General features: G+C 37.9%; 3 protein-coding genes across 3 annotated transcripts; 1 reads left to right on the forward strand and 2 right to left on the reverse strand.

Annotated features, from left to right (window-relative positions):
* Positions 1-5,214: 5,214 nt before the first annotated feature.
* LOC134790510 (RNA exonuclease 1 homolog) lies at positions 5,215-8,607 on the reverse strand. Its single transcript, XM_063761335.1, has one exon. The coding sequence runs from the start codon at positions 8,536-8,538 to the stop codon at positions 5,290-5,292; it is 3,249 nt and encodes a 1,082-aa protein (XP_063617405.1). The 5' UTR covers positions 8,539-8,607; the 3' UTR covers positions 5,215-5,289.
* A 1,308-nt stretch (positions 8,608-9,915) lies between these two features.
* On the reverse strand, positions 9,916-11,991 carry LOC134790521 (deoxyuridine 5'-triphosphate nucleotidohydrolase). The gene is made up of 3 exons (XM_063761346.1): positions 11,749-11,991; positions 11,505-11,641; positions 9,916-10,201 (listed from the first exon to the last, which is right to left on the reverse strand). Exons 1-3 carry the CDS (start codon positions 11,850-11,852, stop codon positions 9,999-10,001), a joined length of 444 nt encoding a protein of 147 aa, XP_063617416.1. The 5' UTR covers positions 11,853-11,991; the 3' UTR covers positions 9,916-9,998.
* Positions 11,992-17,817: 5,826 nt separating this feature from the next.
* LOC134794678 (histone-lysine N-methyltransferase trithorax) lies at positions 17,818-55,403 on the forward strand. The gene is made up of 13 exons (XM_063766451.1): positions 17,818-18,587; positions 21,691-22,936; positions 23,095-23,286; positions 23,389-23,762; positions 23,918-24,481; positions 24,734-24,907; positions 25,956-26,162; positions 26,555-26,716; positions 39,505-49,131; positions 49,221-49,444; positions 50,940-51,067; positions 51,338-51,528; positions 51,615-55,403. Exons 1-13 carry the CDS (start codon positions 18,435-18,437, stop codon positions 51,786-51,788), a joined length of 13,416 nt encoding a protein of 4,471 aa, XP_063622521.1. The 5' UTR covers positions 17,818-18,434; the 3' UTR covers positions 51,789-55,403.
* Positions 55,404-60,948: the final 5,545 nt, after the last annotated feature.

Raw genomic sequence — 60,948 nt, forward strand, 5'->3', positions numbered from 1 at the left:
AGGTTATAGGGGGCGCAGATTTCGAAAATGATGACTATTTTGGAATCCAAGATGGCGGCCATGTACTATGTCATAAAAGTCGTCATGAATGTCGTTTTATAGGGTTTAGGGGGCGCAGATTTCGAAAATGATGACCATTTTGGATTCTAAAATGTCGGCCATGCACTATGTCACAAAAGTCGTCATGGATGTCGTTTTATAGGTTTTAGGACTTTTAGGGGGCGCAGATTTCGAAAATGATGACCATCTTGGATTCCAAAATGGCGGCCATGCACTATGACATAAAAGTCGTCATGGATGTCGTTTTATAGGTTTTAGGGGGCGCAGATTTCGAAAATGATGACCCTCTTGGATTCCAAAATGGCGGCCATGCACTATGACATAAAAGTCGTCATGGATGTCGTTTTATAGGTTTTAGGGGCCCCGATTTCAAAAATGATGACCATTTTGGAATCCAAAATGGCTGCCATGCAGTATGTCATAAAAGTCGTCATGCGGGCTCAGCACGGTTCCATTTTTATCGACTATCACTATGCGCATCCCTTTCGCACTTACATACTTGTTAGAACGTGACAGGCATGGTGACAAGGGATAAAAACGCGACCGTGCTAAGCCGGCTGGATGTCGTTTTATAGGTTATAGGGGGCGCAGATTTCGAAAATGATGACTATTTTGGAATCCAAGATGACGGCCATGTACTATGTCATAAAAAAGTCATGAATGTCGTTTTATAGGTTTTAGGGGGCGCAGATTTCGAAAATGATGGCCATTTTGGATTCCAAAATGTCAGCCATGCACTATGTCACAAAAGTCGTCAGGGATGTCGTTTTATAGGTTTTAGGACTTTTAGGGGGCGCAGATTTCGAAAATGATGACCATCTTGGATTCCAAAATGGCGGCCATGCACTATGACATAAAAGTCGTCATGGATGTCGTTTTATAGGTTTTAGAGGGCGCAGATTTCGAAAATGATGACCCTCTTGGATTCCAAAATGGCGGCCATGCACTATGACATAAAAGTCGTCATGGATGTCGTTTTATAGGTTTTAGGGGCCCCGATTTCAAAAATGATGACCATTTTGGAATCCAAAATGGCTGCCATGCAGTATGTCATAAAAGTCGTCATGCGGGCTCAGCACGGTTCCATTTTTATCGACTATCACTATGCGCGTCCCTTTCGCACTTACATACTTGTTAGAACGTGACAGGCATGGTGACAAGGGATAAAAACGCGACCGTGCTAAGCCGGCTGGATGTCGTTTTATAGGTTATAGGGGGCGCAGATTTCGAAAATGATGACTATTTTGGAATCCAAGATGGCGGCCATGTACTATGTCATAAAAAAGTCATGAATGTCGTTTTATAGGTTTTAGGGGGCGCAGATTTCGAAAATGATGACCATTTTGGATTCCAAAATGTCGGCCATGCACTATGTCACAAAAGTCGTCATGGATGTCGTTTTATAGGTTTTAGGGGGCGCAGATTTCGAAAATTAGCATTTTGGATTCCAAGATGGCGACCATGCAGTATGTCATAAAAGTCGTCATGGATGTCGTTTTATAGGTTATAGGGGGCGCAGATTTCGAAAACGATGACTATTTTGAAATCTAAGATGGCGGCCATGCACTATATCATAAAAGTCGTCATGGATGTCGTTTTATAGGTTTCAAGGGGCGCAGATTTCGAAAATGATGAGCATTTTGAATCCCAAGATGGCGGCCATGCAGTATGTCATAAAAGTCGTCATGGATGTCGTTTTATAGGTTATAGGGGGCGCAGATTTCGAAAATGATGACTATTTTGAAATCCAAGATGGCGGCCATGCACTATGTCATAAAAGTCGTCATGGATGTCGTTTTATAGGTCATGGTGATCATTTTCGAAATCTGCGCACCTGTTTCAAATAAGTTATAGATGCATCCTAGTAAGTCAACAACATCTATATCTACTATCGAAATGTACTTTTGATAGTAGTAGTACGAAATGTAATCTGAAAGGAATCAAGTAATGCATTCCTGTAATGAGGAATCGACATTGATTCCAATTACTAGTAATTGTAATATTCGAGAAATTGATTCCCGATTCCTGAAATGGAATTATACTTAGTAATTCGGTATTGTTAGATTACAAAGTAATCTGTAATCAGATTAAAAAGTAATTTCAAGTAATCGTGGAATCGGGAATCAATTACGAAATGCCCATCTCGGACTAAGTAGCACTGCATTTAATTGATCTTTTTGGCGAACCGCGAGTTCTCGGTTCGGTCGGCGAATTTACAAAAGCTATACTATTTCAGTCACGACTCCGATTCTAATAGGTGAGCTTTTGTTTATGCATATTACTTGACAATATCTATACCGTTTCGGTAAAAAGTAGTCACTGAAATGGATTAGCTTTTTGCGTACATATTTTCAAATATTATTCACGCCAAAACCTAGTCGAGTTTAGTAAGTTCAGTCACATTTGAATGTGATATCTAAATTTTAATAATACACATTTACTGAAATGGTTTAGATTTTGTCGCGATATATTTAAACATTAATGCTCTCACAATACCTAGTCGAGCGGAGTCTCGCCGTCATTATTCAATATTATTCATCGAGTATTATTTGTACGACACTAAAGTTCACTGAATATTGATTACAACAATTATTTTTTTACTAAATTACCTTTCACCTAGTATTCATGTAAATTGCCAAAAAAGTAGTTTAGGTTAGTTTGATCTGCAACCTCCAAGAAAACGAAATGTTGCTGGAAAAGTGGGTTAGGTTAGGTTAGAACTGCGACCCCAAGAAAACGAACTGTTACCAAAAATTTGGGTTAGGTTAAGTTAGAACTGCGACCCTCGAGAAAATGAACTGTTGCCAGAAAAGTGGCTTAGGTTAGGTTAGAACTGCAACCCCCAGGAAAATGAATTGTTGCCAGAAAAGTCGTTCTATGTAAAAAAAAGTCGGTTCGCTGTTTGGTCGCAGTTCAGGTGAAGGCGTGTTAGGTAACACGCTCCTCCTCGCTTCGCTCGTCGTCGCGCCTATCTTGACTCAGTGAACTCTGTCAAATGACTAGACGATATCGTATTAATAAATATCTAGAGCTATTGAATGATTTGACCGAATAAATGTACTCCAAACGTTGTACACCTAATAATAATCTACTATAAAGTCAAACGTCGTCATGATGAAAATTTGGCGAATGTTGGTTGCCAAAGTAAATCATTTGCGAAAAGTTGTCTGGCAAGTGAAATTCGGACAATAAAACTTCGGAGAAAAGGCAGAACACCGTAGTAAATCTTGGTCCTTAAATAAATCATCTACTTCGTTATGTACCAATGTATTATAAAATACAGTCGACTTATAATTGTATTACGATTTCACACTAAACATCTCCTAATAAGGAATCTCAACTGATATAGTTCTTAAATGAATAAAAAAAATTTAGACATTTTTAAGTAATTAGCACGAACGGTAATTAATACAATACAATCGGAGTCATTACTAAAATTTTATTCAAGTTTTAGATCGCAACAAACTAGCATTTGTAGCAACAATATCCATATTAATTTAGCCAATAAAGTCTATACGATTTCAGTAAATTTCTGCACTGTAATGGATTAGGGTTTGGTCAAGTTTTGTCCAAACAAAAGCTAATCCAGTTCAGTTCGCATCTGGACCTTATCAGTATAGGCTTTGTAAATTCGCGTTCGGTCGGGGCGAACTACTAGTACTTTATACTCTTTATAGTCATGTCTGACACTAAAAGCAGACACTTACATGACTGTCATGTAAGTATCTGCTTTTAGTGTCACCATAACACGGCAAATCTCATGACATGAAGTAATAATACCCGTACATGTTTTATTGCTCTGGATAGTCTGGATACGAATACCTAAGTAAACGTACACAGCAAACCCCCATAAGTTAAAGTAGTAAATTATGTTAAGGCGGGGACGCAAGTACAATAAAGGCTCCGTCACACAGGCGCATTTTGCGGGCACCGCGTGAGTGGGGCGCGCCGCTTTTAAATATAAAACTCTTACGCCACGCTCAGGCCCCGCCCGGGAAACGTGCCTGTGTGACGGAACCTTTAACCCTGTACCAAACGAAGGATTCTTAGCGTAGTGACGGTTTCATATCAAGTGTTAAGCGTCTTGTGGTTCCACACAGTATTATAACATAGTGTGACAAGGACAACATTATAGTATTGATAGTGTTTTATTTATTACTGAATTCAGGAGGAGTATAAACGTCTTCAGTCCTTGAAATAAACGGAAGAAAAAACAGTCATGTGACACAGTAACTACTGCTTTTCACGTCACCTAAAAGGTAAGAAAAGTAAAAGAGTACTATGATATCCGATGTTTGCCTCTCTACTCTAGTCCAGGGGTCTCCAAACTTTTTTACCTGAGGGCCATATTGCGCCTCAGAATTTTCGCGCGGGCCACCGTCGGCGCCGAGGGGAGGTGGGTGTATCTGGGGTTGCTGCTGTTAGGGCTGAACACCTGGAGCATGGCTCCCGCGGGCCGGATTGAACCGCTGTCGGCGGGCCGGATTGGAACGCTTCGCGGGCCGGGGTTTGGAGAGCCCTGCTCTAGTCTATCAAATCAAATATGCACGAGTGATAGAAAGGCTGATAACAAACAGCCATATTTGTTAATTAAATATAAAATAAAATAACGTGGTGTATTCATAAATATGTTATTATAAAAAGACCATTAAATTACAAAATCAATAGTAGGTATAATTATTGCATTAATTACTATCTAGTCTAGATAAATACCTATAGATAATTCTATCTTTAAACTAAAAAAAGTACATTTTTGGGGAAAATATTGATACTTAGTAAGGTAGGTAGTTTACAATTTACACTTTTGTAATAAATGAATCAACATTTTATTAAAAATGTTCACCAATGCCACTAAACACCTATTTATTATAATATAACACTGTTCCTACTACTTAAGTCCCACATTTTATCACATACCTACATATATGTGTTTATAAATACATATTTTGAAAGTATAGGGTCATTGCGGTAGTTTTCGTCCGGCTCTAGTTTTCGTCCACTTGACGAAATTTGAATCCAATGCTCCATCCTTCATTGCTGCTGCACAAATTTGGTCTTATTACAATCCTTAATATCTAAACAATTTATCTACCTATCTACTTAAATACATAAAAAATATATTTCGCAAGTAGCAAATTAAAAATGAAATGAATATTTGCTAATCCGTAAAGTGGACGGAAACTGACACTGGACGGTAAACTGACGCAATTACCCTTCAAGGTATTGACATCATCTTGTTTTTAAGTCCTCTTTTAATTTATAATGTATTAACTCCATACACACCATGGCATCTTCGGCACTGTCGTGTCCATCTACAGAATTCTGAATAATTTTTTTCAAATATTCAGAGGACAAGTTCCTTAGCGCTCTTTTATATGGTGGGCCCATTTTATGAGGAAACAAAACACTTGTATCAATGACAGTGTCATGGATAAGCTTTAAAGCTTTAAAATCTGATTCTAAACTATGACCTATAAGTATAGTTTTACTATTAAACATAGTAAGCAATGTCGCCTGGACTTCCAGTAGAGTAGTTTTCACTTCAGCCATATGTTCTTCAGTTATTCCAGAATATCTTGTATTATAATCTATTATTGGATGAAGCGGCTTCACAAGTGTTTCATATACAACTTTGCAAACTGAGTTAATAACTGTAACCCTTGTTAAATCTAAGCCGTGTGTAGTGTAACACATTTCACAATCTAATGAATAAACACCATAATCATCTGATGTCATTTCAGGTGGTAGTGTTCTTACATAGCCCTTAAGATTGTCGTAATCAAGGTACTCATAGACATGGCTGGGTGCAACGCAGCAACCATCAGCCATTCCATCTTGGCTGCAGCACTGATAACGAGCCTCACCACGGACTCTATATTTATTATTAGGATGGTAAATGCATTCCTCTTTAACAACTGCAAAACCTTTTTTATCTATCATGAATTCTTTCTTACATCTACAGCACATTCTTATATTTCCCACAGGTGGTTTTTGTTTGTTTTGTGCGTAAATTATAGCTGCACCTTTCTTTCCATTTGGATGAAGCCTAGGAAAACCATTACTTTGTAATTGTTCTTCAGATAGCACCCATTTTTTTACATTGTTATATAGTTTTGCACCATTAAATTCCTTTGAATCTATAATTTTTTTATTCTTATTTTCTATACTCCATGACCCAGCATTACCAGATTGCCCTGATATGCCCTGTGGTAACTTCTGCAATGTATCACAGTCTGTCCCTGATTTTTTTACTCCTTTGCATTCTTGCAATTCTTTTTTGAGCCTACTAATTGTTAGCACAGCAGAGTTTTTGTATATTTGCACAGTAGAACATTTTTTACTGGTGGCTAACTCTTCATGCTGAGCTCGAGCATAAGCATCTACTGCAGAGAGATATATATTTAAACACTGATCAATCATCATATTTAAAAATGTAGATCTTATATTAGCTGGTATCTTTGAGGCAAGTGGTTCAAGAACTCCAGGTCTATCGATAAATTTTTCATTAGGCATATGGGCAACTCTTTGCACACCTTTTTTGACAGTTTGAACTATAGTGGAGCTGGTTGAGGGCTGTTGTTTAGCTACAGTTTGACTGGGTGGTAAAACTTTTTTTGCATTCATCATTGTTGATGCATAAGGTACATGCGCAATGCGTATCTTGGTGCTTGTGTTTGAACTATTCCGTGCAAAATCTATTTTCGGGATGTTTTGTTCATTACTAGATGGCTGTAAATTATTTTTAGCAGCATGATATTCTTTAATTTTGGCCAACCTCTCTGCCATAGCTTGAGCTGCGTTTAATTTAAAATCAGGTTTTGCAGGAAGCTTAGGTATTATTTTAACATTTTTATCCAGTGTCCGAGATATTCTTTTTTTAGTAGGCACATATTCCTCCTCACAATCATTTTGCACTTTATTTTCTATGTCTTCATAAATCGTTTTTTTGGTAGGTTCATACTCTTCAAATATTTTTCTACACTCTAATGCTATTGCTTCTTCATCTGACTCTGTAAGATACGTCTCCTCCTCATTTTGATCAAAATCAATGTTATCATTTGAAATGTCATTGTTATCATTATCTGAAAACCCATTGATAGAATTGTCCTGTGCAGATTTTTCTCGTTTCTCTTTTGACATCTTAGAACTATTATTAGATTTATGTTCTTTACTTTTTCTTACAGAAGTACTGCTTTTATGCTGCGTAGAGTTCTTGGATTTTCTTGATTCTTTATCAGAACTTTTAGAAAGTTTTTCTGAATGTCTTGAACTTCTATCACTGCTTCTGGAACTAGAGTGTTTCTTATCTTTTTGTTTATCTTTTTTATCTTCTTTGTATTTTTCTTTGTCTTTATCTTTGCTAGAACTTTTGTGACTTGATTTTCTACTAGAACTACTTGACTTACTGTCATGTTTATGTTTCTCATGAGAAGCTGACTTATCCTTTTCATTCTTGCCTTTTTCCCGTGATGACTTTTTTGAATCAAATTTATTTAGTGATTTATTGTTTTTTCTGCAAGCATCATCATTGTTATTTTCTTTATGTTCCTTTGAAGATTTTTTCTTACTTGTATCATTCAATAGTGATTTCTTTTTAACATCATCTGTCAGTTTTTCTTCATTTAATATTTGATCCAATATATCAAACTCTGGTTCTAAATCATCAAAACCCTTTAAGTCATTAACTAATTTAGGTTTCTTAGTTTCTGGCTCATCTTCATCACTGGAGAAACAAGGAGCCAGTGAGCGAGGTGTAGGCTGGTAGGTAACTGATGGAACATCTGGTTTGGGAGCTACTTTGGCAGGTTTATATTCCAGTATATTTTTCTTCTTGGTAACATTTTTATCTGATGGAATGTAGTTTAATTTACTTGAATTCTGATTTTCCACAGGAGAATACTCAGGTAGTTCAGGTTCTACACCAGGTGTATACTTCTCTGTTGACTCTACAGTGCCCTTAGGCGTATATTGATCTAATTGTATACTTTCAGTAGAACCTGGCGTGTATTTAAGAGGAGGTGGTATGAATACAAATGGCTTTGATGTATTGTCACTATCGAAAGATCTTTTAATGGGTAAACTAGCAGGTTTTCTTGGTGTGTAGGGGACTGGGATATGCCTTTTCTTCTGGTCATTGCCATCATCAATAGTTTCTAGGTCTACATTAATTTTGTTCAGTTCTGCGATAGGGGTTGGATTATATGTCGCCTTAGGTACTGATGCTGCTTTGCTTTGCTCTGTTATACTCTCCACAACACCTGTCTGTGGCAACGAAGGCGAGGTATCAGTCTGCTGAAGAACCTTTTGTACCGCCGCCGACACAAGTTTCTGTAGAATCGCTCCACTTTCGATCCCGTCATTCGACGTGCCTTGCAATTCTTTTTTAACATGACGAAAATGACAATAAGGTCGCTCGCATAAACCACTATCATAAAATGGACAATTAATTCCCTTAAAGTAGCCTGTAGACGGTAGCATTATTTGATAAATTCTCAATTATTAAGAATAAAACACAAAATCAAAACCACCAAAAATTAAAGCCCCTGCGATCTGATTTGACACTTGTTGTTTGACCACAGATAATAATTTTAAAACAAAAATACCATAGATGGTAGGATTCTATAGAAGTGCTATACGCATGCGTCCGTGAGGGACAGAATAAACGCAAAAGACATTACAGACGGCCGCACTCGACCGCGATCTTGGTGCGGTCAAAATATCTCTTTCTCGCTTTCACATATAGCTACGTCCTTAACGAACGTACGACGGACAAGCTTACACACGAGATTGAACGTGCGCTCGACCGCACAGACGGCAGCGGTCCGGTGCGGTCGTCTGTTGACAATACAAGGTGTGTAAATATGAAGCACTTTTCTTTTTCATGGTTTTGAATTGGATTGGTGTTGATGCGCCTTTTCATACAGCGCGCCGTAGGTCTAGTTTTTCCTTTCCTAGCAACGAATAATTATTATAACAATCGTTAATCTTTATATGATATGCCATTTTATTGATATTGATACCATCACATTGAGGCAAATTACTTATCTAAGCTATGTATTCAGGCACCAAAACAATCAAGAAGTTCACAAAATAATGTCATGGTCAGCCCCTCTCATATTTCAAAATACGTTGTTTCACAAGAACTTTAATGTGATGAAGGTAGCAGTCGTGTATATTTCGCAGCAAGAAGTCTCACTTTTGCCATGGTTTTATAGAAAAAAATGGAGTTGTTCAACAAAGTTTTACACCTAATTCCGCTTTCTTTTAGGGAACTGTCAAAACTTTTGACAGATGTGTTAGATAAAATTGTTAGCTTTTTCGAGTACGGTTATCCTGACTTCGGAGTGTAAATATTATTGCAAAATGGTCGAAGAAGTTGTGCAAGATTATGCAGCTTACTTTAAGTTGGATCTTTCAAGTGGATTCCAGACAGTTCAGGATGTGATTGACAATATGTTGACACGCCTTGAAGAATTAACCAGTGTCTTACACATGATCAAGATGAAGAACAGCGAGTGTGGATCTGCTCTTTCGGAGGATATTAGTAAATACCGCAGCGATATAACTATACTCTCTAAGAAAATTAACACAGTTGGTGACATTATTATTCAACTAACCAGCAATGTTGACCTAATAGAAAAAGTAGTGCAAAAAGCAGAGTCAGATTTTAATGTTCAGAGTGACAATAAAATTAAAAGTTTTCTGAAGCCTTTCTTGATGAGAAGCAAGGAACCTGTTTCAGCATTACCACCAGTTATAATGCCTCCACAGAAACTTGAACTTGCAAGTGTACTACATAATTTTGAAGAAATTAAAATGTGATATTGTTCCAGGATAATTAAATAAAACATAATATGAATTAAATGTAATGTAATGCCTTACATACTATATTAAACATTAAAAAGAAGTATCACACGAAGATCAGTTTGTTTATTATTTTATTGAGTTCCTGTAGACCCAAACCCTCCATCAGCTCTCTTTGTTTCTGACAGACTCCCAACTTCAACAAGATCTGGATAGTAAATCCTTTCACAAATCAGCTGTGCAATTCGATCACCTTTAGCCACCTTAAAATCTTGGTCGGAATGATTGAAGAGCACTACTCCAACATTTCCTCTATAGTCTTCATCGATCACACCAGCTACAACAAGACAAAAAGCAACAGTGAAATTTCACTTGTGTTATTGGATTTGAAGACCATAATAGATCCTTAAAATTTATTGCACTAATTTAGTAATCATTCCATTTTTATATTAGATGCTATTAGTGTGGATTTGACCTGAAGCACGGCACTTCACTTTTGGTAATCTGACAGTCATTGACTATCATCGGGTGTTTTATGATTTCGTTCCCAGGGCGGAACACCCGATAGTCAGGATCATGGTACTACTGCTTTATATGACGAAATTGTTGTGGCCTGGCGTGGATGTCGTGTTTGGCAATTAGTGTGTTAACCAGAAGTTGATATACATTATACCGGTCATGTTTAGGTAAATGAAAACATTGTGAGGAACAGACACCGGAATTATTGTGGCAGTTTTGAACTGTCATAGGGAATTCTCATTTATTGACTTCCGATACACATATATCTATACAATGTAGAACACAAAATATTAAAAAGTTATAATAGTAAGCGGATATTTGACTTTAAAAGAAGTAATTTAAGCAGATAATATGGAAAAATTATGACTATTTATTTATTTTATAAAGCAACTAATGGAATATTGTTATACACACTTTGAACGTGAAATTGAAGGAAAACTAAGGGTTCCTTTTGTACCTTTTTGGTACAGGACCCTAAAAACATGGAAGTGAAATAATGAAATATAAAACTATTACGTCTCTATTTCACATTTTCAACTACATACTCTGATTTGTCAAAATACACATACGGCAGCTTTGGATTTTTAGTGGAAGCATCTCAATACATATAGTTTGTAATTACCACAAACCACAGGTTAATTATCAGTTTAATCTTAAGCATGCATTTTTTGGGAAAGAACAGTGTTAATCATATTAATAACTCTAATTTTAAAAAAGGTTTTTGTTGAATTTGGTGATGAAAAAGGACTCTTGTTTGGAAAATTTTTGGAAAATCCTGAATACATCTTATATAGTTATTAGTCCTTGTGTATTCTCATATAGTAACTTAGATCAGTAAAAGGTGAATCACTTTATTGTGGACCCTTTGAGCATCATTACAATAAATAAATATGACTGTTATCATGGAAAAAATTGTTTGAAAAAGGAGTTCATAGGAGTTCTAGATTATGGGGGTATGTGAAATGTAATGTTTGAGCACAGACCAAACCACAGGCGGTTTCCTGTGAGTTTGAGACACTGCCTAGCTTGGTTTAGAATTATGTGACTGTTTTATTAACATTATATTATTAAGTCAGCTAGGAATTCCAAATAAAAAAACAAGCTATCGGACTATAACATACCTCCAACATCAATGAAGTTTTTTACCGCCAGGCCAGAGCGAGGGGCCACTCTGCCATAACACCCTGAGGGCAGTTCAATCTGCAAATCGGTCTTCACTACTTCTTTGCCGCGAGCAGGAACTATGTATTCATAAGCACTGTAACAGAGAATTTTAAGAATAATAAAATCTGGTCGTTAGTCACCTGCGTAAAAATGATATCGTAAAACAATGTATAAGACCAATTAACGGTAAAACAAGTGTACCTCTTCAGATCGAAACCAGCAGCCTTCTCGGAACCACGTAAAGGAGCGAAAGCATGTTCACTTAGGCGTGTGAATTTTAGGATAGGCTGTGTTTCAGCGGGCATTTTTAGTAATCCTATAAATCTCAAAAGGCTCGACAGGTTTACTTGCAACGCTTAAAGATATTAACTTGAGAGAATCCTACGAACTCGCTTTTTGGAAACGGTGTAATAAATTCTAGTAATTCAACATATAACGAAAACTCGAAAAACAAGCCAGTAACCACTAGGTTGAGTAGGTGAACTGAACAAAGAAAGATGGAAATGGAAAGATGATTGATAATTTGGCGGCAAAGCCTACGGCCCGGCATATATGCAATGACACATGTCAAAACTCACAAAACTATTTGAGACACAAATAAAAACACTCTTTGCAAACTGATTCCTGGCGCAGACGCACGGAATTTTCCGAACGGAATGAAATGTGCAAACGAGACAACGCTAGGCATTTGTAGAGCGATTTCCCGTTCCCACCTGTCATTCCGTCCGGAAACCGAATGAAAATTCCTTGCGTGTGTGGCCAGGGTTAAAGCCGTAACACACTACTGCATCGCACCAAGGTGCGCCGCACCCATAAGTAAGAGCGAAGAGATATATCTTTCTCGCTCTTACTTATGGGTAATGCACACCAAGGTCGCGGTGCGGTGCGGTAGTGTGTTACGACTATTACCCTGGGCGCAATGCCTGGCCGCAGACGTTCGGAATTTTTATTCGGTTTTCGTACGGAATGACAGATGGGAACGGGACGTCGCTCTACAAATGCATAGCGCTGTCTCGCTTACACATGTCATTCAGTACGGAAAATGACTATGCAAGCGAGACAGCACTATTAATGTGTCATAGACATGTAGTATTATATAAAAGTGCCATAAGCGTGCGCCCATGCGCGACAGGACATATGCAATGCGACAAAATTAAAAATAATTTTGAACATTCCTAACAACATACCAAAAACAACCTACGTAATTTGGTAGGGTTATTTGTTACCCACCATAAACCGTACTAAATTTACGGTGGGGAATTAAAAAAATGTGAGACTGTGACAAGGACAAACATCAATGACGCATTCTCTGCTACTCGTACTGAAAGTTCCATAAGACCATCTCGTTCGGCCATCTCCCGACTCTACCATTTCATCTCTATACTATTGTACAGAGGACTGTAGGTATCTTGTCAGTAAAAAAAGGCGCGAAATTCAAATTTTCTATGGGACGATATCCCTTCGCACCTACATTTTCCGCCTTTTTCTACTGACAAGATCTGCTTGACCAGCATATAATCACTAGAATTACTTTTTGAAAATGCAATAATATTTTCCTTGAAACAGTAATTGTTATTTTATGATTATAATTGTAATAATTTTAGTACTTTTTGCCTAACACTAGTGTATCAGTACAAATTATTATAATTATGCATTCCTAAGTAAAGCGATTATTAGTATTTATTAGATCCACACGACACGGTCGCCTGGCACTTATGAACGGGAACCGGGAGCGCGCGAGCGGGTGATTCGGGTGAGAGTAATTGTTCAGGCCAATATTCGTTAATCATTAACGAAGGAAAACAAAACTTTTATTGTTCGCATGATCTCAACACTTCGAATCCTCGCATGTCCAAAGGGACAGGGAAAGGGTCTTTTTAATCTTTTAAACAAATATCTGTTAGAGCGACATAATGGGCGCTTTTATATTTTCTCGCCTACGACCTATATACACTATTTACGCTTTTATATATAGGTACCTACTATAGTCGACAATATCGTCTACTATTTACTGTTAGCTAGGTAGCTACGCACACAATTTGGTCCCCTGCTTTTCCGTGGCCCGTGACGTGACGTGACCTTAATAAATAGTGTCGTGTCGTTACCGCGGACGACCACGGGCCACCATAAAGTAGCGCCCATTCCTATTCTTTCTCAAACTTATTAAGTTAAAAGCACACGACTGATAGCTAGTCAGACTAATCCTAATTGTTACCTAGACAGGTAACAGGTATATAGTTATACATATATTTATATTTCATCAGAATTCATAAACAGGATGTGCATACGAAGCATATACCGAAGTAAATACTAGGTAAGTATCTATAACTCGACTACCTGCTATACCTACGCAACATTTTTTCCTGAAGAATCGGGCAATTTACAGTAGTGTGTAATGAAATATAATAGCACTTTATAAATACTAGAGTAACTTGAGTAAATCTTATACCTTTAAACGAGCAATTCTTGTATATATCTCTCGGATCTCGGAAACCGCTCTAACGATTTCGATGAAATTTGCTAGGTACCTATTAATATGGGAGTTTTCGGGGGAGAAAAGATGGCGAAATGTCGATCTAGGCCTTATCTCTGGGAAAAAGCGCATGTTTGAGTTTTTGTATGTTTTCCGAGCAAAGCTCGGTATCCCAGATATTAATGAATCAACAACAAAGTCCGAATCGTAATTATGGATAATTAGTAAAAGTACACTAAGCTGTAAGGAAGACCGTCTTATAGAAAAGTTCCATATTTTCTGGTCGAAGTCTAGTCGCAGAAGAATAATGTTAATAAAAAAGGTTTCAATATGATTGATCTAAAGTTCCTTATTAGAGTTCCCTTTTAATGGCACACATTTGTATATAATTTTATTTTACCCACTACCATTTAATAAACCTAGCAATGACTCAATGACGCAAATCCTAATAGTAATGTATTTACCTATTCTAATCGATTCTTCTTAGCCTAGTCGGAAAGTCGGAATCGGAAGCGACCGTGCCTACAAAAGCCTATAATTTAAATTTTAAACCATTGATTCAAACGTTATTCTGTTAGATTTTTCTTGAATTTCAGTTTCAGACTCATTTTAAAGTTTTCTTATGGTTAATATTTTCTAAACAATGAAAATAATGAATTTCGTCACATTCTCTGTATCCCGGTGCTGTGCGAGTTTTGGCCGCCAAATTTACATGAAATGTAATATATATTACGGCGCGCTCATTCTTTCTTCTGTGAATATACCTAATGTTATCTACTGACTTGTATGTATGTGCGACAAGCAATGATTAATTATACCTACACATATATATACATATATATATATATATATATATATATAGATATTTCACTGCAAACAATTTAAATAAAAACCGTCGATGACGCGGATCTAATAAAAGTTATAGGTACTTATAGGTAGTCACGGTCCTTTTTAGAGTTCCGTACGTCAATAGGAAAAAACCGGGCAAGTGCGAGTCGGACTCGCGCACGAAGGGTTCCGTACCATAATGCAAAAAAAAAAACGAAAAAAAAGCAAAAAAAAAACGGTCACCCATCCAAGTACTGACCACTCCCGACGTTGCTTAACTTTGGTCAAAAATCACGTTTGTTGTATGGGAGCCCCATTTAAATCTTTATTTTATTCTGTTTTTAGTATTTGTTGTTATAGCGGCAACAGAAATACATCATCTGTGAAAATTTCAACTGTCTAGCTATCACGGTTCGTGAGATACAGCCTGGTGACAGACGGACGGACGGACGGACGGACGGACGGACGGACGGACGGACGGACGGACAGCGAAGTCTTAGTAATAGGGTCCCGTTTTACCCTTTGGGTACGGAACCCTAAAAAGCGGAACCCTTATAAGATCACTTTGTTGTCTGTCCGTCTATCTGTCAAGACCCTTTATCTCGGGAACGCGTGGAGGTATCGAGTTGAAATTATAACCATATATATACTCAGGTCTACTCTACAGTCCATTAAAGCTGTAAAAATCCAACTTTTAAGTTAGTAACGTAAAAAAAAGATAATCGGCCGTTATTATCGCAAAAAAACGTATATTTCGACACTCTCAAGGAAATCAAAATTTATAGGATACCTAATAGGTAGGTACCCTATAAATTTTGATTTCCTCCTCAACGGGGAGTCCCGTTGCCGTTGCCCTAGAACTATGTATTACACTATTTACACTACAAGTACAGGGAAAATCTAAAAACTATATAGGTACCTATAGGTAGTATGTATTTGAAAAAATCAATAAAAAATAAGTTAAATTTGTACGGAACTCTCGGTGGGCGAGTCCGACTCGCACGTCCGGGTTTTTTTTACTTATAATCCACATCCATCGACCCAAACAGTACAAAAAACATCTACCTGCTACATTGAGGGTCTCAGATTTGTGCATTAAAAGGATAGTGAACGATCGATATACGGAGATTATCCTCGTTCTTAGTTAGTCACTTCAAGAAAAATGTCCACAGACGACGGGGACCGCGTCGATCAATATTTCGTTAAGAGGTACACGGAAGTTTGCATCATAATTCGATACCGCTCAAATTTGAATCATAAGGGTGACCGACGCCACGATTCGTGCACGATACGAACGCGGGCTCGCTCCAACTTCAAACAAAAAGCTCTGACGAACACAGGAGAGTTTGGTGGATTACAGTGATTCATTCGGGTGAGCCCCCAGAAGGGGAGATTTTTATATTTACATCGTGTCCCTCGCGGCATGCGCGCCGCCACTCCGCCAGTCGCGCTACTACAGTTTCACACACGAACACCAGTGCAATAAAACTCATGTAAATATTACTCCTACTACAAGATTCTACATAGAGTGTTACTTTTAAAATGTTATTGTGTCAACAGTAGTGATGTGAGTGTAATCTGTTATAAAAAGTTGTGGTTTACAAGTGAAACTCTTCAAAACAGTGATTGTAAGCTTCTTTCGCTTCGATCCAAGGAAATGCCGCCCGTTCCCTCTCAATGTATTTCAGGAAGCGTTTCAGCAAGGAACTTTTCGTTCCCATAACTCACGCTAGAGGTCAGTAAAGAATAAATAAACTATCTAAACTATAAAAAGTACCTAATATTATAGAGGTTTCTTGATTAGATACATATGTGTATCTAGTTTGCTAGGAGTGAATAGGGTTCAAGCACCGACGACGAACATTATTACCATCCCTTCTCCGCCCTTTACGCATGATCGACCGGCAGAGTTTTGGGGTTCACTGTGCGAGCCGTATATATACCTATGGGCAACTATAATAGCTACGCACCCTACCGCGGGTACCTACCTATATATTATTATATATACGTAACTATACTAAAAAAGGGTGCCGTGAGTGCGTATGGGTACTGTCTACCACATGGAGTACCTAGTCCATAAAAATGTAGGTAACTTAGTAACTTGTTAATAGTTAATACACTCTGTTTTTCACTTTGAATGCGAGAAAAATAAATATATTCAAAAATTTTATTATGTAGGTACATTTGGATATACCTTACATAAATATTTAAATTCGAAACTGTACTAGAAAAAAATAGACTGTGCAAGCGAAAGATTCTAAAAATTGAACCACGAGTGTAGCGAGTGGTTCGAAAAATGGAATCTTGAGCGTTGCGAGGGTTTCAAGGCACGAGAGTGAAACGAATTTTGCCACCGAGTGAAACAAAATGTTTCACCACGCCAGGCGTGGCTCACTCCGCTATTTCGTCGCTTTACTACAGTTAGCTACAAGTACATCCGTTCCACACCAATTTTGGTGGCTAGCCATTAGCTGCGCGTGGCGCTGTCGCCACCTAGCGGCCATATCTGTCCTCATCGTAACAGACGCGTTTTGTTAGAGAGTGAGTCTTCTATACCTAGTACTATTATTTATTCTGTGACCACAAAGAAAATACTAACTGTAAATTATCAAAATATCAAACAAAATCATAGCAAATCGTTTCAAAATGAATGTTATTAAGTATTTATCATTCGAAATCATGATTTAAAAGTCAATTAAGTATACCAGCAAACATAAGAAAACAATTCAAAATTTGCATTTGATTACTTGGCCTCACATGTGGACAAAATGCAAGTTTTATTACACGACAAATCATACTATTAAAGTTTCTAAATGTATATCACAACTTTGTACATGTCTTTAACCGACTGCCTCATATCGTAATTCAATCGAGCGAATCAAAATCGTGAATGCCTGCTCCGTCGCGCAGATTATAATTATATAGATCATAACGTTTTTATTGATACAGAAATGAGTGAGGCGTCTATACAGCAGTGAATAGCGAGCGACATGTTTGTTTTCATACCGGTCCGAATTAACGTCGCGATTGGTTCAAAATCCATAACTGGCCTCCGTGAGCCAGGTGTCGTTCACACCGCGGCCTCGCGGGCGCCTCGTCTCGTTAATCACTCGTGCTTGCTATTGTTAACGCACGGTGTACAGCCATCTTTGTCAAATTATGGACGATTTCGATTGATTTCAATAACTAATAGTGTTTGTGCTATCTAAATGAAAGAAAACACGGATTTAGTGATATTGACGCTTTGTGTTAGAACACGAAGAGACATTCTCTTTTGTTTTACTACTAACATCACTGCGTTGAATGGAAGCGTTACGACTTACGGCGTTAACGACCATTAAAATGATGGATGATGTCGTCTTTTGCAAAAAGAGTGTAAAGTGATCGTTATAGTAAATAATGTGAAGGGTGCATTTAGTGTTTATGTTTGGGCGGGCATGTGATGAGAACTGCGTCGTAATTTGTTGTACACATTGCATAAATGAGTGGAATGGCGTTGCGGAGCGCGCGGACCGGAGCATGCGCGCCAGTTGCCTCGCAATCTCTGGGAGCGCATTGAGTGTCCTTCGTTTACGTGTTAAGCAAAATGGGAAGGTCGAGATTCCCTGGCAAACCGCTCAAATTCCAGAACAGAAAACGTGTTAGTGTATTATCGGGTGCTGTATACCATGAAAATGCTCCGGAGAGCCAACCGCTCGCTCGCGGCGGGACCGCTAATGTTTTCGCTGGGGATAAAGAGGTAAAAGCTACTTTAGTCTGATTGACATTGTTTTTTTGACGGATGCGTTATATAAATTTAAGTGTAGTATATGCGGAAATGATTAGTGTTTACGTAATAACTACTAGCATAAACGATGGGGCGATGGTAATAAGCGTCAAATACGACAACGTACTTTGACATTTCAATAGGTACCTATTCCATTACATGTCAACAAAATTTTTATACTCTTAATTATTGTGCAGGCCTTAAGAACAAACAAGGTATCTTTAATTATTTAGATAACAAGTCTTAGATTAGAAACTGAATCAGAGATCATATCTATTGTAGCAATTATGAGTAAATTAAGTATTTTTGTTATTGGTTTAAATAATTATTTAACACAACAAAAACTTATCAATTATTGATGTGGAAAATATTAAGTACTTAAACCTAGAAATTGATAGACAGATTTTAAGAGTGAGATAAAATATACATCAGTTAGGTTAGAAAATAATATAGTCTAATCAATCAATAATAATAAATAACAGTTTAATAAAACCTTGCAACCATAAGACATCCGTTACACGCTAATTCTGGCGTCAGTTCAGTCCATCAGTCTGGTCAGAATGACGGGAGAATTATCGTGTAACACGCGGACTGATGGACTGATGGTCTGGACTGATGAAAATTTAAATTTTTTGATAATATTCGTCAGTCCGTTTTGAATGACAGAAAACTGATCGTGTAACCTCTTTGTGTCATTCTCGCGTCAGTCACCGTCTATGCAACATTTTAATAATTGTTAATGGGATAGAGTTTCTTTTGTTTTGTTCAATTTTAAATCAAACCAAAATTAATTCTATTTCAAATTTGATTGCCAATTTTTCTTGTATGATTGGCTGCTAGAAGTTAAACCTTCAGCTGGCATTCGTCATTGTGAGTAGGTAGTTGACATTTTAATATTTTTTCCTTTGTACTGTTTGTTTTGTATGATTAGGATGATTTTACTTCATCAGAAGTAAAGGGAAATATATCTTTTTCTGTCCTCTAAAGGGTTGCCATACATCCCCATTCCCCATCATCATCATCATCATCATAACTTAAGAGCTTTGCTCTTGTCGGTGGAGTAATCCCCATCTGATCCCCATTTTGAATATTATAAATTTCTAACCAGGATCATTAGCACTATTGAGTGAAATTAAAGGTGAAAGAAAATTAATTTACCTTTAATTTCATTCAACAGTGCTAATAGATATTTATAACTAGGTGTATCGCAAATTTATTTTGTTACCTTTATTTCTGATGTTTCGATGCAGGTTTCACTGACCAGTGCTCGCGGATAACTGATGTCCCAACAAAATGTCAAAACAGGAATTTGTGTCTATACAAGTGTTCAATACACAAAAGTTTTAAATGTTATTGTGCTAATACATGAAGTAAAATTATACATTGATTGATCTAGCAGGCTAGCTTTAAATAAAATGATAACAAATTTAAGAGGTGTCATTATAAACATCATATTTTCATAGAAATTTAACCTTAATGATGACATTGTCACACTTTGTCATTACAAATGCCATACAGAGTTAGCTTGGTCCAACTTAAGATATACTTATTAGACTAGTGGCTGACTTATTGAATTCAAGTGTTAATACAGACAGTAAAAAAGCTGTTATTTCTTAAAAGTTAGTATAGATACTTTTTATTTATTTATTTATATGAGCCTAGAGTGAGTAGAGTGTCCCACTGCTGGGCAAAGGCCTTCCTATAGTATAGCTACTTAAGACTAATGAATGGTTGCAAATTATATTGGTAAGTATGAACCACTGCAGATGTGGTTTTGCCCTGTACCAAAACTGCAGACATTTAATTGTTTGTAAAATATTTGCACTACCGATTCCTTGTTGTAATTTCTTAGTTTATTGCTTATTAGGCTAATTTCAAAGGTAGTCAGGAAGAGATCTAGACTGTCAGTAGGACACTGTGTTTTATTTTGGGTTTTTTTCTTTTTCATTATGTTTTTCTGATTTTCCCATTAACCATCTTGAAAGTTAAATAGCAAATTACCACCTATATAACCTATATTAGGCTGACATCAACCTACTTGGATGCATTCCTTCGATGATAAAACAATGCAAGAGTTGATTTGTCACAAATCAATCCTGTTAACTGTGGGTCGCACAAATGGTTTCCGATATACAGGGTGTCCCTAGCCATTGGACAAAGCAGAATTGTACATATGCATTAGGGTATTTAGAACCAGTATACAAAGTATCATAACAATCGGTGTAGCGGTTACGAAGAAATTAACAAATTACTTTTTTTTTACTTTGGAGCAACCTGTATGTGTTAGTAGCTCCTGAGGTAATAAATAGTATGAAACCTTCTTGGACCGTTTTGATTATCTTTTTTATTTATGACATTACTAAGATTCTGACTTGAGACAAATGTCATCATTGCGCACATTTTCAAACAAATTGTCAAAAGCACTGCCAATGATTAATACAGTATGTTTCTTTTTGTTGTCGATTATTGGAAATTACTTTTGTTTGATAATTTATTTTTTTATCTTTTGTTCTAATTAAAAAAATATTACCGTTAGAGCATTTCTGAGAAGTAACCCTACGTGGGATTTCAGGGTTTGTCCAATGGCTAAGGTCACGTTGTATAAAGCTTTTAAGACTTCTAAATTTCTAACTTACAGCTAAAAAAGTGAACTTTACTTACAAACCATGCATGTTTTAGAAAATGTATATAACTCAAATAAATTTGTTTGTATAAAATGCTTTTCTATAACCTTACCAGACCTTACCCAATATATGATATTATTCTGCATAGGTAAGAACCTTGGCCAGACTTTAAAAACTTAAATTGTTACAAAAATTTTATGAAACATTACTACATCTAAGCTCAATATCTTGTATAGGGACAATCATAGAACTTTATATTTGTTGCAAAATAAATTTAGTAGTAGCCTTGAAACAATGCATCCAGTAAGTTATCAGTTGTATACACAATGAGTATGACCCTTAGAAGGAAATGCACTTTCTGATTTTGATACATCATGTGTAATATTAAAATGGCATACTGTACGCATACAGAAATTGATTTCTTAACAATAAATTTTTCTTATCATTTTTAGGAAGAAGAAAAGAAAGAAAATAGCAAAGAAAATGAAAGAAATGAGTCTAATGAAAATTCTGTGAACATCTCTGCAGTGAACAACATTAATAACCCAGATCTTACATCTAGTGATTCAAAATCTCCTGTTCGCACTCGCTCACAAAACAAAATGGAGCCAGTTAAAGGGGAAAAACCAAAACCAGTGAAGAAAACTGTGACATTTGGTACAGTTGAGAGCTGTGAAGATATTTTCTTGCCTTTAAAAAAGATTCCTCTGAAACATCATGCACCTCTAGTGCCTATTATCAAAAAGAAATCATCATTGAAACAAACAGAATACTCTACTTTTAACAGCATACTTAAGCCAGCAAAATTGACAGATTTGAGTTCAAAGTCATCTGATAATCACGAAGGGTACTTAAGGAAAAACCTGAATCCTTTGTCAAAGCCCATGAACAAGTTCTCGCAGTTCAGTGACAGCCGATGTATTTCTCCACCACCTCGTAACCTATCTCCAGTTGATAAAGAGAGTGGAAGCTCATCAAAATTTGTTCTGCCTGTCAGAAGTGCTCATTCATCTCGAGTTATCAAACCAAATAAGAGATTTATAGATGGTGAAGAACCAACCACTGCAACTGGTACTGTGGGCTCGGCAAAGGTGCTTAAGAAGCCTAAGCTCAAGAGGCTTCTATTTAACAACTTACACAGAGATGATGATACATTAGAAGATGAGGCTTCAGATATTACAAAGGACACTGAAAAATCTAGAGACAAACAATTTCTAACACCATCCAACTTATTCAAAGACAAAACAACAAACTCATTTTCGGGTCTCAGCAGTAATACAAGAAAGCCCAATGTCAAGCTTAATTTATTCTCTAATAAGAATAAAGAAACAGAATATTCACAAGATGAAAATTCTAATGTAGAGGGAATAGAGAAAGGCAAAGCCTTGGAACAAAGTAAGCCAAGTAAAGAGGAGAGAGCTGGGCATGCAATGCGTAAACTTATGGACATATCAGATGCAAGTAGTTCTACCAGCACTACTAGTGGTTCAGAATCTGAAGAAAGCTGGGACAGTGATAGCCTGGAGGGGAGTGGGGATGAGGAAGAAAAACCACCACCTAGCCCAGAAAGAGAGAAGTCATCTGCTAGTCAACTGTTGAGTGGCAAAGTAATAATAAGGGAAGCCAGATTACAATTAAATACCCCTGCTCAAGCAACTACTGGGTTAGATGGTCCGTTTTCAGCACCAACTTCAACATGTAAGTTCTTATTAATATATAAACTGAAAACTGTGTCCAAAGCCTCAATAAAAACCAGCTAAAAAAAAATGAAAACGCTTACTTTCAACTGGGATAAGGTTTTATTTACATTATCACAGTAGATTTAGGATTGATGATAAGTTTTATCTTTTTTATAGCTCCTAACCCTCCAACCACAGTGACGTGTGGTGTATGTGGTGCAGTACGATTCTACAAATTCGTAAAGCAAGCCCGCAAGTTTGGGATATATTCCTGTGAGTCTTGCCGAAAGTTTATAACAAAGCTTCTGAAGAGAGAAAAATTAGCACACAAAAATGGTACCATTGTCATGCAATGTATGAGAGAAGAAGGTTAGTATTCCAATAGTTTGCCAATATTATTTATTTGTTTGAGTAAAATCTGAGTCATTGTAACTGTGTTTATCATTCATCTTTACTAAATTACGATTCCAGGCAATTGCATTGTGCCTCCAATAGTGAGATCGCAACAATGGAAGCTAGTACGTTCTGAAAACAGATCGCGGTGCCCGGCTTGTTGGCTGAAAATGTGTCTAAGAGCATTTCAAGTGCCGCCGAGCGTAAGGGCAGGGCTCACGGCGATGCTGCCTCCTTCGATGAGGGCCAGCGTCAAGCTCTCCGGACCTATAGTTCAGGTTAATCCATTGAGGCTAGGTGCTGGCAACACTTGGACAAGCTCATCTACATCTACGCCAGCACTGACAAATGCACCACCAAATAACACTGAGCATGAAGGCAAAAGCTTTATGCTTTTGAAAATTAATAAAAAGTCTGAGGAGAGCAATGAAAAACTAATAGAAAAAGTTGAGGTATGTCATGGAAATCTTTAAGTTAGTTAATATAAATATTAAATTGTTTTGGCCTTTACAGATTGTAATCTTTTAAGAAGGAAGTTGTATGTGCTTTCCCTATAGGCATTTTTTTTAAATGGTCACCAATAACATATTTTTATTTCTAATTACAGGATAAGACCAACAAAGATCAAGGTTCAGCTGAAGAAGACGGCGAAGATTTCAGTGAGAATAGAAAGCGTCGTATAACAAGGGTTAAAGTGCGGAAGAAAGATAAAGGTGATAAAGGTGATTCTAAACAGTCTGAAGACCCTAAACGCCAGAAGGTTGAACTTAAGGGGCCAAGAGTCAAGCATGTATGCCGAAGTGCATCAATTGTTTTAGGACAACCTATTGCTACATTCCCTACCCAAGAAGAAAAAGAAAAGCAAGAAAAATTGATTTCATCTGAAGAAGACAACAGTTTGTTACCTGTTATTGAAAAAGATGTTCTTGCTCCTAAACTTCCTAGCTGTGATATTGAAATGGATACCGAGAATAAGACTCCTGCACAACTGTGTGAAGTGACTCCTGCAAAAGAGGCTGATATTGAAATGCAGGAGCCAAAGAAAAGAAAGATTCAGGATACAGAACTATCTATTAAAGTTCCATCCAAACAAGAGTCTAGTGAAGATGAGACTGTCATGGATCTTGTACCGAAGAAGACTGTCATGAAACCTCTAACAAACATAACAAATGTAAGTTTTAAAACTAAAATACATATTCCCCGTCTGGACAGGGCTTTAATAAGGCAAGGGGCACTTATCACCATGATTTATACTTTCAATTATGCGTAATTTTTTACTTGTAAACATAAGTAGGTACAGTCACCTCCAATAATATGTTACTCTTCGAAGGCCGCAAGAATATGTGACACGCTCAAATACATATTCACTCTTCAAAGTCCAGTCTAAACATATCATAAACAATATATATATATATATTTACAGATGCGTGGACGATCTCAAAAGTTCAGTCAAAATCGGCCAGAACTGATCTGCGTCGACTTTTGGGAAAGCTATGATCCAGATGAAGTTTGTAGCTCTGGATTTGGTGTCATCGGAACCGCTCCATTTACCGTCGCGAGGTTATGTTTCTTGTGTGGTAGTGCAGGGAAAGAGAAGGTAAAAATGATGTTTTCTCAAAAATGGACGGCAAAGTCGACTTTGCCGTTTAAAAAATAGGTTGCGAAGCGCGTAGTTTATGGTCAGTCAAAAAATTAAAAAGTTAAAAACATTGCAGTCTCGATTTTGGGACTGCAATGTTGCATACAAATTCCATTATTTGTCGAGTTCCAAACTTTTTAAAAGTTGAAATGGCCATATCAAATGAAGGCACAGGCCCATTAAACAGCCAAACAGATGATTAGTACCGCGACTATTTAGCTGTCTCAAATAGGTTGGCGTATTTTCGGCAGAAAAATACACTTCTATTTTTTTATTAAAAAAATAAAAAGGCGGCAAAGCTAATTTTTTCAATTGTTTCTACTTTTTTCTGTGAAAATATATACGTAAGAAAGTTGCTTTTGTAAAATATTTCTATGATATTTATATTTCTTGCACCATTTTTGAGAAAAGCACTATATATGACTCGGCTGGAAGGCTACTTGCTGGCTTCGGATTCAATTAAACGGACTCCCAAGGTCGTCCGTTTAAAACGAATCCTCAGCCTGCAAGTAGCTACTTCCGAGCCTCGACAATAATGTACTATTTTTAATAGTGTATGTGTATAGTATTTTCTTTTTGGCGTGTTTATTTTATAGTTGTATTATTTGCATTTTTTCGAATGGGTTCTAATCCCATTCCATTTAAACCCGGAAATATTTTTTGTTTAATTGGCTGCATGTGATTACAATTTTATTAGGTACCGCATTGGATGTCGAAAACCGTCAAAATAAAAATGTTGCACCTGATATTTTCATTCAAAAATTGTATCTAAATAATACCTACATCTTAAATTCAAATTATGTGCGTGTTTTTATACATCCTTTACGTTGACATGAGTTTAACATGAGCTACTGTGATTTAACTATTTTTACACGAATTTTCCTTCGCTAGACGCAAATATTCGCATAACGTTGACCATTTACTAGTACGTAGTTCGCTCCGACGCGTATTTCGGTCGGTGTTTACCCCACGAATCGTTTAGCGTTAAAAATACTTGTAATTTCAGATGTTGGTGTGCAGCTCATGCTGCGAGTGGTACCACACGTGGTGCGCGGAGGACAGCGCGCGCGGCGGTTGGACGTGCGCGCGCTGCGTGTCGTGCGCAGCCTGCGCGCGCCCCGCCGCGCGCCTGCGCTGTCGCAGCTGCGCGCGCCACTACCACGCCGCCTGCCTGCCCGCGGCGCCGCCGCAACACAGGAGCGACTGGCCACAGGTACGAATGTAGAACTACCTCCTAAGGCCCACCCATGCAAAAATAGTCATTTGAATTAGAAATCAATCGTGAAAGAATATGGTATCTACAAAATCCCCCTTTTAAATCCACCTATTATGAAGGAGGTCAAACTACAGAACCCTAATAGATCAAGTCCCGACATGGTCTTGGGTAGTTTATGTATATTTATGTCTGTTTTCAACTTACAACCATGTGACTTAAATACTTCAGGTGGCAGCATGGTTCCATTTTTATAGCTACGCCTGTCACTATGCACTTACATACTTGTTAGAACGTGACAGGCATGGTGACAGGTGATAAAAATGCGACCGTGCTACGGTCGCGCAGGAAATAAAAAGCAGCTTTTTTATATACTGCGTCGTCTTTTGCAGATTTGCAGTACATGCTTGAAATGCAAGAGCTGCGACAGCGGCCGCGTGAGCAAGTTCGTCGGGAGTCTTCCATTCTGCGGACCCTGTTTTAAATTACGACAAAAGGGCAATTATTGTCCTCTGTGCCAAGCATGTTACAGGGACAATGACTTTGATAGCAAGGTATTTTTATTTTATTTATATGTTTATATGGGTACTCTGCTCTCTGTACCACGATAGAAAGCCAAAAAAATTTGGTTACTCATATTCATATCACTCCTTAATGATAACAATTAATAACAAACTTATACATGGGGGTCAACTGCAGCAGACTGCACATTATGATGACACATGTATATTTTTGTGAAGCTATTAGAGAATGGTAAAGGGTAATTCCACGACATAGAGTGAAAATAGTAGATTGTGTCACAAGGGAGCAAAATGACATATTTATGGCGAGACATTGAATCCTGAACGAAGCGAAGGATTCAAGTGTTAACGCCCAAGGTGGAAATAATTTTTCTACCATGTGACACATGCTTTTCATATCACCTATGAGGAAATCAACTTAGTTTTCATATAAAATAAATATCCTAAAACAGAAAAGTGGCACTTTATGCCTCCTAGCAGGGAAGAAAAGTGCTACGTTGATCGCTCCTGGTAGGGAAGGGAAATATCGCTACCAACTTAGCTTGGTCTTACTCTATGTGCGAAAGCTGGACTAATTAAGTGTCACATAATGTTTAGGAAAAATTTAAGTTACAAATAGTAGGTAACATTTTAATAAAATTAGAAAACCATAGAAAATTTCTAAGAATACAAAAAAAAGTAAAGTTCTTTTTTGGCGGAAATATCATACCTATCATAAGCTTACCTTACATGACTAAAAAACAAAATATATTATTTCTACTCGTCGACTGTAATTCTTGAATTAAGGGGCTACCCGAGGTTTTCATCGATTTTTGACAAGTTTTTAATCGTATCTCCTTTTTTTGCACTACAGATAGAATTATTAGACAAACGGTTATCGGTTTTTCAATCTTTTATCTCCGGTTTTGTCCACCAGATTTTGAAAGAAATGAATACTTATTTTTTTATGAATTTTTTAAACATTGTCTAAAAAAACACTTTTTTCGTATCTAGTTTGCAGTGAAGGATCTTACATGTACGAAATTTACATATTTGGGTTCAGCTTTGACGTCTCGAAAAACGTGTCCAGGGTTTTAATTTTAAATTAATTAACACAAAAGTTATGGCCAGAAAACCAGTTTTTTAGCATAAAATTGTTCAACTTTGATTTCAAATATCTCGAAGACAATTAGTAGAAGAGCCGGCCGCAAATTTTCTAACCGACTTGATACCACGATGAAATGCACAATGGTTTCCTATAAACGTGATGCTAAGACCGAATTCGATAGTCTGCCACGGCGGAATTTGCCGAAAGTACGAAAAAGAAGGCCACTTCCGGTGCGAAAAAAGGGGGCTGATTTAACCCATCTGATACCGAAATAATAGTTATGGCAGCAGTTAGAAATTTACATGTAGACACAGAAAAGCGAAGTCTGCCAGTATTTTTTTTGCCGGAAGTGCTTGGCAGACGCTCTCAAAGGTGGCCACCAGGACCCCTAATTTAACCCATCTGATACCACCATGAAACCAATTCCAGTCGGTAGGTATGAACCCTCATGTCAGGAATATATAAGTCTGCCAAGGCTTTTCCTGCCGAAACACCTTGGCAGACGAGATTATGTGAGCAAGGTAACCATCGGTTACCCTACACTAACCCATCTGATACCACCATGAAACCAATTCCAGTCGGTAGGTATGAACCCCCATTTTAGGAATATATAAGTCTGCCAAGGCTTTTCCTGCCGAAACACCTTGGCAGACGAGATTATAAGCAAGATGACCATCGGTTACCGTACACTAACCCTTCTGATACCACCATGAAACCAATTCCAGTCGGTAGGTCTTACCCATCTGATACCTTGTTTGACAAGTCCAGTCTGCCAAGTCAAGTCTGCCAAGGCCTTGGCAGACTTATATATTCCTGAAATGCGGGTTCATACCTACTGTCTGGAATTGGTTTCATGTAACTGATGTACATCTTGCTAACATAATCTCGTCTGCCAAGGTGTTTCGGCAGGAAAGGCCTTGGCAGACTTATATATTCTTGAAATGAGGGTTCATACCTACCGACTGGAATTGGTTTCATGGTGGTATCAGATGGGTTAGTGTACGGTAATCGATGGTCATCTTGCTTATAATCTCGTCTGCCAAGGTGTTTCGGCAGGAAAAGCCTTGGCAGACTTATATGTTCCTGAAATGGGGGTTCATACCTACCGACTGGAATTGGTTTCATGGTGGTATCAGACGGGTTGATGTAGGGTAACTGATGTACACCTTGTTAACATAATCTCGTCTGCCTAGGTGTTTCGGCAGGAAAAGCCCTGATAGACTTATATATTCCTGAAATGAGGGTTCATACCTACCGACTGGAATTGGTTTCATGGTGGTATCAGATGGGTTAGTGTAGGGTAACCGATGGTTACCTTGCTCACATAATTTCGTCTGCCAAGGTGTTTCGGCAGGAAAAGCCTTGGCAGACTTATACAGGGTGAAATTTAAGAGCGCTATTACATTTCGGCGTTGAGCGAGTTTAGGTATTTTACGCGCTGCGGCAGGCCGTGCGAGCTCAGTACGCCGATCCCTTCTACCACACTCGCACTACAATGATGGATTAAACATTCTTGATCCTTCGCGAAGCATATTGAAATCAACCATAACAAAACTAACTGTACTTAACTTTTAAAGTTCTAAAACTGTTATTTGGTAAGTACGAAAATACTAAATGCAGTGCAAATGTACATAGGGGCTGTTCATAAATTACGTCATCTATTTTTGACGATTTTTGACCCCCCCCACCCCTCAAATCATCCAAAAATCAAGCTTCGGATGAATCTGTTTCCTCCTACGTCATGTTACCATCATCCGATGTCCAGACCCCCCCCCCCCCCACTCCTCCCATTTGAAACGACGTAATTTATGAATAGCCCCATACTCGTACTTATGAAGGTATATTACTCGAAAGAAATTATAGGTACCTACTCGCTTATTTACATGTTTCGTCATTGCATTTGGTACCTATAGGTTGTAAAGTTTGTATCAACGAGGGTTTAAAAACGAACTGGTACTGAGGATCTGATGATGATTAAGGTGGTCACGGATACCAATCAACCATGTAGTAACATGATTAGGCTCGTTTGATTCGTCTCAACAAGATCTTTGACACTGAAGATACACAGGGTCTGATGATGGAGCTGGAAGGTGGCCACGGGTACCAGTCTATCATGTAACTAAACAACTTCGTGTTTGGGCTCGTTTGATTCGTCTCAACAAGATCTTTGACACAAGACAGTACTCAGGGTCTGATGATGGAGCTGGAAGGTACCATTACCAATCAACCATGCAACTAAACAACATCGTGTTTAGGATCGTTTGATTCGTCTCAACAAGATCTTTGACACTAGGTGATACTCAGAGTCTGATGATGGAGCTGGAAGGTGGTCACCGGTACCAATCAACCATGCAACTAAACCACTTCGTGTTTAGGCTCGTTTTATTCGTTTCAACAAGATCTTTGACACAAGATAGTACTCAGGGTCTGATGTTGGAGCCGGAAGGTGGTCACCGGTACCAATCAACCATGCAACTAAACCATTTCGTGTTTAGGCACGTTTTATTCATCTCAACAAGATCTTTGACACAAGGTAGTACTCAGGGTCTGATGATGGAGCGCGAAGGTGGCGACGGGTACCTGTCAATCATCATCAGCTGCATCATCAGACCCTGAGTAGTATCTTGTCTCAAACATCTTATTGCGAGGAATCAAACGAGCCCAAACACGAAGTGGTTCAGTTACATGGTAGACTGGTACCCGTGGCCACAGTCCAGCTCCATCATCAGACCCTGAGTACTAACTTGTGTCAAAGATCTTGTTGCGACGAATCGAACGAAGCCAAACACGAAGTGGTTTAGTTGCATGGTTGATTGGTACCGGTCACCACCTTCCGGATCCATCATCAGACCCTCAGTACTACCTTGTGTCAAAGATCTTGTTGCGACAAATCAAACGAGCCCAAACACGAAGTGGTTCAGTTACATGGTAGACTGTTACCCGTGGCCACCTTCCAGCTCCATCATCAGATCCTGAGTACTATCTTGTGTCTAAGGTCTTGTTGAGACGAATCAAACGAGCCTAAACACGAAGTGGTGTAGTTGCATGGTTGATTGGTACCGGTGACCACCTTCCGGCTCCAACATCAGACCCTGAGTACTATCTTGTGTCAAAGATCTTATAGAAACGAATAAAACGAGCCTAAACACGAAGTGGTTTAGTGGCATGGTTGATTGGTACCGGTGACCACCTACCGGCTCCATCATCAGACCCTGAGTACTATCTTGTGTCAAAGATCTTGTTGAGACGAATCAAACGAGCCTAAACACGAAGTGGTTTAGTTGCATGGTTGATTGGTACCGGTGACCACCTTCCGGCTCCATCATCAGACCCTGAGTATTATCTTGTGACAAAGATCTTGTTGAGACGAATCAAACGAGCCCAAACACGAAGTGGTTTAGTTGCATGGTTGATTGGTACCGGTGACCACCTTCCGGCTCCATCATCAGACCCTGAGTACTATCTTAAGTCAAAGATCTTGTTGAGACGAATAAAACGAGCCTAAACACGAAGTGGTTTAGTTGCATTGTTGATTGGTACTGGTGACCACCTTCCGGCTCCATCATCAGACCCTGAGTACTATCTTAAGTCAAAGATCTTGTTGAGCCGAATCAAACGAGCCCAAACACGAAGTGGTTTAGTTGCATGGTTGATTGGTACCGGTGACCACCTTCCGGCTCCATCATCAGACCCTGAGTACTATCTTGTGTCAAAGATCTTGTTGAGATGAATAAAACGAGCCTAAACACGAAGTGGTTTAGTTGCATGGTTGATTGGTACCGGTGACCACCTTCCGGCTCCATCATCAGACCCTGAGTACTATCTTGAGTCAAATAAATACATATAGAATGTCAGGTCGTTTCAAATATTTTTAATCCTGTCCGGTAGTTTATTAAACTGTACCATTATAAATTATAATACTATAAAAACAGTGCTAGGATCAAAGTCTCTCGTTGCGGTTTACACGCACACAGTATAGCGTTTTACACGGCGCCCGCCGCACACAATGATAAAAAACCTCGTCGTCGCCGTTGAAAATGTGCGGAGTCGACCGACACACGTCCTGCCTCTACAAGCTCTGCCGCGGCACTGAGCTGGCGCAGCGCGCGTCATCGGTAATATAGAGTAGTTTTCAAAAAATTGCCAAAAAATTATAGTAGAATTTCATAAACACTAATGTATACCAACAGTATAAGCAAACGTTGCAGATTACTTGAGTATGAAAATGACTTCGATATTAAGTAGATTTTCGTAGGAATTGACACTTGTTTCGGAGAGAAAATCGAGTTCGTTTTACTTTGATTTTCTCTTTCTCAAAGGTATGTAGGAAAAATATAGTTTGATATGCCTAAAGTACAGGGTATTAGTAATACAAAATAGCCAGGTTTAGCAGAGTAAAATTCTCAACATTTCCAAATAAGAGCTCGCCATTCAGTGCTTCACGGGGTTTTTCGGAAACGACCATCAGAAAAAAAATCATTACTAATTTAATAAGTCCTTTTTCTAATATTTACAACGATATTTATAAAGATAAGAAGACGCTTTTACTGGAACAAGTACTCATTGTTTCTAATAATGAGCGCAAAGTCCTGAATTTCGTCGACTAGTATCATCAATTTTGCATTATTTCGACTTTTCTTGTAAGAGCGCTCTTAATTCACTGGCCAAATTGAAACACCCGAAAGAACTCGAAAAAATATTAAACACGTGTTTTTTCTTTTAATACCGCTCAGTACATTTTTTTCGAAATAACTCATCATCAAGTTGTCCTAAAAACCTCGTACGTTATGGTGAACCGACAACTACCCACTACACCCGCTTCTCTCTTATCAGTTAAGGTCATTGACACCCCGCCCCTCCCGCTGTTTGCAATAGCGTCACCAATTATGAACCCTATTGCAGCGAGATAAGACGCTTACCTACATAAGTTGCTAATTTTTCCTTCATACTTTAACGGGCTTAGATCCGTCAAAATGCAAAGGCAACCCATTTTTAATCTAAAATATTATTTCTGACTAATGATTATTAACAAAACGTCCGTGGCTTAAAAACAATGAGTAAAAACTAGGTCAGGAATCTTTGCATTCAGGCGTATTTAAAAAATTGAATCATCTTATGTACTTACATTTGATTAAAAGTCGACGCAATTAACGAAAGTCCCACGAGATGGTACTCTTGGATTCAATCCTTGTCTGCGAAGGCGTGGAACTGATTCCATTTCGTATAATCTTTGTGCACCACGTAAACACTCACCACTTAATAAATAACACCGTACCATTTCCTAATATTCCCGGTTCGAAAACATTTTTTTAAACCTTAGTACGCGCGCGATTATTATTTTAAGGTTGGCGAGTGACGAGTGACTAATCATTTATGCTAACCGTTATGTTTACCGCTAGCGCGGAATGGTTTAGACTACCCTCGAAATTGATAAACCTGCCTACCATCGCCAACACTAACTAGGTGGACCCTATTGCAACGATTATAAGGTTTAGTGAAGGTCAGATAAGGGTTTTGCTGATGTTGTTGTTAAAACCTACTATTAGGTTTGTTTACATTTGTGGTAATAGGGTGACCACGACTCGTGGAAAGTATTTAAAAATTGAAAAATGAAAATTAAAAAAAAATGTACTCTTTTTTTTTCGCTAAATAGATTCCTTAAGTGTAACCTAGTGCCTGGAATAAATATGGCCAGTGATTTAAATTTCACCCTGTATATTCCTGACATGAGGGTTCACACCTACCGACTGGAATTGGTTTCATGGTGGTATCAGATGGGTTAAATTAGGGGTCCTGGTGGCCACCTTTGAGAGCGTCTGCCAAGCACTTCCGGCAAAAAAAATACTGGCAGACTTCGCTTTTCTGTGTCTACATGAAAATTTCTAACTGCTGCCATAACTATTATTTCGGTATCAGATGGGTTAAATCAGCCCCCTTTTTTCGTACCGGAAGTGGCCTTCTTTTTCGTACTTTCGGCAAGTTCCGCCGTGGCAGACTATCGAATTCGGACTTAGCATCACTTTTATGGGAAACCATTGTGCATTTCATCGTGGTATCAAGTCGGTTAAAAAATTTGCGGCCGGCTCTTCTACTAAATGAAGTTTGAAGTAAATATGGGATACTATATTGCTTAAAGCCGTTGCTGTTAACACTTTCGCAACCAGGCAAAATTTCAAACAATACCCCAGACACCGACAGTACTCGCTAGTCGGGCAACGACGTGCAACTCAATGCCGCACGCCGCGAACCCGCTAGTCGGGCAAGCGGCGGACGCTCAGGGCTGTGACAAGTAACTTTCGTATAAGTACGTGGATAAAATTAAATCTGCTGTCTCATCTGTTTAGGCTCCCCGTTTTGTTCTTCTCCTAATTCTAACTCCTATTGATACATACCCGTGTATGCAATTTCACGTAACCAACTAATAAGAATTTTTATTTTGTAATCGCATTAGGTAAAGTAAATAAAAATACAAAGTGAAGTAATAAAATATAATAATCAACTGTACCAACTTTTCGACCACATAATAATCAGAAGACTTACAATTTTTTCTGTTAGTGGCAGTGGCAGCCCTGAGGTAGTGAAGATGCAATGCTTGCCCGCCTGTCGGGCACTTCGGCGTCGCGTGTAGGTTTATAGCTCTTGCCCGACTAGCGGGTATGCCGGCATCTGAGTAAAGTTTACGAGTGCCCGAGAGTCGGGTACGCGGTGTCGAATGTGTTAATATAATAAGCTACAAAAAACATTAGAAAACTAAGGGATTCAGATCGAAGGTGATTGGCGTGGGGTAGCCCCTTAAGATTTCTTGTACCAAACTGCAATTGGGTATTTTTAATGTATGGGCTCTCAACTCAACTATAATATTCATTTCGATACAGTTTAGTCATCTATAATGAAATTCACCAATCACAGCTCGCCGCGATCAAGAGGACGAAACAAAACCATAGCTCAAATTAATTATTTATTTTAGGTTGTATAGTAGAAACAATTGGTTCATAAGTCAGAAACGCGTATGTGACAACCTTAGTCCAACATCCATAGTCTACGAAAACCACTTAGTGTTGCTTGTTAGTCTCCATAGCCTACGGTGGCCAAAATCGAGAAAACAACTGTCTAAAAATTTAATTTAGCGCGGAGCAAGTACCAGGGCCTCATGAGTTACGAGAAGGTGTCGTTGACCAACCCGCCGTGGGGCGCGGGGCGCGGCGGCCGGGTCGCGTACCAGTATGAAGGTATCGCGGCTGCTCGCGAATCTTAGCTGTATACTTTTGGTTTCGTTTATTTGTATGATTCTACTAGTTTAAAGTATTATTTTTTCTCAAAAATGGACGGCAAAGTCGACTTTGCCGTTTAAAAAATAGGTTGCGAAGCGCGTAGTTTATGGTCAGTCAGAAATTAAAAAGTTAAAAACATTGCAGTCTCGATTTTGGGACGGCAATGTTGCATACAAATTCCATTATTTGTCGAGTTCCAAACTTTTTAAAAGTTGAAATGGCCATATCAAATGAAGGCACAGGCCCATTAAACAGCCAAACAGAAGATTAGTACCGCGACTATTTAGCTGTCTCAAATAGGTTGGCGTATTTTCGGCAGAAAAATACACTTCTATTTTTTTATTAAAAAAATAAAAAGGCGGCAAAGCTAATTTTTTCAATTGTTTCTACTTTTTTCTGTGAAAATATATACGTAAGAAAGTTGCTTTTGTAAAATATTTCTATGATATTTATATTTCTTGCACCATTTTTGAGAAAAGCACTATATATGACTCGGCTGGAAGGCTACTTGCTGGCTTCGGATTCAATTAAACGGACTCCCAAGGTCGTCCGTTTAAAACGAATCCTCAGCCTGCAAGTAGCTACTTCCGAGCCTCGACAATAATGTACTATTGTTGACTCATAGAAAAAGTATTGTATACAATAGTGATATAATCAAGCTTTTCAATCTCGTACCATACTTAGGCAACTCGGCAAGCTTCGTTGCCTAAACACGGTACTCGACTGAAAAACTCTCTATTATATCACGATTGTATAAAATACAATTTTTCAGTTTTGTGACTTATTCTTCATATTTCGATGATTCAATATGCAAATACATTTCATTCGGATGTAACATCAGTTACTCCCTTCGGTCGTGTTTTAATTTATCGCCACTCGTTGCGAATTTCCTACTTTACGCACTTGTATCTTAAATAGGTAATAAACTTTGTTTTACAACTTACCGCTCTAAAGTCTAAATGTAACGTCAGTCATCGTGGATTTACGCTAAATACCTACTTTAGTCGCGGGGTTTTATTTGCATGGTCGGCATATTTTTTTTATTTGTGATGATATTGTATCCTTTTCTCAAAGCAAAATGTTACTTTTGCACCCCCTTAAAAACAATTATTTTGTTTTGTACTTCTTTAGAACCAACTAGAATGAAATAGTTACATGGAAATATGCAATGCATTTAAGCACAAGTATTCAGACATTAATAAATAAAATACCTAAACATACTGATTCGGTCAAGTTGTGTTCTAATGTATGGGGAAGACAAACAAATTATAGCCAGCATTCAATGAATGTAGTATGATACCTTTGGGTATGGTGCTTTACGCACACTAGTGTCACAGTACAAGAACAGTAGCAGGCCTCCGTCACACGCTCAAGGCCACGCGCTATATGCCTACCGCTCGGCGTATCGTCGACGATACAACCGACAGAGGGCCGCCGAACGCCCGCCTGAACGCTCGCACCGCACGTTTCCCGCGCTTACGCTTCGAAATGCCGAAACCACGTAATTATTGTGCAGTAAATGGGTGTAAAAGTCAAAAAACAAAGGAAAAAGCCTATAATAAAGATTCATCTTTTTATGGCGGGCTAAAGGTCCCACCTGAAACGTTTAAGAATTATATTGAAGGGTTAGAAAAAGTATTTTTAAATAATTTTGACGACGTAATAATTAATCGGCCTGGTAGCACCGTATTACAACTTTTAAAAAGCGTTATTTGTCCGTTGCTTTGCTCCTGGATATTTATTAAAATTATTTACGCGATTTAGGATACATATTTTCAACTATAAAATTTTAATAACAGACAATTCCGAGAAGTGAAAAAATTATAAATCATTATATTAAAACTAAAACATATTTGATTCGCAACATTCGTTTTATTACAATAATCATCATAGGTAGGGTAGCTACAACCCTAGCGCATTCTTACGAAGACGCGTTGGCACGTGACTCGAACGGCGGGCAACACAGTCTCGACTCTTTGTGCGCGTACTTATGGTACATTTCTTCTTGTCCTGAGCAGCAGGTATTATTATTAAGGTTTTGTAGGCTATTATAGCGTAGGTATTTTTGCTTTTGTTTGGGAATGAAGTATCTGTTACGTAGTAACTATTTATTAATCTGTGACAGTAGTGAATCTTCATAGAAATGTGCCGCTGCCGGCTTGAATGTGTGCGTGCGCGCCGGGCGCCGTGTACGCACGCGCTGCCACGCACACATTAGCATAATATACGGGGGAATACGGTGGCGGCAGTGTGGGCCGTACCGCGACTGTGATCGCGTTCGAGTACGCTGCCCGCCCGCTCGCATTTGTCTGCTCTGACGGTAGGCCTTAATTTTTTTGACCATGACTTCGAACAGAGGCAATAGTATTTTTTCTCAAACATGCAATGAAATGTCGTCACTCCGGGGCCTCCGGGCGTTATATCAGGCTTCGAAGTATCACGTTTAGGGCGGAGCAACTCCAGAGAACTGTAAAGGAATTTCATACAAAATTTAAGGCCTAGGCCGGGAAGTAATTTTTTTTTTAATTTCCATTTCACAGATATGTGTGACACACCATCGTGGCATTCAGCCATTAAAGTGATAACACACTATCGCACCGCTTTAAAAAAAACTATAGGCAGTTTATGGTTTATGGTACGATTTCTTTTTTTTTAATCTTTATAGGACTGTATCTCCTAAACCGTGCGTCGTAGCGCAAAAATAATAAAATTTTCGTTCCCCTTATGAAACCCACACACTGAATAACCTATCACATTAGGACATGAAACAATCATCATCATCCATTTTTATTATTATTTCATTGCATGTTTAAGAAAAGCACTATACATACCTCGGCGTGAAAAGGGGTTGTCGGCCTCATAACTATCCGACCTCACTACGTTCGGCCGTCTATATGCATTCGGCCGGCAACCCCTTACTTCCCAGCCTCTGTAGTAATGTACTATTTCTACTCGTCAACTGTAATTCTTGAATTAAGATTTCTTATACCATACTGCAATTGGGTATTTTTAATGTATGGGCTCCCAACTCAACTATAATATTCATTTCGATACAGTTTACTCAACTATAATGAAATTGGCCAATTACAGCTCGCCGCGAGCAAGAGGACGAAACAAAACCATAGTTCAAATTATTTATTTATTTTAGGTTGTATAGTAGAAACAATTGGTTCATAAGTCAGAAACGCGCATGTGACACCCTTAATATAGCAACATCCATAGACTATGAAAACCACTTAGTGTTGCTTGTTAGTCCCCATAGGCTACGGTGGCCAATATCGAGAAAACAACTGTCTAAAAATTTAATTTAGCGCGGAGCAAGTATACCAGGGCCTCATGAGTTACGAGAAGGTGTCGTTGACCAACGCGTCGGGCGCGGCGGCCGGGACGCGTACCAGTATGAAAGTATGGCGGCTGCTCGCGCTTTTAGCTGTATACTTTTGGTTTGGGTTGTTTGTATGATTCTACTAGTTTAAAGTATTATATTTGTTGACTCGTAGAAAAAGTATTGTATACAATAGTGATATAATGAAGCTTTTCAATCTCGTACCTGACTTAGGCAACATTATAATAAATAGAAATGTAGTGCTACTCATAATACGCAAATAATATTTAACTAAAAATAAAAGTGACAACCCTAAGCGCCAACGCAAGAGTAGGCAAATAACTTGCCGAGCGGCCTTAGATTCACTACTGTTCTTAGTGTACTGTGCTAGTGTCCCATCCCCTCCCCCTTACGCAACCCCCCCTTTTAGCATGAAATATGTCCCGGATGACGGTTATTTTTAATTTTTGAGAAAAGTATTAGAGTTAGGAATAAAGTGTCAAGGTAAGAAATAATCCTTACTAAATTTTAAACAAAAAGGTTACATGCAACTTTTTGGTAAGACTCACTGGTAAGATTCATGTATTAACTTGTTTAAGTTTAATATAACATAGTACGTGATAGTACTGAAAGAAATCTTATACGGAGAATAAGCTTGCAATGTTATTCTCCGTGTAAGATTTCTTTTAGTACTATCACGTACTATGTTATATTGAACTTCAACAAGTATTTCAACAGTTAATTTTTGTCGAAGTTCATCTAGCCATAACATGAATATGGTGCGCCATATCAAAAAAAAAATATAACCTTTTTTGTTAAGAATTTAATATGGATTATTTCTTTCATTGACACTTTTTTCCTATATTGTATGCTTTCGCCAAAAAATAAAAAAAAACTGTCATCCGGGACAAATGTCATGCTAAAAGGGGGGGTTGCGTCAGCATTTCCCCTCTTAAAAAAAAAATGGCGGGGGGGAGGGGATGGGACACTTGTGTGCGTAAAGCACCATACCCAAAGGTATCATACTACATTCACTGAATGCTGGCTATATTTGTTTTTCAAAAAACACAATTTGACCGAATCAATACTGTTAACTAAAAATTATGTTTCTTTTATCCTATTTTGTATATCTTTTTAGATGATGGAATGCGGATGGTGTGCGCGATGGGTACATGCCAGCTGTGAGGGTTTATCAGGAGAGGAGTACCAGCTCCTGTCAGCTCTCCCGCCGTCTATTGAATATATCTGTTGTAAGTGTATGCCCAACAACCCGCCCTGGAGGAAAATGCTAACAGAACATCTTAAGGGAAGATTATTACATCTATTAAAGCTTCTGGCGAAAAATAGAAAGGCGTGTGCACTTCTTAAATTAACGCCGCACAAAAATACACCTGTGCCTAACAAGCCTTACCGAATTATGTCTCCCCAAGCGATAAGGAAATTGCATTTCGATGGAGCTGATGACGATTTGAAGAATACTTCTGAGACTAAAGTATACAGAAATTCATCAAGAGGACGTCGAAATAACTTTATGCAGAAATCTGACGATCCACGGTCGTCTCAAATATGGCATTGCTCGTCATTACTAGCCGAAGACGATATGGAAAAAGAAGGGATTCCCCACCCTTTGCACAAAGTTGTCAATCTTCAAGAACCTCTTATGCAAAACAAGGAGATATGTTTTACTACTGGGCTTTTTGGCACCAAAACGGAATTTGATACCCCCTGTGTTGAGGTCCATGAAAATAATCCTATTCAGAAAACGGAAAAGGCAACAACAATGCTGCCGACCACTGTACATGATGACAAATATGAGGCTATTTCTGATGATGATGAGCCAGCAAAAAGTTTTTTGCAAGCACATAGTGAACAAGAATTAAGCCCAGCTGTAGTACGAAATCCAAGTACGCCCAGTCTTGCTGCTGGTATTGATGAATTAAGTAGAATAGTTTCACCATCGCTACTTGATATAAAAAAAAGAGTTAACAGTGATGAATATGTTTCTTTGAAAGATTTTAATCACGATATGCGAGAAGTTATTCAAAGGACCATTAATGAAGATTTAAAACGTATCTACAAGGAGTTATTCTCAGAAACATTTCCATGGTTTGACTGTGAAAATAACTGTCTTCAACCGAACTTGGAAGTTGAAAGAGAACAGGAAGATACAGAATCTCTGAAAGATCATGAAATGACTGATGACAAGCATGCTGATGTAGCTGCTCTGTCCATTGAACGACCAATAGACCAAATTGTACCAAAGTTAGAGGTGGAAGGTCAGAATGAAGACGAAGACTTATTGGAATTTTACCCTGTTGTTGATTCAAGGACTTGTGTGCTTTGCAAAATTGTTGGAGATGGTTCACCTGCAAAGGAAGGGAGATTACTATATTGTGGACAAAACGATTGGATTCATGCTAACTGTGCCCTTTGGTCAGCAGAAGTATTCGAAGAAATTGATGGTTCTTTACAAAATGTCCATTCAGCCATATCAAGAGGAAAGATGATTAAATGTGCTGCCTGTGAGATAAAAGGTGCTAGTGTCGGCTGCTGTGCCAAGAACTGCAGCGAAACATATCACTATGCATGTGCAAGGAGAGAAAAGTGTGCCTTTATGGACGATAAAAGAGTATTTTGCCCAACACATGGTAAAGATGTTCCAAAAGCAAGCTTGCAAAAAGACGCCGATTTTGAGCTTACAAGGGCAGTCTACGTAGAACTTGACAAAAAGAAGAAAAGATACAGTGAAATTAAAAAAGTCCAATTTTTAATGGGATCTTTGACAGTAACTAGTCTTGGAAAGATAGTACCCCCTGTGTCTGACTATGAAGAATATTTGATGCCTGTTGACTTTTCATGTACTCGCCTGTTTTGGTCTTGTAAAAAACCCTTGAAGATAGTGAGATACACTATAAAAACCAAACTAATTTTGGCTGAACCAATGCCTGGATTTGATTTCGGAGTAAACATAACTGTAGACCATTCAACAGATATGCAAGTCGTAGATCGTGTTATGGCTGAAATAGGCGCTTGGCATCATAGTCTGGAAACAGGAACGGCAAAACCAGCTTTTATGCTTAAACATGATAAATCTCCAATTAAATTTGGTAATGCATTAACTTTAGAAGACTTGGCTGTTAAGCAAGTCGTTGAGCACTTGTTAGATAATGTCTGTAAACAAGAGCAACAAGATGAAGAAGAACCTCAAAATACAGCAGATCTTTTACCACCTGAACTTAAAGATGCTATATTCGAAGACCTTAATCACGACCTTTTAGACGGCATTTCAATGCAAGATATTTTTCCCAAATTGATGTCATATGAAGACCTTGTTGCAATGGATTTGAAAAACGAGTTCTACGGCGCTATTGGTCAATCGGATGACAAAAATAGTGATGCACGATCAACAACAGACTTCATTGATGAATTACTTAATGCGCGATTAGAATCTGGAAGTAAGGAATTGAAACGAAGTAAATCAGAGATGCTTTTGCAAAACCATAATTTAAAAAGTTTATCAACTGGCAGAGGACAACAAAGATCAAGTAGCCTGACATGGAATAACAAATTTGATACAAGTTTATTATCATCAACTATTAAACGGTGCAAAATGGGCAGAACTTCCACTGTCACTGGTAAACCAACCTCAGCACAAAGACTGACAACAGTAGATAACGCCTTAGAACCTATTAAAGAAATCGATTCTGTAGCTGTAGATAAGAAAGTGAAATCTGAGCCCAGTAGTAGCAGCAGTGGCAGTTCGATATGCGAGGAAGCACCACATACAAGTGGTATCAATTACCGCGCTACTTCACCCAAACCAAAGGATGAAAGCAAGAACGAAAAATCTGACAAATCTGATGGCTATTACGCTGCCGGTTTTATAGATTTTTATACAAAAATACAATGCAGTCCAATATCGCAACTAGATGGTACTGCAGACTGGTCAGGATCTGAAAGTACCTGCAGTTCGCGGCCAAACAGTCCTCGTGACGATGACTTTTCTCCAATATCACAATTGGATGGAGCCGAAGATCATCCAGGAAATGACACAATAAGAAATCAAACAAACCAGTTTCTCTATAGGGCAAGTGGTTCAGAAAGTACTTATACTGTAACAATTGCCGGAAATTCTATTAGCGGACAGCCTGAACTGGTTATGAGGCCTTTGGATGATGGATCTGGTATTTCCGGACAAATAGAACAGCCGGTACGATGCGACAGATGTCAATGCACGTACAGAAACAAGGAATCCTATGAAAGACATGTTCCATCCTGTGACATGATGTCAACAAGCGAAAGTGAGAGTGAGAACCCAAAATCACCTGAAAATAGAACATTGACAACACTGCAAAATGCTTTTCAAGGTGCTTTTGCTCAACCCATGATTATACACACAGGTGTAGTGAGTAACACAGAAAATACTATAAAAGCAGAAAGTATATCTGCCAGGCGAACTTCAATCAATACAAGGCAGATCACGATTAATGGCACAATAGTTGAAACACCGTCACCTGGTCCTTCAAATGAAATGACTATGACAATAACAGAGCAGATGAAATCAGGAACAGTAATTTTCGATCAAAGCAAAACCACAAATGTTCAAGTATCGGCTAATCAGCAAGTTTTATCATCTCCTCAGATTGTAGTAACACCACAAATGTTACTACCACCTAAAACTAGTTCAGCAGGTGGACAAAAAATTATGGCACCACAAATCATCACTCAACCTGGTGTCCTTCCATACAATATTTGCGTAAAGCCTGGGAATACTAACTCGAACATACAGCAAATCCAAAGTGGAACTGACATGGCACAACTTCTGTCAGGTGCAGGAGGTATACAAGTAATTTCCTCAAACTCGAATCAAGTTTTAACTATACCATCAAACCAGGGAAATATCACAACAATGGTCCATGGCAAAAGTCAAGTTGCCAATTTTCCTAATATGGCCAGCGCATCATCCCTTACCTTACCTGTGAATTCTATTCAAGGCATGCCAAACGCATCAATCATACAGAATATTCAACCAATGATTCGACCACAAATACAGGGAAATCCTACCATAGTTGTACCTGCAATGACTGCTCAAAGACTAACATCTCCAAATACACATAAACAACACATCATTTTGCCTGGCAATCCACAAAAGTCTCCTAAAAAGCAGCCAGCACCGGTACAGCCTAAGCCTATTTTTCAAGCCACTAACCGTGGCAGAGGACGACCAATACCAAAACCTACTACAATCAAAAGGCAGACAAAACTTGAAAAGACATTTACTACTATCAATCAATCTCCAATTGGTGCCAGTAATACCGTGATTCAATTACAGACTAATAACCAGTCTGGCCAGCCGTCAATAATTGTACAACCAGTTGCTAATCAGAATATAATGTCTGCTTATGTTGAAGCTTTGTCCCAACAGCAAAATCAGAACATGCAATACATTGCGACAATCGGACCTCAAGGCGATTTTAAAACCACACCAACACAATTTATCTCGCAAAGTGGACTTATGCCTCAAACATTCCAAATACAACAAACCGAATCGGGAGGATTGGTTGCCGTACCTAGTGGAGGTATCCCAGTTTTACTACCTCAAGGAAATGTTGGCATTTTGCCTCAAGCTATTCAGCAAGGTGCTACGATTTTGCCCCAGGGAGCTTTACAGACTCAAGGTATAATTTCTCAGGGTCCAAACGGTCCGACCATTATACCACAAACGATACATACACAAAACGGTGCTACGATTATACCACAGGGAACTATTCAAGGTCTCACACCTGGAAATATAACATCGCAGACAGCCACTCTTCTACCTAATAATACTCTACAAGCAGGAGGCGCGACTGTAGTACCGCATAGTGGAATTGGAACTGGTCAGAACACAATATTACCAAATGCTATACAATCGCAAGGAAATACATTAATATCTTCGGGACCAGGTGCAACAATACTGCCACAAGGAACTTTGTTGCCACAGTTTTGCAATGATCAAGTTATTCTGGGATCGACTCCTACCCTGGAAATGGTTACTGATCCTTCAGGGTGCATGTATTTGACTACAACACAACCTGTTTATTATGGTCTTGAAACAATCGTACAGAACACTGTGATGTCTTCTCAGCAGTTCGTATCAACGGCAATGCAAGGAGTGCTTGCTCAAAACAGTAGTTTTTCTGCAACTACGACACAAGTATTTCAAGCCAGTAAAATAGAACCCATAGTAGAAGTTCCCACTGGATATGTCGTCGTAAACAATGTCAGCGATGGCGTCAATCAAGTAGCATCGTCGGCGGCAAACGTGGTTACAGCGCAAACTGTTCAGTCATCACCACAATCACTAAAGGTTAAAACACCAGTGCCTAATTTAACTCTGCAACCTCTACCCGATAAGCTAGCGAACAACAACGCCAACCGGCAAACCCCAAAAGTAATACAAATGAGTCCAGCATCTTTGTCAATGGGTTCACATGCTGGTCCGACTATTATAACAGGGCGACAAAATATAAATCCTATTACTTCTCAAATACACGGAATGACAATTTCTAGTAGTCCTCAGCAATTCCAGCGCTCAAATTTATGCAAGCCAAATAATGTTTCAATGTCACCAAGTGTCACTTTAGTATCCTCGACTGGACAACCTATTATGGCTATTTCGCAATCGGTGCCACATTCAGCTCCATCGTTTTCAATTCAATCGATTCCCATATCGCAACCTATTGTTTCAAGTTCAATAGCTCCTTCAATTAATAAGAATAACATGAAAATAGAAAATTCACATGTTATAGAGATAAGTGGTAACCTACAAGAAATTTCAAACTCATCAAGTATGCCCACTATAAGTGTAACCCAAAGCTTAAAGTCGCCCACACCTTGGAGGCAACTTACTCAGTTGACTCCAATAAGCAGCGCAGATAACAAGATAGAATTACAGAACATGACTGCCAAAACAAGCAATGCCAACGCACCTGCAATTAATATGCACAACAATATCAACAATTCCCTTACGTGTAGACAAGCACATAATGAATCTGAAAAAGTCAACCAGAATATTTTAGTACCGATCTCTAATAATAGCTCAATTTCTGGTCTGAATATACATTCTCAGCAGTTTGAATCAACTGTTAACGTGAGCCATCACACGTCTCATTCAACTTCTAATAACGTAATTCAAATTACGGCTGGAAATATATACCCTCCGTGTTCAGCCATGAACAGCAACTTTGATGCTGATACGTCTTTGAAATTAAGCAAAATCAATGCCTTATCGAAAGCCGAAGGTGGACATATTAACTTTTCGCAAGAGATAATGGCATCCCATTCGCAGCAACATTCTCAAAGCGAAAAAGCTTTCCAGAACATGGGAACTAATGATAACAAACAAAATATGGATACTGGCAATAATCAAGTGAATATACACAAATTGAGTAGTTGCCAGGTAGCGAATAACATGAACAATCTTATGGGAAGCCCACCGGCTATCAGCATCATACCACATAGTGTGATGCGACCTCAAATGCATCACAACCAGAACACTATTTCAGTTTCTGGTAACCAAAACCAGTTGTGTACAAGTTCAAATGCTACCCATGGACAATTGCCAATCCTAAATTCTGGCAATAATACTCACCAAAATATAAATATAGTATGTGAAGAATTAAGCAATAACAGAGTTAACTCGACTGTATCCAATGAAAGTACCATGCACCAAAATATCCAGCAACATGACATAAATGCGTCTATAAATACGTCAAACCTACCACATGGTAATATGCAAATTATTCCACATGAAAATACTCAGCTGTCGAATTCTAATCAGATACACATAATGAACGGACAAATTCAACATGCTAGGCAAATGGATAACAGTAATCAATTGCAACAGTTAAACCAAGGATCACTGAATAGATCCTTCCATGAAAATATTTCCCCTGGACAACAATCCCACAATCAAACTAACATGCTTTCTAATCGCAATACTCCTGATAACAATTTAATAAACCATTCAATGAATATGCATAGTTTAAATAATAATCATAATATGAATAGACAAGCAAATGATTTGAATCACATGCATAATATGTCATCATCAATGCAGAATTTAAATAATATGCAAAATAACAGAATGGTTATTGAAAATATGCAACCACATGGCATTAACAATATGGGCCACCAAATGCATACCAGTAGATCTATGGAGGGAATGCACAACTCACAGCTTCATAGTATGCAACAAATAAATCACCATATGAACAGTAACAGGCCCCAAATAGATAACAATAATATGCAAAGTAACCAGCAAATGGCTATGCAGCAAAATAGGCCAATGGAAAATGCCGGGCACCATCACCAACATCAAATCCCTAACCTGATGCAGATGCAAAACAATCGCGCTCACCTTGAAAATAGCAGTTTGATGGGAATGCACCAACATCTGCCTAATCAGATTCATAACAGACAACAGATGGATAACAACATGCATCTGCACCATATGTCAAGTGGTGCAACGAATATGAGTCTTAACAATCAAATAGACAACTCAAGTTCAATGACAAATCTGCACAGCAATAGACATGACAACAGTTCAATTGTAATGCAAAACCTTAACGCCATAAATCAAATACCCAATAACCGGAGTTCCATGGATCATCCTTCACTGATGCAGCATCAAATTAACAACATGAATAATGGTAATATGCACAGTAACGGTATGCAAATAGGAAACAACTCCAACCACCAGATGAACAATTCAATGATGCATGGTCCTAATATACCAGATATCAAGAATGAGATTTCGAATCCTTGTAGTGGTAGTTGCTCAGGCAACAACACGCAATTTTCGAACAACCAATCTACTTTCGAACTGTGCTCAAATATGTCGACAAGTAACAATATTAATTTAGGTACCAGCAATATCATTCACGGTATGGGCGTTAATAACTCGAACATGTCGAATAATAATATAATGAACAACAGCGGTATGTATGGGGCGAATACCCAAAACACCATCATGAACCACGATATGTTAATGAATTGCAACAACGCCTCAGAACTCAATATAAACAATCTTATGCCCAATAATTCTAATCACATGATGATAAATAATTCACAACCTCACACCTCGGGCAATCAAAACCAAATTTTGGGTAATCAGGTAAATAACGCCCAAATTAACATAAATAGCTGCAGTATGAATACAACGAACAACTCGCCTAATCAAATCGCCAATATCGACAGTCAGCTGAGTCGGCCGAATATAAATGATAAATTCGGTCAGGACAATTTGAGGGGCAAGAATATCATGGGCCCGCCATCTAACACCAATTTGGCCAGTAATGACAGCCCCAAAGTTAATATGGTGAACACTGATAAGCAAAATCACACAATCTCAATGAACAGTCAAATGGGCTTCATGCAAATGAATACTCAAAATAATCGAGTCATTAATCTTCCAGAAAGGAATAGGTTGTCTAATGCAACCCTAGATAACAATATGAACCAACATGTACCGCAGCAACACAACATACGGGTAGTAACTAACAACAGTAGTAACAATGTTCCTGATCCTCTAGCATTTCAACAGAAAAATGAAAGTAGTGGAACTATGATTAATGTACCATTCCAAGCTATACCAAACAGTGCACCGATGAATATAAATGTTAATTCGAGTAATAACACTGTCAACATTACTGTACAGAACAATCTCGTTGATCCAAAGATTGCATCAAAATCCGCTGCAGATATTAGTTTCCCACTTCAATCTAGTACTAGCATGTTACAAAATCAAAGTGGAAACAGTAATATGATATGTATACCTGTACCTAACAACACTATTAGCTTGCCAACACAAAATACATCTAGCATTACATTGCCAAAAGCTCCACCCACTCAACAGTCGGGTATACCAACTAACGTCGTCAACCCGATGTCTATGAGGCCGATGAATAGAGTGTTGCCTTTGCATCGTGATGGCCAAAGTAAATCATCATCAAAGAATTGTACTAGTACATCTACTAAAACATCTGCTGTACCCATACAAAGAACAGTTAGCCATGACATGCCAGATCTTAACATTAAAGATGAAACTATTGACAGTGATTTGGAGAAGGCTATCGAAGAGTCAAAAAGAATGATGGAACTAGAAAAAGCGAACAAAGAAAAGGAAGATATGGATGCCGCTCGCGCCATTCAACTCTCAACAGAAATACAACATGCTAGTCATAGTTCTGTTAGTCCGATAGTGGTGCAGAATAGCATTATCGAATGTGGACAAACTTCTGAAATGACGTCGTTACCAAATTTGGATGCTGAAATGATAGAAGTGGAGCCACCAAAAGTTTTACAAGAAAAAAACGCCAATAAGGTTCCTGTGCAACACAAGTTGCCTAGTGGCCCATGCAAAGTTACAAAAAGACCTATTAATGATAGAAAAATCGACATTGATGTTGTTGCGACGAAGAAATCGAATAAAGTATCGAAAGGTCAGGAGAATAAAGGGGTTTCGTTGCAAAAACCAACACCAGAACTACCAAAAGACGATGGGCCTAAATTAATATACGAGGTAACCTCGGAAGATGGATTTAATTACACGTCGACTTCGCTAACTGATCTCTGGGCTAAAGTGATAGAGGCTGTCCAAAATGCAAGAAAGCAATCAGGCTTACCTCTGATTCAGTACAATTTGCCATCTACTCTGTCTGGCGCCCATCTGCTTGGACTGAACAACAATGCTTTAAAATACCTTATTGAACAACTACCTGGGGTAAGTTAATATAATCTGTCCACGATTTTCAAATATAAAGGATGTATTTACGCCATAAAGAGTTTGTTACAATTTTTATTTTATTTCAGGCGAGTCGGTGCACAAAATACAAATTACGACAGGGCCGTCCCCTTAACAGCTGGGACAATGACTTGGACTTGAGCGAAGGGTTTAAAGAAAGTCCATGGGGCAGTGCGCGTACTGGTCCAATAGCCCGAAAAGCAAGCCATGATATGTTTAGCTGGATGGCGTCACCGTTCAGGGAAGAACCACCTCCATTAACTGGCCAAGATGGAGAAAGTTCTATTTCGAGGTAATAAAACGATCAATTTTTTTTTCCTGATAGTATTACCAGTATAAATATATATATTAACATAGGTCTCACGATGTTTTCCTACTCCGAAAACCGATTAGTGCAAGCTGGAGTTCGAACCCGCGACGCGACCTTCGGTTTGGAAGTCACACGCCTTGCTGCTAGCATAATGCTGCGTACAGACCAAACCAACGAACGCATATGATATGGAGGATATTCAGCGTTTACCTTCGCTCGTTGGCCTTCAAAAATGGCAAATTCGCATGATAATGGGCGATGACGAAATAAGTATTATTGCTAGTTTTATTTACCATAACTAATAGGGAATATTAGCCAAAGCTCTGCGTAGGTGGCACCTTTGTGGCACATACAGTAAACAAACCACATTGACAGATCACACGTCACGTCAATCACATGGCCTACCGCGAAACATAGTAAATCGAAATTTCGTTATCTAATCTCTCTATCACTCTTGCATATTCGAGCGATAAAGAGGCAGATAACTAAATTTCGATTTTCGCGTTTACCGGTAGGCCCTTGTTAACAAACCGCCTTGATGCATCAATGTCATATTTTATTGTCTGTGAAAACTTGTCAAAAAACAGTTTAAGGCACAGTATGTATAAGTTAGTCTATGAATTTACTGAGTCGGTAGTACTGCATTCTGGCGGCAGAACATTGCAGTAATATCTCCTATTAGCAAGGAAAAGAAAATTTAAACAAAAGCGCCAATGTTTGAAAATCACATCAGAATAAATCCATTTTTTTAACAATTCTATTTTTATAAAAATGAGCGTTGTTATGTTGGCATTCGCTAGACCGTCCAGACAGGACCAACGAAGGCCAGAGAAAACCCTTCGTTCGCGTTAGTTCGTTTGCTCTGTAAGGAGAGCTTCTAAAAAAAACGGAATCCATATAATAATTTACTTAAAGCCGTAACAGACTACCGCACTATACCGCGACCTTGGTGCGGTCCGGCGTAAGTATCGATAGTGTGTACGGCCCACCGAGGGTTCCGTACTTTTTAGTATTTGTTGTTATAGCGGCAATAGAAATACATCATTTGTGAAAATTAACTGACAGACAGACAGACAGACGGACCGGGAAGTCTTAGTAATAGGGTCCCGTTTTTACCCTTGAGGAACGGAACCCTAAAAAGGATTGATTGAAGAGGGTTGCCGGTAGACAATGCCTTTGCAAAAAATAAAACATTAATGCCACGGATATTCATCAATTGACGGATATATCCGCACCGTAGGTCAAACGCCGAAGACTGATTAATCCGTCACAGACCACAGAGCAACTTAGACCCACGTGCATATGCATAAAGTTCAATTTCAGTTTTGACACTTCGGCGTCCGAGTGACAGCTTTTGTGTTTGACCGGCGTCGAAAGGGTTAAATAAGGCACAGATTTAAAAAGCAGCTGGCATCCTTGATCGGCGATGTCTTTTAAACAACTATTGGGTACTATTATTTTCTTTTATTTATTTCAGACGATTAGCAACTTTACCACCAGCCATGCGATTCAGACAATTAAAAGAAACATCAAAGGCATCAGTTGGCGTCTATAGGTCGCACATTCATGGCCGAGGCTTGTTCTGCAAACGGGAGATTGAAGAAGGTATGTGATTCTTATATCTATAGGTAATAAAATATCATTGCATTATTTAATTCTTCTTCTTCTTCAGCTAAGCCTATTTCCCATGTCTCTTGTGGGGTCGGCCCTCCTAGTCCGTAAATGCCACTCTGGGCGTTTCTGTGTCATCTCTGGTTTTAAAACCGGTCGGCGTTCTGGGCCATTCTTAGGTTCTTCTATTTCCAATATCATTGCATTATATTAAGAGTAATGAAACAAATATAATATATGGATACCCTCATTGATTAATTACAGGTGATATGGTGATTGAATACGCCGGTGAAGTGATTCGTGCTGTATTAGCCGATCAACGCGAGAAACGGTACGAGGCAATGAGTGGTCGTCGCGGCGTTGGCGGCTGCTATATGTTCCGCATCGACGACAACTTAGTGGTAGATGCCACTCTTAAAGGAAATGCTGCGAGATTTATAAATCATTCTTGTGATGTAAGTTTATATTTTTTAACATCTATTTGTGTTAACTACTTGTTCAACATTTTTTTCCTTTAAAATTATACCTTTTATGCTTTCAGCCAAACTGCTACTCACGCGTCGTAGACATCCACGGCCACAAACACATCTTGATATTTGCACTGCGACGCATCAGTATAGGCGAAGAACTGACTTATGACTACAAATTCCCATTCGAAGAGGTCAAGATACCTTGCACATGCGGCGCCAAGAAATGCCGCAAATACCTAAACTGAGAAGTGAAAAGCGCGCGTGAGTGGTCATTTGTGTCAATTATGATGTACTTATTTGTGACCTACGGGAAAGTGTTTTTCAGCTTATATTTATTGTGGAGTATGAGTACTAATTGAGTAGGCAAAACTAAAAATGTGTGCAACGAACCATTATAATAATTCTAAGATATGTAGTATTTTAAAGTTCATAAATGTAATAACTGACAATCAAGTATTTATTTGTTGTCAAACGAGCCGTTACGGCTTTAATTAGCATAATGTTTAAAGTACATAACTGAATTAGACATAGCACAATACAATATAAAGGAATTAGTGACTACTTTAACATCACTATAGCAATTGGGACTAACGAAATGAGTAAATTAAAAGAAAGGAAATTCGATTGATCTCGAAAGTAACGCGATGAGTAAGAAATTGAATTTGAAGCTAAGTTTGTACGCGATAGTGAGGTATAATTAGGTGCCCGGATTTTTTGTAGGACTTTTGAACTGCCTGATTCGATCCGATGCATTCTAATTTATAATTAATAACGTGTTGTCTCATGTACTCATGTGGGTGCTTGATATTAATCCTGAGGTAGACCTTTCATTAGCATTTTTATAGCCATTGTGGTGACTGTCAATTACTAACCCTCTTGCCGTTACCTTTAATTAAATACTGGAATGCCTCAAACATTAAGATATTGCCAACTGGGTAGAATTATACCTAGAACTTTTTTTATCAAAAAAGACATGAAAAATAAATTATCGACTCTCTCAACTCTATGGAAAATACTAACATTATTAAAGATAATAGCTACCGCGAAATTCAGGACTCGTAGCTATCTTCTTTAATATATTAGCCACTTTTAATGACTCGGGTACTCATAGGCATAAAATGGCTAATATGTGTAGAAGATAGGATCTTTAAATAATGTTGATATTGTCATAGAGTAAATAGAGTTGAGGTACCTAAGGATAAAAGTTATGTCGATAATTTATTTTGTCAATCCCTCGTTTTTATTAGAAAAAGTCCTATGATAAGAATTTTGTTTTCTCCGTTTGTCGACCTTATTTTATACATCGATATTTTTGTAAAGTTGACGAAATATAAAGTGAGCCGATCTTGTTCAAACTTGTGCGAGAGATCGGCTCACTTTATATTCCGTCATACCAGCAGTTAAAACGTTAAGAACCCAATGAGACCAAATACCTATGAGAGGTCGATAATGTCAAGAAAATTCCGGGCTCTGATAGAGTGAAATAACCTACATGCATCTAATTATATTTCTACTCTGCTTGCAAAAAAGATTTGAAAATGGTTAGAATGAGATAGAAATACTGGGTTGAATACAGATTTATGTATTTAATGTGAGAAAAGTCATATTCACATATCTGATCTAATGATTGCCATCTCATATGTTGGTTGAAGACGGACTTTTTGTCAATGTAAATTGTACATGTTGAAAGTTTTTCATGAATCTTGTTATGATCTCTTTCTTGAATCTACCCAGTGTTTAGAATTGTTGGATTATATAATAAGTCGGACTTATTTTTAATTCAAAATATTATGTTGTGATAAGTTTATCCATTGTGTAAATATATTTTAAGTTTTATTATTTATAAATCGATTTAAAGGTTCGCGAACGGCTTAAGTATCTACCTAAAGTACTTTGATGTGATATACGTTCAAGCACGGGCCTGCCGGGTACGGATCCGGACATGGAGAATGGTTAGTGCATATTAGGAGATAGTGTACATTTGTTCCTCAATTTTGTTTTAATGTTTTTTCACTTCGACTAATTACATGTATATATTAAACTGAGGTAATTAGGGACATAAAAATAAATTAGTACATTCAAAAGGGTAGCGAAGTTTCAAGTACAATGTTACTTTTTAGTAATTTTAAATGGATATTGTATAGCGAAATGATTTGTAAATAAGAGAAATTATCTGTCATAATAATAAAGTTAAGTGACAAACTGTTTTATTGTAGTCATTGTTTAGATGTACTTTTTAACAAGTATATTTGACGTGTGTATATATATTAAGTTATTTGATGTACGGGAGTGCCGAGAGTGGAGGCGTAGGGGAGTATATGGAGCACGAGCGGTTGTTGAACAATCCCAGTTACATTGCACGGTTTAGCAGAAAATGCACATTTTGTCAGCTTTAATATTGCAGCACATTATTGCTATTTAAATTAAATATTTTATAACAATTTATTGACGGAAAAATATCAGTTTCATTTTTAAATATTATTAATTTGTTTTAAACAGAAGACGTCGTTTTGTTGACCACGCATTTATAGACTGATTGTACTCATCACAATTTAACTGGAGCTCATCACATTAGCCAGCTAATCGCTAGCGATACCACGGGCAGGTATTCCTAGTTGCTTTAATACGTTAATATGCAAACAATATAATTAATTAATGGATCGGATGCCATAGGCTTTAATTTAAAAGGTTAATGGTATTGCATCTATCAATAGCAGTATTAAAGTAAAATAATTGTGTCAACAAGTATTTCTATAGTTAAAAAAATAATAGCGCAGGTGAAAGTAGTTGAAATGAAACTTTGTACATTACAATATTATAAGTACCTATCTAAAGTACAGTAAACTACTTCAAAACCAATTATGAAATATGTACATTCAAAGTCATAAACATCGAATCGATAGTGTTGAACACGTAATGTTGTCTTTATTGCCGATTTGATGACGATGACTGTACATTAATGAAATGGGGAATTGCTTTTAAGGGCTTTCCTAAGCAATAAGTACTTTGAAAAATAAGATGTAAAAAGCAAATCTCCTATTCTGTGTTTATGGCAATTTAAATAAATAAATACTTCGACAATTATGATTAAAAACCCTAAGTTCATTAAAGTACAGTGTGATTATTCCATGAATGTGACGATAAAATATACTTAAACATACAAACGTCGATAGTTATAGAAAAAAAAACGTTTCGTACCAGTAGTCCAGTGAATAATATCGTCCTTTAATATAATTAGGCGGGTTTTCTTTTCATAAAATAAGATGTCGTTATTTTTTTTACATTTTGATACAGGAGTTAGTCGAAGTTAGCTTACATTGAATTATAATCAATACAAATAACATCTAATTTTATAATATTACTTAACTTTAGAGACTAACAACAAAATTTATTTTTGAATGTTTTTTTGGTTCTTCAATTTGCCTTATATTATTTGACATACTTTTGACTCAATATTGATAATGATAATGAAATTATGAGACTTTATCTTATAGGATTGATTTCTACAATTCCTTGTTTAATGTGCATTGTGCATTTTATTGTACAATATCTATCTTAGAAATAAAATATCACTAAGTGATGTCTCCTCCTAACTAATTGTAAACATCTGCTTCGTATTAAGCGTAATTATAAACATCTGCTCTTGATATTATTTTCTGTGTTAAAAATAACGCTTTTATTTTTAAAGTACACAATGCCATTTTGCCTAATATTATTATAAATTATTATATTGATTGCTTTAAAAGCACTACTTTTACAATGCATAGTTCTATGACCTGTCTATACATTTTATTTTATTTATTTCTATAATTATTTTGTATTGTGGTAAATTTTACCAAAAATAAAAATACTAAAATGTGCTTAATGTTTTGTTTAATTTCGTATACCTATAGTTAAAAACGGTTAATTGTATTCCTTTATCATTCATTTCATTACTTTAGGCAGATAAGATTAAATCGCCTAGCTAGCCAATAAGTAGTTAGAGTCAGACCAAGCTAAGTTGGCAGCGATTTTGATAGCCCAAAGACCAGACGGTGCAAGCTGTGTTATTTTAAACGTCAAACTTCTATGAAATTATGACTTTTAGGGGCACTAAAAATGGTACTAGTTCAGCGGTGTCACTCACGAATTCGAGACAATCGTGCAGTTTAACGCAACTAGTTGCGACCAATCACGCGCGTGATGCGAACTCATCAACCAATCGCGTTGTAGCGGTGTCACACAGCTGTACTAGCCCCATTCTTATTGCCCGTAAGGCCAGGCCTGAGATATACGTCAATGAGTCCAGTCCTAATATGACTCAATATTATTGAGCATGAACAATCATCTAAAATAATGCGTTATAGCAATGCAAAAAAGAATTTATTTTAAAGCTGCAATGCTAAAGCCCAAACATTAACAATACAATACATATACTTGTTCTCCCAACGTACTGTGCATGTCCCATCGGTGACTGTGTCCCAGAAGTATGCTGCAGCCGTATGCAAACCACTACCATTCTTCTGGGTTATCGTAATTCGAACTGAAATTACAGATGCTACGCTAATTGACTGTATCAAAACGTCATGTACCGATACTAGACAAGAAACTGAAAGATAATATGTAAATTATAGATAAGTTGAGTTAGACCAAGCTAAGTTGGCAACGATTTTTATAGCCCAGACTGTGCAAGTGTTATTTTAAACGTCAAACTTGTGTGAAATTATGACTTTTAAATAACACTTGCACAGCCTGGGCTAACAAAGTCGCTGCCAACTTAGCTTGGTCTAACATAATTATGCGATAATAAAAACATCCTATGAAGAACGGGTCATTGGGAGTAGGTACACTATTTGCCTAAAGCTTAATTGTATAGCTCTGTTGTGGGGTGCATGAGGTGCATCTAATATGTAGGTACCTACGTCTACGTGCATGGCTTAAAATCATTAAGCTATATCGCTAGCTCTCTCTGTAACTCTAGTGACGGGTAACGCAGCATCCTCACTTTATTGCCCTACTTGTACGTTGGGTTTGGCCCCACAATACCTTCCTATTATCCTCCTATTGATAGGATTATGTCATAATAAACCATGGTGTTTGACGACCGGTCTGGCCTAGTGGGTATTGACCCTGCCTATGAAGCTAATGGTCCTGGGTTCGAATCCCGGTAAGAGCATTTATTTGTGTGATGAACACAGATATTTGTTCCTGAGTCACGGATGTTTTCTATGTATTTAAGTATTTGTATATTATACATATCGTTGTCTGAGTACCCACAACACAAGCTTTCTTGAGCTTACCGTGGGACTTGGTCAATTTCTGTAAGAATGTCCCTTTAATATATATATATACATATATATATATATACATATATATTTCATATCGATGTGGACTTCCTATTTTAGTGTTAGACCAATAGCGCTAATTTTCATTCAGGTATTTATTACCGATATTATTTAAATCAAGAACTATAACGCGATCTGACATTTAACGCATTCACTGCCAAGGGGCGTGGCCTAGGAACAAACTTGTATGACGGTGGACGCACATGTGCGTCGGGCGCAGTGAATGTGTTAAAAATACCGGTTATTCGTTACGCTTAAACGTATAAATTAAATAGTTAATTACTTACAGATATACTTGAAGGGCTTATTAAGCTTTGCAATCCTTGCCATTGTTTTATCGGTAATTAAACCAATCCATTGTGGTGTTCTCGAATGACTGTACACGTTTCCACCAAGAACAAGCTCTATGGTGTCTCTAATTATTTTCTGGACTTCTTCTACGTTAAAGACTAGATCCTGTAAGCATTTCAACAACATAGGTATCAGCACTCAGTGAAAATGTGAAGCGGGTAGAATACCTATTACAGTAGGATTATAATAATTTAAAACGTAAGTGTTTGAAATACACCTCTTCGTCATCGTCCTTATTAGGTGCAGCCATTTTATCACGTAATCTTTTTTATAATGTCACTAAATCAATTCTACTCAAAAGATTATTTTTATTTAAGATTGACACTTGGAATCAAAGAGTAAAGTAAGTAATATAGGTAAAGAGAGCCCTCTTGAAGCATTTTATGGAAACTCATTTGAAAGCGCCATCTCTGATTCTCCTCCGAAACTAAGTATGTATGTGTGCGTGTACAACTACATATGCATCCATATGTGTACTTTCGTCCCACATAATATTAGGTCTACTTGGTCGGTTTACAAGTCCATTTTTTGATTGGTTTCTTGTAACAAATAACTGTAATTGTTTACAAGAAGTCAAACAAAAAATGTACTTGTAAACCGCCCAAGTAGACCTAACATTGTATCCCTATGGGTCCTATGGGTCGAAGCGTATCCGCAAGGGCCCCCGAAAACAATAAGATAAGATAAGACGTAACATTATGTGGAAAACGTTAATGTTATCAATAATGAAATAGAAAAAAAACAGAATATTAAAGTAAATATGTTTATTACTTTCATTTTGTTGATAGCGTAAGTAATACAATAAGTGTAGGGAAAATAGTAACAGAGACAATAGAATAAGTGTACTCGTAAAGAAGCAAACTTGTTGTTTACCTCTCGTGCTTATATCGAGGTCAAAACATGCGAAATATTCCAAAATTACTAGTGTATAGAGAGATTTAAAAAGTGGAATCTTGAGCGTTGCAGAGTCACGAGAAGCCAGCAAACTTTGCTGCCTAGAGTAATACATGTTTTACACCACATTATCGCTAGGAAAGTACAATTTTTGGTAAATAATAGAAAAGAAAGCGTGTGGTGAAAAAGCATTCACACACAAGAAAATACATGTTAATAAGACAATTTACTACGAATACCTAATAGAGCCTAAAAATATGCGTTATACCAGTGCCAACTCAATTTATTTATTTATTTTTGTAATGTTTATGTTTGTTGTAATATGATTATGCTGCACGTTTAGTTTCGTCTTCGTCATCATTATAATTTATTTTACCACATAATATGCGATTAACTGATCTGCACCAACTGTACAGTTGTATTTATTGTAGTGTTTGTGAAATACTGGGTCAGTTTATCTTTATGTATAAAACATTTAAAAGGATAATCAATTCGCATATTTGGCATGGAGCGAGTTATAATTGTTTAATAAAAGCGCTTTAAAGGCGGCTTCAAACGCCGTAGTATTAGGTGCGTTGTTTCTTGCCCCATAGCTGCGAATGTTCCCGAAAAAGATTTCTGAGGGATCCTGATTTAAGTGTCGGGTTAATAAAATGTCAAAACCGAACTTTTCCGACAAAACTGTCCATATTCTTTCTACACCTTCTATAGTTATAATAAAATTAATAACAGATGGGACGGTCTGTTCGAATTTTCGCATTTTATTCCGACTCATTTCTTGTTTTTTTTATAAATGTTACTGTCTTTAAAATTGTTTTACAGCCTTGCCATAGTTTATGATGTGGCGAATTCCGCTTCACGCATCCTATGTATTTTTTTCCGTTAGGAATGCTTATGGTATTTCCATTCAAGCTGTCGAATAGGTCGTCGAGCATCAAAGTAATGTCAATTAACTGACGACAATCCTGAGGCAGATCGCCACTGGCCGATAGGTGTTCAGCGGCTACATGCAGCTACGCTGTGGCTAAATAATTGGGTCGCTAATATGACTCGCATTTTTTGATTTTTTTTGTCGATTAACATGCTCTTCGGTCAACTTGTCCACTAGCCGTAGTTCTCTATATGTTAGGTCGGAGGCATATAACATTTCATAATATTGCCACATCACTATTTTCTCTTGCCCGTTTGTGACGTAGCGCATGTCCTTGGAAAGTAAATTATTCCTGAGTCCCTTCATTAAATGGGGAGTGTCATAAATATGGATAATGTTTTTGCCATTTATTTTAAAGTGTTCATATGGTGACTCCTTCTGTACCTAGCTGTTTATTTTCTTTTTTTGTGTCATTTACTAGTTCCCTGATGGCTCCAACATTTACTTGGCTCTGATCACAAACAGTGTTCACGATTATGAGACCGGATTTTTGTGCGTGTTTGATAACATCCACAATTTTTTTTTTTAATTCCTTTTTCTGCAAACCTGTCGTAAAATAGTAGGCAATCGGTTGCTTAAAATTATGTTTCATTACTTTTACCATAAATACTAAGGCGTGGTCCGCAAACGCCTTGTCACGGTTGCAAGCAAAGACTTTCATTCTATCCTTTTGCGCATTATAAGAAACCTGCGGTTTTAAAGACATCTCGTCGAACATGAGGCTGCATAATCTGTCAGATAGGTTTTGCTTCGCAACAGTTTCCTTATTTTTTTTGAAAATTATAGGGTTTATCCCCGGTCTATGTTTTATCTGGCCCAGATAAGCGCTTCATAGCTTTTGTAGATGGCAACGTAAAATATTTATGAAGGAATGCATAGCATTTCGGACTCTTTTTGTATACGGTTAATGATAGCACCTTTTCTTCAACAGTGAAGCGTCGTCCTTTTGGTGTTTTTTTCGCTTGCTGCTGCATCTGCATAAATAGTCGCGCTGGTTTTGTCATGTTATTTACAATATCCTGGAATGCAGGATTGGTTGTGAGGTCTTCGGCATTTGCCAGCCTCGCTGCAAATGACTTAGATTTTTTCTGTAACCTTAATATCTCCGTACGTAGCCGCTTGATTTTTGTACGCAGTGAGATTGATTCTTCTAAGCTGGTGCTAGATGATTTTGTTTTCAGCCCATCTGAAAAACAAAACTGAATGTGTGAATTTGGAAGCATGGTTAAAATAACAAACCGCACTGTTACAATAGAGACTATTACTGCCATGTTCTGCCGCCAAAGAGCAGCATTAATTTGTTTAGTAAACCATAGAGCAGTGGTTCCTAACCTTTTCAGTTCGGTCACCCCTATGACTAACTAGGGAACCTGATATTAGGTCAGCTTATTACCCCCGCAAAATAACAGGTTTACCCCCACGGGGGTAAATACCCCCAGGTTAGGAACCACTGCCATAGAGTAACTTCTTTTCTTACGACAGACAACTAATAATCATCGAGACAATTCTAAAAACCCCTAACACAGTTCCTACAGTTCCACAATTAGGTTACGTTGTTTCATCACAGAGTTCCTATGGCCACCTCCTGTCTCCATCATCAGATCAGCTCGATGGTACCATATATATTGCATTGTCATCCGATTTATACATGCATGCAAAATTTCAGCTCAATCGGAAACCGGGAAGTGGATCAAATTTAACTTGCAAGGTCTTATTACACACAGACAGACAGACAGACAGACAGACAACGGTCAGGTGAAACTAAATAAAAGCTTGTAATAGTTATTCTGTGGTACAGTGTTGAGTAAGGTACGGCTAAACCGGAAATAACTGAATCGAATTTGATGAAATCTGCTCGTACTCTGAGGCTATGGCTGTGGATAATGACTCTGCCCGCATAGAGCT

This window comes from Cydia splendana, chromosome 1, assembly GCF_910591565.1.
Source record: "Cydia splendana chromosome 1, ilCydSple1.2, whole genome shotgun sequence".
Lineage (NCBI taxonomy): Eukaryota > Metazoa > Arthropoda > Insecta > Lepidoptera > Tortricidae > Cydia > Cydia splendana.

Coding starts and splice junctions, on each gene's coding strand:
- LOC134790510 (XM_063761335.1), bottom strand. CDS start 8,538: ATGCTACCGTCTACAGGCTACTTTAAGGGAATTAATTGTCCATTTTAT.
- LOC134790521 (XM_063761346.1), bottom strand. CDS start 11,852: ATGCCCGCTGAAACACAGCCTATCCTAAAATTCACACGCCTAAGTGAA. Junction 11,642..11,748: donor GCTGGTTTCGATCTGAAGAG/GTACACTTGTTT, acceptor TCTCTGTTACAG/TGCTTATGAATACATAGTTC. Junction 10,202..11,504: donor AAACTTCATTGATGTTGGAG/GTATGTTATAGT, acceptor GTCTTGTTGTAG/CTGGTGTGATCGATGAAGAC.
- LOC134794678 (XM_063766451.1), top strand. CDS start 18,435: ATGGGAAGGTCGAGATTCCCTGGCAAACCGCTCAAATTCCAGAACAGA. Junction 22,937..23,094: donor TTCAGCACCAACTTCAACAT/GTAAGTTCTTAT, acceptor TCTTTTTTATAG/CTCCTAACCCTCCAACCACA. Junction 26,163..26,554: donor ACAGGAGCGACTGGCCACAG/GTACGAATGTAG, acceptor CGTCTTTTGCAG/ATTTGCAGTACATGCTTGAA.